The sequence below is a fragment of the Poromitra crassiceps genome, assembly GCF_964638095.1.
Source record: "Poromitra crassiceps genome assembly, chromosome: 21".
NCBI classification, from domain to species: domain Eukaryota; kingdom Metazoa; phylum Chordata; class Actinopteri; order Beryciformes; family Melamphaidae; genus Poromitra; species Poromitra crassiceps.
The window spans coordinates 29,092,137-29,153,084 of record NC_139638.1 but is presented as its reverse complement, the minus strand read 5'-3'; the positions used below and the strand labels follow the sequence as shown (position 1 = coordinate 29,153,084).

The following is a 60,948-nucleotide window of genomic DNA, read 5'->3' as shown; positions in this document are numbered from 1 at the left end:
AATTTAATTGCTCAGTCTGTGGTAAAGGTTTTGGTGAAAAAGGAAACTTGAAGAGACACATGATTGTCCACACAGGAGATAAACAATTTAATTGCTCAGTCTGTGGTAAAGGTTTTGGTCATAAAGGAAACTTGAAGACACACATGATAATCCACACAGGAGATACGCAATTTAATTGCTCAGTCTGTGGTAAAGGTTTTGGTCATAAAGGACACTTGAAGACACACATGATAGTCCACACAGGAGATAAACAATTTATTTGCTCAGTCTGTGGTAAATGTTTTGGTTATAAAGTCACCTTGAAGACACACATGATGGTCCACACAAGAGAGTAAACAATTTAATTGCTCAGTCTGTGGTAAAGGTTTTGGTTGTAAAGGAGACTTGAAGAGAGAAACATTTAACTCAGGGTTCCCACGGCCATGGAAAACCTGGAAAAGTAATGGGATTTCAAAATCTTGTTTTCCAGGCCTGTAAAACTCATGGAATTTTTCAAATCCTTGAAAGTTTAGAAAAGTTGTGACGTTTTATTGTGTGTAATGAAATTGTTACAGTAATCTTCCTGTGGATAACCTTCCATGTAATGTAAGTAACATAATGACAAATTGATTCTCTGTAGCTATTGACGTAACGTAGCTCTAACTTGTGTCGATTTTAGTGCTTCTTGTATTTTATATTCATATTTTAATGGAAAATTCCTGTTTTAGTTCAATAGCTTCCATGATGCAGTGACACCAACGCACTAAAAACCAATATAAAGAGCAGCTGTGTCTATTTGTCTGTAATAACCATTTCTGGTATTGATGGAAATTATATTCGGTTGTTAAGACTGACGACAGTCTTTAAACCCGCGTCACCTCCGGGGTCAAGCGGCACCGCTCCTCATTCGCCTCATTCAAAACAACTATGGCGAATTCCGTGAATCTATTTAGATATCTTTTTAAGAATTATTTTTTAACCTAACATCACTTTTTATTCAAAATCTTTTTAGACTTAGCGCCAAACTTTGTTTTTCTACGTACTTTCTCCGAATTGTAACGTACCTTATTAACGGCAACCATTTCCTCTTCTCTTTCTCATCACAAGGAAAGTGGTAGAATGACAGTTGAATCGTTTTCTTAAGTCTCAGATCTATTCCAACAATGGGGGACACAGCACTGCAGCATATTGACAGCGCAGAGAGGCTTGGCGCTTGGACCCGGAAGTTGTATTGTTCGAGAGGTCATAGGTCACAGATTGACAAGGGAATTATTGATCCCTGAAAAGTCATGGAAGATTTTATAAATTGTATCCATGAAAATGTGTGAGAACTCTGTTAATTGCTGTCTGTGGTGGAGGGGAGATTTGAGGTCCAGTTATGTATGTATGTAAGTTTGTGTGGTTTGTGGTGTTGTCCTGTGTTTATGCATCATGCAAAAAAATTGATCACATGACGTGGTAAATGTTTGAAACCTATTTGAAACCCTTTAAATGTTTTAAACCTGTTTGAAACCCTTTACATCAGACCGGCTACATGTCCCCGTCCCTTTTCTGTGGAAAAGCAAAATACACTCGTCATAGACTTAAATGTAAAATAGCAGAACAAAAGAAAAGCACCAGTGTAACTACACCCAAACCCAAATGTTTGGTGAAGCCTGACACCTAATGGTGAAAGATAGGGTACTGAACTGCCCTTCTCTTATTGGCTGGTCTCTTTCCACTGTGATGTATGTCACCCTCGTCACATTGTAATGGACAAGTGTGATTGATGAATGAGATTAGATTAGATTAGCCTTTATTGTCTCCCTAAGGAGAAATGTGTCTTGGGCATTTGAGAGCACATACAATAGGTGTCATAGCACACATACATATAGTGCATGTACAATCAAACTACAATACATTCAATACCCATATATCCCTATCCACCAAAAACATACACACCAAGAATATTACCTATTATTGCTAAATGGCCTTTACAGAAAAGTATTGCCCCTCCCCCCAAGAAATAGGTTTGATGATCAAATGAAAAGTGAAATATTGCACCGATGCTCTACAAAAAAATTATTGCACAATAAACTGTAATTTTAGGTATTGCACAGATGTTCTACATCAGGGGTGTCCAAACCTGTTTGAATGGGGCCAGATAAGATAAAGCCTTTTAAAAACCTCTTCTAAAGCCACCTATTTCTGAAGAAAATGGTGAAAACGACATACACAGATTGTTTATGTGCAAAATTATTTTGGATAGAGATAGAGTGTTTCTTCAAGGAGCCGACTGGTCCAACTGTTCACTTAGAAAAAAGAGACATATTTTTTTATGAAAAGAGTGATATTGATTGTAAAAGATTATTTATTTTGAACCTTTTTATTTTATATGGGAAATACTATTTACATAAGTGCAAGTGGGCTACCAAGAAACCGCACATCCAACAGTTCAAAGTTGAATTTGGACATTACATTAAAACTTTATGTGATCTCAAGAACAGTAAAGCCTTAAAAACTGTGAATATTTGTAAAGATTTAAATATTTTTGTTAATGCCTGAGTTTATTCTAACATGATACCCCTGTTTGTTTGTTTTTGTTTTTTTTGTTTGTTTCTATCAAAGTAGCATACTCTGTATTGATGTTTAATGTATGCTTGTTGACTGTATGCTTTGGAATGAATCAATAAAAAATAAAAAAATAAAAATAAAACGGGGAGGGGGCGGCGAATAATTGCATCCGTGCGGATACAATGTTCACACTGTAGATAGTTCCGCATCATCTCACTGTGTTCCGTTTTAAAGTTACTACTTTCCTATGCTTTCCACATTGTGTGCGTGTGTGTGTCTTTCCACATTGCGTGTGTGTGTGTGTGAGAGAGAGAGATAAACTGAGTCATTAATGAATGTTTATTTTACATTAGTCTAATTTTACATTGACCACAATATCATATAATCCAGTAACCACAGCACAGTATTGCGTAGAGTAGACAAACTTGTGTGTAGCCTATTTATTTCCCCGGGTGCTTCACTGCTCCTGGCAGCCCGTGGAGGACGAGCCAGGATGGGGAAAATACAGACAGATTCCATGGCGCCTCTAATCGTGTGTGTGTGTATATTGCATAGCCTATGTGCATGCATTGGTGCCAGTGTGCCACTGTGGCAAAAGAGACCGTACAATTATAGGCTGGGTAAAGTGCCTTTGTGGGCTGTTAAACAAAAATGTAAAATTGTGTATAGCCTAGTCAGCCCAGAGTAAGAACATTTACTTATCTACAAAATTGGTGCATCCTGTTGACAGTAGAAAATAAGGCTCATCTGTTTGCTGGAGATATCACAAGTTAGTGAACAGGAAGCTGTGCAGTGCTAAAACAGACCGTATCATGAAGTGACAAAGAGTCTTTTTGTTGTTGTAATGCACATGAAAACGTATGATATCCAAATTAATATTTTGTTTTCAACAAGAAAATAGTCATTATGAAGACACAAGAGAAAAGTTCTTTCAAAGTCACATTAGGAAACAAAGTATCATTTTGAACATTTAGGAAAAAGCACTTTCCCACAATGTGTGTGTGTGTGTGTGTGTGTGTGTGTGTGAGCAGCAGCAAGACAGTCTTGACCTCCATGACCAACACAATGACAACTCCAGCTATGGGAAGGCGAGGGCAGAAGAGAAGCTGCACTACTGGAGTCATTTACCAGGAGCCAAACATCAACTGGTGAGGACCTCCACACTACATATAAACAGTGTCCTAAACTCATTTTGATTAGTGATCATAATGTAACCAACAAAGTCCTGTTTTATTTTTTTTGTATTTACCAGTGATGATTGATGGTAATGATAATTTTACAAGCCAGCAGCAGCAAATAATTGATTCCTTGATTGTTTTTTTGTAACAGTAAACAGCGGCGCGGAGACAAGTTCACAGACACCACCTTCCTGTCTTCCCCGGTGTTTAAAGAGAAGACGAAAAAGAAGAACTCGACCGGCAAAAAATGAGCTAGGCTACGCTTGATATATCTTACTTTGTTTTCACTTGTTTTATTGATTTTATGCTTGGGCATTATTAAACCAGTTTTATTGATTTTATCCTTTATTATAAACTAATTGTTTTTATGCATTTAATACGTGTTTGAATTAAAAAGTCAAAATTCTCTGATTCCAGCTTCTAAAGTGAATATCGGTATTTTCTGGTTTCTTTACTCTTCTATATGGCAGTAAACCCAATATCTTTGGGTTGTCAACAAAACAAGAGTTTTGTGGACGTCATCTTGGGCTTTGGGAAACACTGAATGACATTTTTCATTTTTGTTGTTGACGTTTTGACGGGCAGCTTTTTTTCAGGGTTCTTGTGGAGGGTGAAACAACTAAAACCAATGAACACAAACTTTGAGAAATATTTTGAGTTTATACCCAACATTTTAGGCAATATTAACCCTTGTGACATACAGTATATTCATTTAGTAGGCCCTATCAAATGAATGAACGTTATGAGTTATTTGAATAGGTAGGGTCGCGACCCGTTGGGAGCCACTGCTATAGTAGTTCACAAACGTTTTTGGTCAGCCCCTCCACACCCCACATGTGCTGTTGCCAATGCCTACAGTCTTTGTTGTGAGTTAGTTATTAGCAATTATCAGTTATTAGCAGTTATGAGCAATTGTACGCTGCACATAGCAATAGAGCAGACGAGGCCACGCAGCAGCCAAGCTGCTGAATGCGGCGAGTCCCGCTGACTTCCCATCACTGATGACATTACTGCCACTGATGTCACAATACCTATGATGACCTCACTGATGATGTCACAATGCCTATGACATCAGTGATTTTGGTCAAAGTCACTGATAATGTCATAGACATTGTGACATCATCAGTGACATTGACCAAAATCATCTTATGACATCACTGATGTCATATACATTGTGACATCAGTGGGACAAAAATTTAAACAGACAGAGCCCACTTGCTCACTTTTATATAGGAAGGACCTCCATGAATAATGTCAAATTATTGTGTCTACATTTGATCTGATCAGATCAGTTACAGCAGGAATGACACGGCATCTGTGCATCGTCCTACGGGTCCTTCTTCAGAGTTGAGGGACTACGGGTCCTTCTTTAGATCCTACAGGTCCTTCTTCAGAGAGTTGAGGGACATTAGGTCCTACAGGTCCTTCTTCAGAGAGTTGAGGGACATTAGGTCCTACAGGTCCTTCTTCAGAGAGTTGAGGGACATAAGGTTCTACGGGTCCTTCTTCAGAGAGTTGAGGGACATAAGGTCCTACGGGTCCTTCTTCAGAGAGTTGAGGGACATAAGGTCCTACGGGTCCTTCTTCAGAGAGTTGAGGGACATAAGGTCCTACGGGTCCTTCTTCAGAGAGTTGAGGGACATAAGAATACTTGGTTGCTCTTCCATGACACGCACAAGCAAGTTGTCAATGTATTGCTCCAGGTGTGAGATTTTCTTGTCTCTCTCCGAGAGCTGGCTGCCCTGTTTCAACACCAGAGAGATGAGTTCCTCCTGGGTCAGCTCGGCGTACGGCCCTTGCACCTGTGGGAGGGGATGGAGCAGAGAGGTTTCTAAGTCTACCAATGTGACAGCAATACCCAGAATACCTTGCGGCCCGAAGAAGGCCGTGCTCCCGTCGGGATGGCGGGGAACAGAGGAATCACCGTACAACTCTTCAAACACGTTTCATTGCATTTTTATTGTAAGGATGTTGGTTGTTATGGTTAGGGCTAGGCAAGTAGAACAATTTGGTTAAGGTTAGGGTTATGGGTTGGTGGTCATGGCTAAATAAGAAAAATGTTCAGCTAAAGTTGTGGTTTGGGCTTGTGGCTTAATGGCTGCGGCGCTTGCCTTCCGATCTGAGGACCGGGGGTTTGATTCCCGGTCAAGCCACATACTTTTTTAACAAGTGTTTTTCTTATTTGAAAATGTTAAATTTACGTCGCAAAGATTGATTATTAGGCTTAGGCAAGTACAACAATTTGGTTGGGGTTAGGGTTTGGTCGTGGTTAAATAAGAAAACCCTAACCTTAACCAAGTTGTTTTTGCCTAACCATAACAACCATTATCCTTAAAACAAAAACAAAATTGCAATGAAACGTGTTGGAAGCGTTGTGTGGCGATTCCTCTGTTCCCAGTCATCCCAACCGGAGCTTGGCCTTCTTCGGCCTGCAAAGTATTCTGGGTAATTGCCGTCACATTGGTTGACTTAGAAGCTCCTGGATGAAGCAAAATGTGGCGGTAAACACAAAGCTCTCAATGGAAGACGGAAAATGAGGATACTGGCACGTGTTAAAATTACTAGACCCCACCCCCAGCCCCGCAACAACCTGTTGGACAGCTCCTTTTAGAAATGAATCCACTTTATTGGAGCAATAATTAACCTTACAGGAGGAGTCAACAACATTCAGCCAAACTATATACTTTTTATTTATTTGCCTACCTAGGACAAAAACCCAATTGTGTTCTGGCAACGTAGAAGTCTCACATAATCAGACCTATTTCCACACTTTCTTTAGTGCTGTGCCAGCGCTGGAGAAAGTAATGCAGTAACTTGAAGTTACTTGGATCAGTAACTAATATATAATGATTATAATTTTGGACATTTGAATCCCTTACACTACTTGTTGCTGGGGAAAGTAATAACATTACAGTCATGCGTTACTTTACTGCCCAGCACTGCTAGACACTAATGAAATATATATTTTTAAAGTGTTCAATGAAACACAAGGTGTATGTGGGGTCAGATGTACAACAAATACAATAGGTTACTATGAAGTGCTCGGAATAAAACATTAATAAACATCATTTTTTTTTTTACTTCTTTTGACGAGTGACGACGTTACCTTGACTTTCTCTTGAACACCATTGAGGATTGCTGTCGATTTGGTATCTTCTGTCCCTTGGGTGACAGAGGCAGGCTGTTGGTCCAAAGCGCTGAGGGGTTTGACAGGATGAAGCCTGCGATGACAAAACAACGCTTGAGAGAAAGAAAAGGCGGTAAAGGAATTCTGGATGGGAGCTACAGGGAAGTAAGAGCATCAGTGTGTTAGTATGGCGCAGGTAAGCCGTAGAAGAGACGCATTGTTCTCCTATGGGGTAAAACAATGACTCGGGTAAGGCATAGGAGAGACGCATTGTTCTCCTATGGGGTAAAACAATGACTCGGGTAAGGCGTAGGAGAGACGCATTCTTCTCCTATGGGGTAAAACAATGACTCGGGTAAGGCGTAGGAGAGACGCATTGTTCTCCTATGGGGTAAAACAATGACTCGGGTAAGGAGTAGGAGAGACGCATTGTTCTCCTATGGGGTAAAACAATGACTCGGGTAAGGCGTAGGAGAGACGCATTGTTCTCCTATGGGGTAAAACAATGACTCGGGTAAGGCGTAGGAGAGACGCATTCTTCTCCTATGGGGTAAAACAATGACTCGGGTAAGGCGTAGGAGAGATGCATTCTTCTCCTATGGGGTAAAACAATTGTGCCAATGCTGCAACATTCATCTGCATGTGCTTATCAGATACAGCATGACGAATAATCAGAGCAAGTATGAACTCTGAATGAGGGCACTACACCCGGCATCCCAAGTGTGTAGCGGATTGTCACAAAAGAAATCATGACATAGCCTACCGCCTTGAAAACAAACAAACTTGAAAAATCAACCTATATTGTAGATAGCCAATATTTAGTTAGTCATTTTACAATACACTATATACAAATATAGGAGCTAGTTCTTATGTAATATTGCAGATAGTGTATAGAACGACGGATGAGTTACAACCGCACTACGTGAGGGGTTGAAGTCGCTCTCTCACCTGCGTGAGGTTGAAGGAGGCGCGTCCCACTTCCCCCCTGCCACCTCCTCCCCAGTGCCCTGTGCTGTGTGTCCAGGCCGGCTCTCGGAGGGCGACGGAACGACCGGGAGCCGAGTTTCCTGGTCGGACACGGAGCTCAGAGCCTCTGACCGCGGCTCACCTCCCTGCACGGCCGCATCCGTGCCACTGTCCTGCCGTGTGGGTGTAGAGCCGAGGCCCGCCTCTGTGTTCTGGTTCCTTAAAATGCTGGAGGTGGCTGCTCTCTCTGCAGGAGGCGGGGGAGGAGCAGGGGCCATCTTGGAAGATTTGCTTTTTGTTTGACCGGTGCTTTCTTCTTCGGGAGTTTGTGCTCCAGTGCTTGCGGAGGCACAGCTCTGATGATGACCAGAATCTATGCTCTTTGGAGATGTTTTTTCATCTTGTGCAGTGAGCTGAACTTCAGTCTCATCGTCTTCAAATGGATTTGATCCAAATGCAACAGGGGCATGTGGACCATCTTCAGCAGCTTGTGTCAGTGTGTCTCCTCCAGCATGGGAAGAGTGGGGTCTAGAAGGTGCAGGACCTTTACAGTGCTTGGTTGCTGTGGTGGAAGCAATGCCTTCAGGTTGGTCACTGCAGTGCGTCGAACCCTGGCTTTCCGGCACCTGGGCCTTCTTCGACGTCAACGAAGACCGACTCAGAGGAGCGATCATTTGCACCAAGCGCTGAGGGAGAACATCGGAGGCTTTGACATCTTTGTCTCTACTCGGTTTGTTCGTCTGTGCCGGATGTAGTTTGGATACGTTCTGCTCCGTCGGTCTCTCAACCCCAGACTTCCCCGGAGGCTGCGGAGCTGGTCGCTTGTCACGCTGAGGAGCACTGACTGGGTCCTTCTCATCAGTATAAACGGTCGCTTTGGAGCGGAGATCTTCTTTGCTTCCCACCAATGGCGCAGCAGAGTGATATCTGGATGTAGGACACAGATGAGATGTTTTGGTTTGAGTAAAGTGAAGTGGTGAATTAAAAGCAGTCTCAGTCCTGGGGGAGCGGGCGGGTGCTTAGGGGCAAGACGTTTCTTCTCTAGCAGATCTAGTCTCCAATGCATAGGGATGTAAGTTAGCGATGGAGGACACCAAAGGTTGGGGAGTGGCGGGACATGAGGTAGGACTGGAGTAGGAAGAGGTTGCAGTGGGGAAAAAAGCAAGTCAAAACTTAATGTTAGTCTACTGAAAGATTCCTGTAGGCAGGCGAATACTGGAAGGATGTAAGACAATGAGATAAAAATAGGAAAATAAAAATGGTTGTAACTCGTCAATTCAGATCCACAGTCCTATTTTGTCTTTGGATAATCATGCACATAAAACACGGTTATGTAGTACGACTAGTGGTAGTTTATTAGAGCTGCGGATATTGTATTTTAAAAACTGTTCACAGGTGTTACAGAATTGGAGAAAATTCACAAGACGAAACAATTGGAGAAAACTGGTTTTATTCATTAGGTTATTGCATTCGGTTGCAAAAGCAGTGGAAATACAGAATGGAGTAGGCTATGCCAGTAGTTCTCAAGTTGTTTCACATGAAGGACCCCTAAACTGACAAATATTAAGACCACGGACCCCCATTTGATAGGATTTTGGCCCACGGTCCCCCATATGATAATAAGATTGATGCTTTTAGATGTTTTATTACAGAAAGTGTATAAAACCCATGACCAAAATAGTCATTGTGTTACTTATGAATGGAATTATTGCGAAAATAAATGACCCCCCTTTTGGCTGGGGACCCCCTGGAACCCCCTCAAGGACCCCTATTTGAGAACCACTGGCCTAGACTACATTAGTTAAAGAGTTAATACAGAAATGAAATAGAGTGAAAGGTCTAAACATGTATTGGTCAATTATATTTTGTTAGATAAAGTCAGAGAAACATAATTTGGGATTATTAACAACAGGAGGCATGAAAACCAATGCAGCGAATGCAAACGATGAACCGTCTGAGAAGAGAGATGTGACTGAACCGCTACAGGTCTGCCTTTATTATGCCGAGCACATCTCATCTCCTGTGTATAATCACCTAATGTCTTATGTCATCCTCCCTCCCGGTTAATAGGACAGCTAATATAATGAGGTAAGACTTTGGAGCTATCTATCTCAGCTGATTAAAAACAACAACAAAACATGACCTCACACACACACACACACACACACACACACACACACACACACACACACACACACACACACACAAAGCTGAAATATTCCATTAAGAGAACAACGGAGTACTGCAGGCATCACATATTGTGTAGGCCAAACCAATTGTGTGTGTGTGTGTGTGTGTGTGTGTTTGTGTGTGTTTATGCTCATGTGAATTAATTAAGGGTGATTACTCTTTCTTCTTCTTTTGCTCACCTGAAATTCACCACAAAATATTTTTAAAATCCTCAAAATTGTTCCTATTTAGCAGGCAAGGTTAACATAACAACATGAATGTGAGTCATCTAGTTTGGGAATGTGTGTTATCTTGTGTTGGAATGAATCTCCTCCATGCATCAGGGTGTTTGTAAAGCATGCGACATGTGAGACAGCGTGGACTAACCTCCACTGGACAGTGGCATGTGAGACAGCGTGGACTAATCTCGGCTGGACAGTGGCATGTGAGACAGCTTGGACTAACCTCCACTGTACAGTGGCATGTGAGACAGCTTGGACTAACCTCGGCTGGACAGTGAAGTGGCATGTGACACAGAGTGGACTAACCTCGGCTGTGGAATGTGAGACAGCATGGACTAACCTCGGCTGGACAGTGGCATGTGAGACAGCGTGGACTAATCTCGGCTGGACAGTGGCATGTGAGACAGCTTGGACTAACCTCGGCTGGACAGTGGCATGTGAGACAGCGTGGACTAACCTCGGGTGTGGAATGTGAGACAGCATGGACTAACACTGGCTGGACAGTGAGGTGGCATGTGAGACAGTGTGGACTAACCTCGGCTGGACAGTGGCATGTGAGACAGCGTGGACTAACCTCGGCTGGACAGTGGCATGTGAGACAGCGTGGACTAACCTCCGCTGGACAGTGGGATGTGAGACAGCGTGGACTAACCTGGGCTGGACAGTGGAGACCTTGGTGGTCCTGCTGAGCCGGGGTGCAGCAGCAGGCGGCTCGGGGATCTTCTCCTCAAAGGGATTATTGGAGACGGTGTCGTCATCCTCATCAAACGGATTAGTGGAAGGGACTTCCGTGAGAGGAGCGCACACTTTCCCTCCCGCTCCAGCTGGCCTCCTCTCCTCTTTCTCCTCCCTCTTCAACCGTTCCCGCTCCTCCGCTAACCTCAGCTTTTCCAGTTTTTCCTTCTCTCTCTTTATTTGTAGCTCTTCTGCCTTTCTTAACCTTTCCTGCTCTTCCAGTCTCTTCTTTTCCTCCGCCAATCTCTCCCTTTCTCCCTCTTCCTTCCTAACCCTCCTCCCCTCTTCCTCTTGTCTCCTTTTCCTCACTTCCTCATCTCTCTTCTCCTCCATCCTGATCCTTTCCTGTTCCTCCCGTCTAACTTTCTCTTCTTCTGCTTCAACCCTCCTCCTTTCTTGCTCCTCCAGTCTCTTCTTTTCCTCCGCTAATCTCTCCATTTCTTCCTGTTTCTTCCTAACCATCTCCTCTTCCTCTTGTCTCCTCCTTCCTTCTTCAGCTCTCTCCTCATCCATCCTTATCCTTTCCTGTTCCGCTAGCCTTCGCTCTTCCTCCGCTAACCTCTGACCTTCTTCCCGTTGCTTCCTAACTCTCTCCTCTTCCTCTCGTTTCACTTTCCTTTCTTCTTCAGCTCTCTCCTCCTCCATCCGAATCCTTTCCTGCCCTTCCATTCTCATTGTCTCTTCTTCTTCAACCCTCCTCCTCCTCTCTTGTTCCTCCAGTGTCTTCTTTTCCTCCGCTAATCTCTCCATCTTTTCCCGTTCCTTCCTAACCCTCTCCTCTTGCTCTTGTCCCCTTCTCCTCTCTTCCTCGGCCTTCTCCTTCTCCACCCTAATCCTTTCCTGTCCCTCTCGTCTGCTCTCTTCCTCCACCAGTCTGTCCCTTTCTTCCCTTTCCTTCCTGACCCGCTCCTCCTCCTCGTGTCTCCTCCTCCTCTCTTCCTCTGCTCTCTCCTTCTCCATCACAATCCTTTCTTCTTCAACCCTCCTCCTCTCTTGTTCCTCTAGTCTCTTCTTTTCCTCCACTAATCTCTCCGTTTCCTCCCTCCTAACCATCTCCTCCTCTTCTCGTTTCCTTCTCTCTTCCTCATCTCTCTCCTCCATCCTTATCCTGTCCTGTTCCTCCCTTCTGCTGGTCTCTTCTTCAACCCGCCTCCTTTCTTGGTCCTCTAGTCTTCTCTTCTCTTCTTCTGCCAATCTCTGGGTTTCTTCCTGTTCCTTCCTAACCCGCTCCTCGTCCTCTTGTCTCCTTCTCCTCTCTTCCTCAGCTCTCTCCTTCTCCATCCTAATCCTTTCCTGTTCCTCCCTTTTGATTTTCTCTTGCTCCTCCATTCTTCTCCTTTCGTGTTTCTCTAGTCTCCTCTCTACTTCTGCTTGTTCCTCTAGTCTCCTCTTCTCCTCCGCTAACCTCTGACTTTCCTCCTCCCTAATCCGCTCCTCTTCTTCCTGCCTCTTCCTCTCTTCTTCAGCTCTCTCCTCCTCCTGCCTTCTTTTGTCTTCCTCAGACCTTCTGCCCTCCCTGGCTTTATGAACAACACCATCCCCCTCGACCCCTCTACTCTTCCCTCCCGTCTCACTCAGCCTCTGTTTCTTCTCTTCTTCCTCCACCTCTCTCCTTCTCTCCGCTGTTCTCATCCTTTCTACTTCAGCTGTCGTCGTCGTCTCCTCCTCCTCCACCACCACCTCCTCCTCTTGGGTCCTGCGGAGGTCCTCCATGGAGCCGAGACCCGAGCTAGCCAGGCTGAAAGTGGAGCTGGCGCGGGAGCTCCGAGGCGGGGGCTCCTCGCAGTACACGTGACTGCCGTTGATGCACAGGTTGCTGGGCTCCACCGCCGGGGCCGAGCCATGTTTCTGGCGCCCGGGTACGGAGAGAGAGCTTTGGGAACCTTTGCTGTCCGAGCTTCCCGAGCGCTTATGCATCATGAACTTGAACTTTTTTTTACCTGGGCGGAAATGAGAAGGAGAACACGCATAACACAAGTTAAAAACGTTTCCTTAAAGCAACAGTTAAGCCAAGAATGGAAATAGAGAGCCGCAGGAATGAGTCCGGAAAACATTGATGCTAACACTCCTGGTTGTTCACTGTTTTCGCCTATGGGATTTTTGAATGGGTTTTTGGCGCGATGCTTCTAATAAGGTCTCTGGGCAACACAAGCTTATTCAAAACGCGAACCAGTGTTCAGCGGGATAATCTTCACACATGAGGATCACTTTTATGAGTTTTGAAGGCAAAAACCCATTCAAAAATCCCATAGGCAGAAACAGTGAAGAACCATATTTTTGCGTTCAGACTACAAAAATACGTCATGCCTGCAGCTCTCTATTCAGTCATTATCTACTCACCCCCATGTCAATGGAGGGTCAGGTGAAGTTTTTTAGTCCACAAACCATTCGTAAAATGGAAAAGTAAATAAATAAAAGAAAATGCCTCTATGTTTGGCTATCCGAGTCTCGAGATGACACTGAAGATTTAAGCTAAAACGGGATAAATTACGTCTTTTAAAGTCAACTTGGCATTTCTGGGATTCTGGAGAGCAGCAGGATGGTATGAAAGTTGGTCACTAACTATTCACTTCAGTTGTTTAGGAGAATGCTGTAACTCTCTAACGGTTTCCCTGCAAAACTCCACAAATGTTTTGTGAGCTCAAAAACTTCACCTGACCTTCCATCGGCATTAGACAGTAGACAATGACTGAAGTTTTATTTTTGTGTGAACTGTTCCTGCAACATTGTGGTAAAAAACAAATCCTATCTACTTAAAGAGTAACACTACAGCATATGGAAGCCAGGTTTGCTTGCTTTCTGAGATATACAGCCTAATGTGGACGGGAGAGAAAAGAAAAGGAAGAAGGTTAAGGATGAACTCAACACAGTGTTTCTCCTGACCTTCAGATGATTCCACATTGAGCCCAGAGGAGATGCTGCCACTCAGCGCAGAGTTCTTCTCAGGCAGGAGAGACATGGACTGAGACATGCTTTTCTCCAGGTTAGTCTTGGGAGCAAACAGAGACTTGAGCTTATGTTTCTTCTTCTTCTCTTCCTTGCCTGCGGCGGCCTCACCATGTCCCTCCTCCTCGCTGTCGGTCAGAACCTGGCTGAAGGACGGCACCACGGCCGACGTAGCGTCCGACGGACCTTTCTTCTTTTTGGTGCGAACTTTGTCCTTCAACTTGCCCAGGCGAGATGGACGTTTGCCAGGAGCAGACAGGTCAAACATGCTGGCTGTCAGATTGTTCCTCATGAACTGGATGTTCAGGAGCACCTCTCCTCTGTCTTTGTCCGACTTGCCAGCCTTGTCCAGCAACTTGAACCACCTGTTAAAGAGCAACAGGGTATTAGAACATTTGCCCTGCAGCATGCAAACAGTTAAATGCAGTAAGCATCACATACTGTACATGTATGAATATTATTTGAAAGCTATATCATTCCAAAAATAATGCATTCCAGGTGCCATTAACTTCAAATTCAGCTAGGAAATAATTTGACATTTTATGCTCTATTCGCTTCAGCTCACATACGCAGCTCGGCTGCTGCGTGGCCTAGCCTGCTCTATTGGCATGCGCAGCGCACCATTGCTCAACTTTGTATCACTGATGACATCACAATGTCACAATGTCTATGACATCATCAGTAGGGGTGGGGAAAAAAATCGATTCACCTAAGTATCGCGATTTTTAATGTCACGATTTTTTGGATCAATCTTTTATTCCAGAATCGATAATCGCAAAAAAAAAAAAAAAAAAAAAAAAAAAAAAAAATTTGGGTGCTTGCAGTCAGGCCACTCACTGAACAGCAGGCCAGGCGCCGCCTACTGGTTTACTAGTGGTTTTATTACTTTATTAGTTAGTCTGAAGTAATAATTACACTTCAGGGTTAAAGTGGGTGCATCTCATTGTAAAATTGGACTTCAAACGGCCCAAATTTCACGCACGTTGGCCCATATCGGCCTGGCCTGCTTGGTATCTAATGCCCGGCCTGAATTATGATCCCAGTCCGCCCCTGTTTTTAACTATATCGCCCAGCCCTACTCATAATATACAGTCTCTAGTGTATGATTCAACTTTTCCCATGTTCTAATCTAGTAACAAACTGAAAAAATAAAAGAAAAAAATAAACAAAAATCGCAAAAAATCGTAATATCGAATCGCAATAATCGTAGAATCGCAATACTTAAGAATCGCAATATAAATCGAATCGGCACCCAAGAATCGTGATAGTATCGAATCGGGAGATAAGTGAATCGCCACAGCCCTAATCATCAGTGATGTCACATTTGCCCGAGTGTAACCAAAAATCACAATTGCTTGAGTGACATCACTGATGATGTCACAATGCATATGACATCATCAGTGCCTATGACATCATCAGTGATGTCATAGGATGAATTTTGCTTTCATGACATCACTACGACATCTTCAGTGGGACAAAAATTTTAACAGAGAACACGCAGATAACAGAGATTTCCCACTTGCCCCATTTATTATAGGGATGGGGCCGATCCGATCCAATATCGGTATCGGGTGCCGATATGGCACTAATTCACGGATCGGATCGGATCGGAATTTTTTTTTTTTTTGCAATTCCAGCACACAGCTGGCCGTAATTTGTGTAATAATGTATAATAGTATCCTTCTTTGCCTTGTATATTTTCTTAATTTTGTCTGCTTTTTGCAAGGTATATTTAAAAAAAAACTTTAATTGGCCAAATCTTTGCCTATACTGTATATTCAAGAAAAATATTGGTATCGGCATAATATCGGCAGATATCCAAATTCACGTATCGGAATCGGATCGGAAGTGAAACAAGTGGATCGGTGCATCCCTAATTTATTATATAGATATATAGCTAGATTCAGTATTCTACAGATTGTCGGTTCTACTGTGTCTTAACAGTCAGAGACTAATAGACTACTTGCACAACTCCACTACTTCCTGAAATGAGTAGGGCAGTCCTGTCCTACACTATTGGATGAACTGATTAATGTCAGGTGTGCCTGACTGCTGCAGTCACAACAACAGTGATCAGGCACACCTGACATTAATCAGTTCATCCAATAGTGTAGCACAGGAAACCAAGATGCCCTACTCATTTCAGGAAGTAGTGGAGTTGTGCAAGTAGTCTATTAAGATGGAGAAATGAATCAACGAGAGCTGGTCACCCTGTGCCTGTTAGTTCTAATGCTCCACTCTGTCTGAAATAACAAGCTGTGGCCAGAAGAAAGGTTATATTCATGGAGTCACATTCCTCCAAGAAGCACCTTCCTCCCTAAGAGTGCACTGCATGGCTGGAGGGGCTTCTCAGAAGCAGGGACTGCAACTCAAAACTCATGTCTGCTGATGCCTAGAAGAAGAACATCTTGTGGTCAGTTCTTTAGTGGAAACGGTGACCTGTTCCACAGCTTCTTCTCACCAAGTGTGAGGGTGAGGAAGCCATGGAAAATGACTCAGATGGCACCTGGCTGTTTGTGGAAAGTCTGTGTTGATCTGAGCACAAATTAAGCAGCCGACAAGGTCCTGTCTGTTTAGGATTCTTTGAACTGTCCCTCCAGTCTGTGTCTATGGTCCTGTCTCTACCTGCTCCAGTCTGTGTCTATGGCCCTGTCTCTACCTGCTCCAGTATGTGCCTATGGTCCTGTCTCTACCTGCTCCAGTCTGTGTCTATGGCCCTGTCTCTACCTGCTCCAGTATGTGCCTATGGTCCTGTCTCTACCTGCTCCAGTCTGTGTCTATGGTCCTGTCTCTACCTGCTCCAGTCTGTGTCTATGACCCTGTATCTACCTGCTCCAGTCTGTGCCTATGGTCATGTCTCTACCTGCTCCAGTCTGTGTCTATGGCCCTGTCTCTACCTGCTCCAGTCTGTGTCTATGGTCCTGTCTCTACCTGCTCCAGTCTGTGTCTATGGTCCTGTCTCTACCTGCTCCAGTCTGTGTCTATGGTCCTGTCTCTACCTGCTCCAGTCTGTGTCTATGGTCCTGTCTCTACCTGCTCCAGTCTGTGTCTATGGTCCTGTCTCTACCTGCTCCAGTCTGTGTCTATGGTCCTGTCTCTACCTGCTCCAGTCTGTGTCTATGGTCCTGTCTCTACCTGCTCCAGTCTGTGTCTATGACCCTGTCTCTACCTGCTCCAGTCTGTGTCTATGGTCCTGTCTCTACCTGCTCCAGTCTGTGTCTATGGTCCTGTCTCTACCTGCTCCAGTCTGTGTCTATGACCCTGTCTCTACCTGCTCCAGTCTGTGTCTATGGTCCTGTCTCTACCTGCTCCAGTCTGTGTCTATGGCCCTGTCTCTACCTGCTCCAGTCTGTGTCTATGGTCCTGTCTCTACCTGCTCCAGTCTGTGTCTATGGTCCTGCCTCTACCTGCTCCAGTCTGTGTCTATGGCCCTGTCTCTACCTGCTCCAGTCTGTGTCTATGGCCCTGTCTCTACCTGCTCCAGTCTGTGTCTATGGTCCTGTCTCTACCTGCTCCAGTCTGTGCCTATGGTCCTGCCTCTACCTGCTCCAGTCTGTGTCTATGGTCCTGCCTCTACCTGCTCCAGTCTGTGTCTATGGTCCTGCCTCTACCTGCTCCAGTCTGTGTCTATGGCCCTGTCTCTACCTGCTCCAGTCTGTGTCTATGGTCCTGCCTCTACCTGCTCCAGTCTGTGTCTATGGTCCTGTCTCTACCTGCTCCAGTCTGTGCCTAAGGTCCTGTCTCTACCTGCTCCAGTCTGTGCCTATGGTCCTGTCTCTACCTGCTCCAGTCTGTGCCTATGGTCCTGTCTCTACCTGCTCCAGTCTGTGTCTATGGCCCTGCCTCTACCTGCTCCAGTCTGTGTCTATGACCCTGTCTCTACCTGCTCCAGTCTGTGTCTATGGTCCTGTCTCTACCTGCTCCAGTCTGTGCCTATGGTCCTGTCTCTACCTGCTCCAGTCTGTGTCTATGGCCCTGTCTCTACCTGCTCCAGTCTGTGCCTATGGTCCTGTCTCTACCTGCTCCAGTCTGTGCCTATGGCCCTGTCTCTACCTGCTCAAGTCTGTGTCTATGGCCCTGTCTCTACCTGCTCAAGTCTGTGTCTATGGCCCTGTCTCTACCTGCTCCAGTCTGTGTCTATGGTCCTGTCTCTACCTGCTCCAGTCTGTGTCTATGGCCCTGTCTCTACCTGCTCCAGTCTGTGTCTATGATCCTGTCTCTACCTGCTCCAGTCTGTGTCTATGACCCTGTCTCTACCTGCTCCAGTCTGTGTCTATGACCCTGTCTCTACCTGCTCCAGTCTGTGTCTATGGCCCTGTCTCTACCTGCTCCAGTCTGTGTCTATGGTCCTGTCTCTACCTGCTCCAGTCTGTGTCTATGACCCTGTCTCTACCTGCTCCAGTCTGTGTCTATGACCCTGTCTCTACCTGCTCCAGTCTGTGCCTATGACCCTGTCTCTACCTGCTCCAGTCTGTGCCTATGGTCCTGTCTGTACCTGCTCCAGTCTGTGTCTATGACCCTGTCTCTACCTGCTCCAGTCTGTGTCTATGGTCCTGTCTGTACCTGCTCCAGTCTGTGTCTATGACCCTGTCTCTACCTGCTCCAGTCTGTGTCTATGGCCCTGTCTCTACCTGCTCCAGTCTGTGTCTATGACCCTGTCTCTACCTGCTCCAGTCTGTGTCTATGGTCCTGTCTCTACCTGCTCCAGTCTGTGTCTATGGCCCTGTCTCTACCTGCTCCAGTCTGTGTCTATGGCCCTGTCTCTACCTGCTCCAGTCTGTGTCTATGGTCCTGTCTCTACCTGCTCCAGTCTGTGTCTATGGTCCTGTCTCTACCTGCTCCAGTCTGTGTCTATGGCCCTGTCTCTACCTGCTCCAGTCTGTGTCTATGGTCCTGTCTCTACCTGCTCCAGTCTGTGTCTATGGTCCTGTCTCTACCTGCTCCAGTCTGTGTCTATGGTCCTGTCTCTACCTGCTCCAGTCTGTGTCTATGACCCTGTCTCTACCTGCTCCAGTCTGTGTCTATGGTCCTGTCTCTACCTGCTCCAGTCTGTGTCTATGGTCCTGTCTCTACCTGCTCCAGTCTGTGTCTATGGTCCTGTCTCTACCTACTCCAGTCTGTGTCTATGGCCCTGTCTCTACCTGCTCCAGTCTGTGTCTATGGTCCTGTCTCTACCTGCTCCAGTCTGTGCCTATGGTCCTGTGTCTACCTGCTCCAGTCTGTGCCTATGGCCCTGTCTCTACCTGCTCCAGTCTGTGTCTATGGCCCTGTCTCTACCTGCTCCAGTCTGTGTCTATGGTCCTGTCTGTACCTGCTCCAGTCTGTGCCTATGGTCTTGTGTCTACCTGCTCCAGTCTGTGTCTATGACCCTGTCTGTACCTGCTCCAGTCTGTGCCTATGGTCCTGTGTCTACCTGCTCCAGTCTGTGCCTATGGTCCTGTGTCTACCTGCTCCAGTCTGTGCCTATGGCCCTGTCTCTACCTGCTCCAGTCTGTGCCTATGGTCCTGTGTCTACCTGCTCCAGTCTGTGCCTATGGTCCTGTGTCTACCTGCTCCAGTCTGTGCCTATGGTCCTGTCTCTACCTGCTCCAGTCTGTGTCTATGGTCCTGTCTCTACCTGCTCCAGTCTGTGTCTATGGTCCTGTCTCTACCTGCTCCAGTCTGTGTCTATGGCCCTGCCTCTACCTGCTCCAGTCTGTGTCTATGGTCCTGCCTCTACCTGCTCCAGTCTGTGCCTATGGTCCTGTCTCTACCTGCTCCAGTCTGTGCCTATGGTCCTGTCTCTACCTGCTCCAGTCTGTGCCTATGGCCCTGTCTCTACCTGCTCCAGTCTGTGCCTATGGTCCTGTCTCTACCTGCTCCAGTCTGTGCCTATGGTCCTGTCTCTACCTGCTCCAGTCTGTGTCTATGACCCTGTCTCTACCTGCTCCAGTCTGTGTCTATGGTCCTGTCTCTACCTGCTCCAGTCTGTGCCTATGGTCCTGTCTCTACCTGCTCCAGTCTGTGCCTATGGCCCTGTCTCTACCTGCTCCAGTCTGTGTCTATGACCCTGTCTCTACCTGCTCCAGTCTGTGTCTATGGCCCTGTCTCTACCTGCTCCAGTCTGTGTCTATGGCCCTGTCTCTACCTGCTCCAGTCTGACTCTGTGCCTATGGTCCTGTCTCTACCTGCTCCAGTCTGTGTCTATCGGCCCTGTCTCTACCTGCTCCAGTCTGTGTCTATGGCCCTGTCTCTACCTGCTCCAGTCTGTGCCTATGGTCCTGTCTCTACCTGCTCCAGTCTGTGCCTATGGCCCTGTCTCTACCTGCTCCAGTCTGTGTCTATGGCCCTGTCTCTACCTGCTCCAGTCTGTGTCTATGGCCCTGTCTCTACCTGCTCCAGTCTGTGCCTATGGTCCTGTCTCTACCTGCTCCAGTCTGTGTCTATGGCCCTGTCTCTACCTGCTCCAGTCTGTGCCTATGGTCCTGTCTCTACCTGCTCCAGTCTGTGCCTATGGTCCTGTCTCTACCTGCTCCAGTCTGTGTCTATGCTCCTGTCTCTACCTGCTCCAGTCTGTGCCTATGGCCCTGTCTCTACCTGCTCCAGTCTGTGCCTAAGGCCCTGTCTCTACCTGCTCCAGTCTGTGCCTATGGTCCTGTCTCTACCTGCTCCAGTCTGTGCCTATGGTCCTGTCTCTACCTGCTCCAGTCTGTGTCTATGGTCCTGTCTCTACCTGCTCCAGTCTGTGTCTATGGTCCTGTCTCTACCTGCTCCAGTCTGTGCCTATGGTCCTGTCTCTACCTGCTCCAGTCTGTGTCTATGGTCCTGTCTCTACCTGCTCCAGTCTGTGTCTATGGTCCTGTCTCTACCTGCTCCAGTCTGTGCCTATGGTCCTGTCTCTACCTGCTCCAGTCTGTGTCTATGGTCCTGTCTCTACCTGCTCCAGTCTGTGCCTATGGTCCTGTCTCTACCTGCTCCAGTCTGTGTCTATGCTCCTGCCTCTACCTGCTCCAGTCTGTGTCTATGGCCCTGTCTCTACCTGCTCCAGTCTGTGTCTATGGCCCTGTCTCTACCTGCTCCAGTCTGTGCCTATGGCCCTGTCTCTACCTGCTCCAGTCTGTGCCTATGGTCCTGTCTCTACCTGCTCCAGTCTGTGTCTATGGTCCTGTCTCTACCTGCTCCAGTCTGTGTCTATGGCCCTGCCTCTACCTGCTCCAGTCTGTGTCTATGACCCTGCCTCTACCTGCTCCAGTCTGTGTCTATGGCCCTGCCTCTACCTGCTCCAGTCTGTGTCTATGGCCCTGTCTCTACCTGCTCCAGTCTGTGTCTATGGCCCTGCCTCTACCTGCTCCAGTCTGTGTCTATGGCCCTGCCTCTACCTGCTCCAGTCTGTGCCTATGGTCCTGTCTCTACCTGCTCCAGTCTGTGTCTATGGTCCTGTCTCTACCTGCTCCAGTCTGTGTCTATGGTCCTGTCTCTACCTGCTCCAGTCTGTGTCTATGGCCCTGTCTCTACCTGCTCCAGTCTGTGTCTATGGCCCTGCCTCTACCTGCTCCAGTCTGTGTCTATGGCCCTGCCTCTACCTGCTCCAGTCTGTGTCTATGGTCCTGTCTCTACCTGCTCCAGTCTGTGTCTATGGTCCTGTCTCTACCTGCTCCAGTCTGTGTCTATGGCCCTGCCTCTACCTGCTCCAGTCTGTGTCTATGGTCCTGTCTCTACCTGCTCCAGTCTGTGTCTATGGCCCTGCCTCTACCTGCTCACCTGCCTCTACCTGCATTTTGACTATGAAGTAGAATAATACAGAAAAAATGCTAAAGAAATAATGTGCAAAAGAACAGAAGAATGAAAGAAAAGGAGCAAGACAGATATATATATATATATATATATACTGTATATACATATACACACATATATATATATAATATATATACGGTATATATATATATATATACACTGTATATATATAAAGTTATAATGCCCCATTTATTTTCAAATGTACATGTATTTTTATTCTACATATTTATTATAATTTCCTTATTCTCGTATTATTGTTATGTGTGTTTGCTTTGGCAATATAAGCACTGTCTTTTCATGCCAATAAAGCTCATTGAAATTGAATTGAAAATAGAGAGACAGAGAGAGAGAGAGAGAGAGAGAGAGAGTGAGTGAGAGAGAGAGAGAGAGAGAGAGAGAGAGAGAGAGAGGCTGATTTTCACCAGGGCCACCATTTCCATTTGGAAATGTGTTCATCCTGCATATCATATTGAGCACTATTTCATCAACCACTAAGGCCACTAAGGAGAATCTGTTACATGTATTGAATTGGTGGTGAGTAAATATTCTGATGTTAAAAGGATTATCAGGGAATCACGGTACTATTTATAATTGACTTAGCAAATCAACCTCATCTTTACCCTCAAGTTCACCAGTGAGCACCTGTAAATTAGCCTCTGTGTGTGTCAGTAGCTCCAGGAAGACAGGTAACCTCACTCAGCCTCAGCCAGCATCTCAACTCCTCTAGTCTAATGTTACAGGTCAGGTTACAGAATCACAGAGAACTAGGACATGTGGTTTACCGCAGGTCAGAGGAGCCGGGAGAACAATACACCCACAGAGGCAACTAATAAGCAGAGCAGAACTGATTGGTAACCTGCAGAGAGCAGGTTGATTCCTGCCATACAACCAGCGTCTGGCGAGCTCTCCAACACCTCCAGAACAAGACTAATCCAACACCTGCTCCTGATGGGACCAGCTAAACTGTCAGGTAGAACCTAAGCAACGAAAGAACCCATCGCCAAGGAACCCAAGATAGGTCTAGGTCAGAACCTAAAACCTACAACCAAACAATGTATCAATAAAAATGAAGAAATATAACAATAAGTCAATATAACAATAAATAACTTTAACAACAATAAATCTAACGACAAAACTTAGCAAAGCCTAGAGGCGTAATTTCATCGATACACCAGCTGGCGCCGACACTGGAACTCTGGAAGCAGAAGCAGTCCAGTTCATATTGACGGCCATGGTCTGATAGCGTATTTAAGAGAAGGAAATATGCAAAATAATTTCACAGAACAAAGAAAAGAAACGGTCAGCAGAAAAAAGTGTCTATCAAGCAGAATCTGAGGGGCTGAACAAACAACTCCAACTGAAGTCCGGATTTCTGGAAATGAGGAAATGGGTGGGGGGAGGGCTGTGTGTGTGTGTGTGTGTGTGTGTGTGTGTGTGTGTGTGTGTGTGTGTGTGTGTGTGTGTGTGTGTGTGTGTGTGTGTGTGTGTGTGTGTGTGTGTGTGTGCACGTATGTGCCTGTGTGTGCCAGTGTGAGTACATGTACATAAGCTGATATTATTGTACCGTGAGGCGTGACTGCTACTTCTTATCATTATGTTACGTATTGTTTGCCTTTTTAATCTGTATGTAAAGTGCTTTGTAAGTTGTTTTGAAAAGCGCTATATAAATAAAGGTATTTATTATTATTATTTATTATTATCATCCCACCACCCAAAATCAAAGCGATCTGAGAAGCCAGAAAAGACAGAGAAACTGTCTGTTCTTATATAATCTGCAACAAAGGTTTAGATGCAGCGAACAAGTGTAACATCACACACACACACACACACACACGCACACACACACACACACACACACACACAGCAAAAGTATTAGGCAACCAAGATTTTTTTCATATACATTGTGAAAGACTTTTGCACAGTACTGTATGTGTGTAAATGATATTTCCTGTTAACATAACTCTTCTGCATTAGAAGCCACCGACTCTAAAAATAGACAGACCACATTGTGTCTTCTCCACCCAATGGTGCTGAATCAGCTGTGCCGTTGAGAGTGGCCCTCCTCCCCCCACTGCAACAGCTTCAGCGTGTGGCTCCTCCCCCATCCTCCCCCCTCTGGAACAGCTTCAGCGTGTGGCTCCTCCCCCCTCCGGAATAGCTTCTTGTGTGGCTCACATTAGCGCTTTCAGACAGACACGGCTCTGGTTCTGGCTCTGGCTCCGTTCTGGAGTCTCAGAACCTTGGTGCTTTCTGGCGAACCAGCCCGTGTTCACACCAGTTTAAGCGGAACCAAAGTGGGAGGACATTATTCGGTAGTCCTTCTTCAGTTTATTTTTATTTTTTTAAGTTTATTAATTATTTGGTCTGGCGTTCGAGTGAACCCAGCCTTGGCCCTCTCTTCTGCAAGTTTGGCATATGACTTGCTCTTTATTGTACTGCATTCTAGCTTTTCTTGAGATTCGGTAGATGCCCAAATCGCCACTAAACATTTGGTTTCCTCAGGAGACCACTGCAAATTATTTTTCTCTGTGTTGTCACTGCCTTCTTCTCCTTCCTGCTCGTTTTCACAGCCTAGAATAAGACACGCCCACTGATGATGTCACGGTTCCCAAGGAAAACCAACAATTTTTTGGTTCCGCTGAGAACCAACTTTTCAGGTTCCGAACCAATTATTTTTTCGGTCTGAACGCGCCGGCCAGTTCAGATTAGGGTTCTGGAACCGGAACCGGCACGGAGCCCTGCCGGTGTGAAAGCCCTAATAGAGAGCCGCAGGAACGAGTCCGGAAATCATCGATGCTAACACTCCTGGTTCTTCACAGTTTTCGCCTATGGGATTTTTGAATGGGTTTTTGGCGCGATGCTTCTAATAAGGTCTCTGGGCAACGCAAGCTTAATCAAACGCGAACCAGTGTTTAGTAATATCATCTTCACACATGAGGACCACTTTTATGAGTTTTGAGGCTTTTACGTGCCGTTAAAAGGGCGGCTAGCTAGCAAACGGCTAAATGAGACTACACTGTTGAGTCGACGGGGATATTATACGTCAATAACATCATCACTTCAAAGGACGAACACGGAAATTCTCTTTCCCTCACCTGGTTCAGCCCGGGGTAATCAGTGCACAGCAGCGCACACATCAACAACAGTCCAGGTTGAGTGCTGACGTGACGTGGAAGCCTATGCGACACTCTATGTAGTTCTGGATTAGCTTAGCACAAGCTTTTTACTTCTAGGGCTCGCATTTACGCTTCAAAACTCATGAAAGTGGTCCTCATGTGTGAAGATTATCCGGCTTATTCGCGTTTGATTAAGCTTGCGTTGCCCAGAGACCTTATTTGAAGCATCGCGCCAAAAACCCATTCAAAAATCCCATAGGCAGAAACAGTGAAGAACCAGGAAGTCCGGGACTTCCGCGTTCTGACTACAAAAATACATCATCCCTGCGGCTCTCTATTTGTGAAGGGGTGAGCCTAATGTGTGCCACAACTCTCATGAATAAATACATCAATATAAAGTGCAACAATGTGACCAAAAGTAGCGCTGTGCAATAAAATCGATACGGCAATATATCGCAATATTTTTTTCTGCAACACTGTATCGATATTTCAGAAAGATATCGTGATATATCGCTATATTGATTTTTTTCCCACAACCATGTGTTCATTGACACAATAAGAATACTTTTTATTTCAGTGCGTCCAGTAACACACTCAACACTCAGTAGTTTTTACTCAATTTATCCACTAAGTTATCAATATAAAATGATGTACATATTATTACACTATCTGGGTGGTACACAGCGAGTTGTATTTTCAGCAATTTTTTTAATTTTCAGTCAATTATTAGGGCTGGGCAATATAATCGATACGGCAATATATCGCAATATTTTATTTCCCGATACTGTATTGATACTTGGACGCCAAGTATCGCGATATCATTTTTTTTTTTTTTTTTTTTTTTGCAGGCCATGCCATGCCAGGCCTCTGCATCTGGTGATTCCCCTAATCGATACTGTATCGATATTTCCCATATCGATGCGTTCAGTAACACTCAACACTCAGTAGTTTTGACTAAATGTGTCCACTAACTTATCAGTATAAAGTGATGTACATATTATTACACTACCTGGGTGGTACACAGTGTGTTGTATCTTTAGCTCTATTATTTAATTTTGAGTAAATTCTGTAGAATATCGCAATATATCGCAATATGTATCGCATCGCAATATATTGTGATACAGTCGTATCGTGACCCAAGTATTGTGATACGTATCGTATCGTGAGATCCTTGCCAATACCCAGCCCTATAAATTCTGTAGAGTATTGCAATATATCGCAATATGTATTGTATCGCAATGTATCGTGACCCATGTATCGTGATACGTATCGTATCGTGAGGTCCTTGCCAATACCCAGCCCTAAACAAAAGGGGACATTTGACTAATTCCCTGATACTGTTAACATCCCTTTGAACAGTGATGCTGTCAAAGCAGTGGCTAGTTCTACAAATGCACTTGGTTCACAACATGGCTTTATAATATATTACTGAAGAAGTGTTTATTGCTCATGAGCCTAACTCCCAACTGACAAGCGCTGTAACTCACTGCCGCCTGCGTAAACCACTGAAACACATCAAAACTATAGGCTGTATGAAATCCCTACTCCTTTCCAAATTCTGTTCTATTTCCCGCAAATTCTTTCTTCCATTTTAATTTTAATCTGGGGAATATGATTTTATTTTAACGACTTGGCTCTCTGACAGCCTCTTCAACATGTGACACCCAAAGAGTGATGTAAGGGTCCCACGCAGGACCGACCCCCTCTCTCAAAACACCCCAATCCAAAATGGAAGTATTTCTCTAGGCCTATATTTTACAACTAGGAATCTCATGCGCTCGATTCCTGGGCGAGGCCGTGCAGCTCGCCAAGCTGGCCCTGCAGCTCGCATTCGCAACTCAGCTGCTGTGTGGCCAATGAGACCAGCATCTCTGATGATGTCAGATTCATGACATCACTGATGATGTCATCAGTGGGATTTATGACATCACTGATGACAATCACAGTGGGACAGAGAAACAGAGCCCGAGCTCCCTTATCAGTCGTGGGTTTCTTGGCTGGAGGAGCTTCAGCACCTTCTCTGGCCCATGGAGCTCGCATTTATGACATCACTTATGACATCAGTCATACGTGGGATTTATGACATCACTGATGACATCAGTGGGATTTATGACATCAGTGGGATTTATGACATCACTGATGATGTCAGTGGGATTTATGACATCACGGATGATGTCACAGTGGGACAATCACAGTGGGACAGGGACAGAGCCCGAGCTCCCATTTATGTTGGGGATTATGAAATAAGGTACTACAATAATTAAGCCCTTTTTTTTTTTTTACAATTTCAGCCAAAATGGAAAATTCTGCAATATTCCATATTTTACAGTCGATTCCATTTTCTATTACCAAATTCGGTGATTTCCGTGCGCGTTTTGTGCATTGGGGAAATCATACGGCCCTGTAAAACCTAAGTGAACAACTCGTCAAAAAGAGAAGCTTACAGTTGAACCAAACGGGAAGTTAGGAAAGCGTCGGGCGTTAGCTGGTGGAGGTAGTCTACTCTAGAGGACAGGAGGAAGAATCCAACAACAGTGATTTTTCAGTTAACAATGGCTGCGTGATGAGGATGGAGTGGAGTCCCGCCCCCTGTGCAGAACACACAGTGTGCAGTAACAGTTCTGCTGAAGAAGAAGATCCTGCGTGACTCAACGTTTTGTGCCTTTCTTCTGCACACACACACACTTCCTGTCCCAACGGCCGATGAGACAATGCCCCGACGCGAGCCCCTTCTTATCACCAAACACAGCCGAGTGTGAGGAGATCCAACTGAGTGGGATCAGGCTAAACACTGACAATACACAAAGTGCCAGGACTGGCCAAGGCTTCCCGTCGACCAAGATCTGCACAGGAAGAAAGGCCAACAATAACCAGCACAACTTCCTGGGTTTCAGGACGAAGGCACACATGCCACAGGCTGTTAGTGCTGCAGGTTAGCCGGGCCCAGAGCCGTGTATATAGAAGAGTCGCGACATCTCCATTCACTCCAATTAATTTTTTTGAAGTAAGGTTCTGGATTAAGCAGCGCTGTCGCGTTGCAGCAAAATGGACCGTTTGTGATGTACTTTGAAAAGGGTCCGACGTTTAAAGAATCAAATTGTATATTATTATTCGACTGCCAATCTCACAGTGGAATAGTCACAAAATGTGGTTATGAAACAAGGATCATTCCATTCCGGCTATATGGGGGTGCTGCTGAATGTCTGATTTTACATGCTTGGCTTCCCCCAAAAGTTCATGATTATATAGCCTATTTTGTTATCATCATCATCATCATCATCATCATTATTATTATTATTATTATATAATATTGTATCAGTCTATTAACACCATAAAACCAAGTCCCAATTAAACAAACAAATCAAACAAGCGTATGCCATTGGATTTTCTGATTGATAGTCTTATATAGGGTTGTCCCGATCCGATCACGTGATCGGAAATCGGGGCCGATCACGTGACTGCAGACTCGATCCGGACTCGGACATTATGACCCGATCATATGTCCGAGTCATTATTTTTATCAGATTTTTTATATATGGGCTATTGGTGATTCAAAATAAATTAGAATAAAATTAGTATTACTACCACCGTTTACAGAGTCAGACCTTGTCTGTGTCAAACGACACTCAGCCAGACAGCCTCACAAAAACACCGCACCGCATGCGCAGAGAGCACGCCAGTTTGTTTTGAAGCTGAGCCGCGCTGCCGCTATCATGTCTGCTGTGTGGAAATATTTCAAAGTGAACGACGAGAACGACAGTGAAAAGGCGAAAAAGATCACAGAAAAGATAGCCGAGATGATAGCAATGAGTGACCAGCCACTCTCTCTGGTAGACGACCCGGGTTTTATCATGCTTATGGAGTAGCCTACATGGAACCACGATACGACATGCCCTCTCGACACTATATCACTGAAAAGGCTCTGCCAGCGCTCCAGAAAAAGATAAGCGACAAGCTGCTTGTCCTATTGAAAGACGTGCCTGATGTCGCGTTTACCACAGATATTTGGAGTTCGTCTGTGTTTTCATGGCCCTTCTAAGCCTCACTGCGCAATGGATCAACTCCAGTTTTGTTTTAAGCCGTGCGACTTTGCATGCACAGGAATTTCGTGGATCCCACACAGCAGAGCGCATCCAGCAGGCGATGGAGAGGATGCTGAACAACTGGGGAATAGACAAGAACCGAGTCCATATCATTTTGCGCGATAACGCTGCAAATATGAAGAAAGCCATGCTGGATATGGGAGTACAGAGTGTGGGCTGTGTAGCGCACACATTACAACTTGTCGTGCACGAGGGCCTGCTTTCCCAGCGCAGCGTCACAGACACACACTGATATTGCACTAAGTTCTAATGTTGCACTAGTTCTAATGTGAAGAATATTTTTTCTATTCTGACTTGAAAATCTTTAAGCTTTAAGTGCTCAGTTTACAATACACTGCACTGCTTGAATATTGGCTCATTTGTTTTATTTGATATTTTTATTTATTTATTTTTTATTTTAATGCCTGACTGGCATTTTAAGTTAAGCTGCTGTTTGTTTTAACACTAGACTATTGAGTCTGTGATGTTCCACTAAGTTCTAATGTTGCACTAGTTCTAATGTGAAGAATAATTTTTCTGTTCTGACTTGAGAATGTTCAAGCTACCTCATAACTAGTGCTCAGTTTACAATACACTGCACTACTTGCATGCACAGTTGTGCATGATAAGTGTTACATGTTAAAATATAATAAAAATAAGGGACATCCTGGATAATTTTCTTCGCTCTTCATTTTTTAAATGTATTATAAAAGTATCGGATCGGGACTCGGTATCGGCAGATTCTCAAATCAAAGGACTCGGACTCGGACTTGGGGGCAAAAAAACCTGATCGGGACATCCCTAGTCTTATATATAAAAAAAAAAAAAGTAAAATATTCATATTAAACAGCCATATCTGATTAGACTGACAGAATTCTGAGTCGTGTACAGCAGCCCTATAACATAACATCAAGGAGAGGAGGTCAGTTCCCAGTGAAATGCACAGTGTCAAAACAACCAGGCTGGACTGAGGCTGTAGGAAAGTCTCACCTTCCCTGCAGCTTCATAAACAGTAGGTGTGACATTCCAGTACAGTGCTGCTGCCACAGGCGAGGGTGGCCAAGATTCAAGATTCAAGATTCAAGATTTTTATTGTCACTCCATGGTACAAGTATCACGTGTGAAATTCTTGTGCTGTGAACTCCGTCCTCAGTACAGTACTGTAGAAAAGGCCCTGAGACCAGGCCTGAAAACGCCCACGAACCGAATACGCGCCCGCGACCCAACGATGACGTCGTCACTGTTGTGACATCATCGGCGATGATGTCAGAGTTCCCCCTGTGAGGTCATCGGTGATGTCAGACGGTCTAGGCTGTCTCTTGATTGTGATTGTGTGATGTCAGACTTGCCCCTTGTGAGGTCATCAATGATGTCCTCTATGCTACCTCTCCCTGTGTGTTGCGTCTGCCTTGTTTCTATCTGCCTGTGATATCTCAATAAAGCCTGAAAGACATCTCTGTGGTTCTGATCGATCACCCGTGGCGGGTTCCAATACTTGGATCCAGCGTAACTCAACACAACTTCCTTACAAATACAGTCGTTGCTATTAGTTCCCTTCCACCTGTGCAATCTACTGTAGACGATACTGATTGAAATAGCTAAACAAAATGTACAAGTGAAATTCAATAATTCTGGTGTCTTCTGCTGAAGATCGAACACACTTTCAGAAGGAGCAGCGAGCAGAATCGAGGAAAAATAATTGCTACCTTGAAACAAGGCTCCCATTGAGTTGACAGGAAGACGTGCTGTAAACAGTGGAGTGGAACATAAAACACGCTGTGTTTTGGGAGCCAGAGAGCAGCTAGAGCTGGTGAAGTTCTGCCTAGAAATATGTGACCTTGCATCACTGTTTGTTTTTCACTGATAAAACAGCCAGGAAGGAATGTGAGGCTAAAGTCAGATTTTTAACCCTCAGAAACAACAAGGTGCCTTCACCAAGCTCAACAAGGTCTGAGCATCTCAAATATGTTTGCTGATCCTGCAGGAAAGGAGGAAGGGGGGGTATTTATTTACAGTGTAAGAAGTCATAAAAAAAACTATTTATGTGTTCTAGAATGGGCAAGAGGGACATATTTGAACATTTGGGGATAAAGTAAGATGATATTTTACTATTGGAATAGCTGGTGAGTTATTTTGGATTGCATATTAAGGTCAAACTCCTCGAATGCCACCTTATCATTATGGCATGCCTCTCAGGAATACACAGTTCAACGTCAAAATGTGTGTAAAAGGTGGTTTAAATGGTGCCTTCAGGGTCTGTTTGAGAAGCTCTGTGAGATGTCATCATGGACATACAGTAGCACAGGGATTCAAACAAAGTGCAAAGTTGTGCAGCAGTGCTGAAGGGCAACACGAAGCAGAAGAATGACATTTGAAATGATTACTGACAAAACATGCAAATTTGCCATTTGCCATAAAATTAAAAGCAAGTGTGATTGTGTATTAAGTATTTAAAACTTCATACATTTTAATCAGAGCTCAACATAATAACATCTCATTTTCAAAGAGGCTTGATGGCCCACTAAGCAGTGCCCGGATATGCACAGAGAGACAGCAAATCTATATCATTTGATGATGATGATGATGATGATGAGAAATACTGAAACGGAATAATGTTGGTGTGTATTTATATATTACAATTCACACAGTGACACAAGATATCACAGACCCAAAGCATCAATCACAACAAACAACTACCCACCCATCAGAGAGAGCAAAGTTTGTGCATGTGCCTGTGTGTGTGTGTGTGTGTGTGTGTGTGTGTGTGTGTGTGTGTGTGAGTGAGTGAGTGAGTGAGTGAGTGAGAGAGAGAGAGAAGAGAGAGAGAGAAGAGAGAGAGAGAGAGAGAGAGAGTGTGTGGGTATGTGCGATCTGCTGTGTTTAAAGCTGCTCACATGGGGGGCTCATACTCAGAAACAGCTTTAGTGTGACTTAACATTTTCCAGTCGTGCTGAAACACACAGAACTCTAATTGTAACAAGCTAGTGAGTTATGAGGTGTTTTTTTTATTTCATAATTAACGAGGATCACTTGGATTAGTATATTAAAATTAACTATTGACAAGACTGACATGGAATCTGACCAATGAGGGCTCATAAACTGAATCTGACCAATGAGGCCTCATAAACTGACGTCTGGCATCTTACATAACCCGTGAAGGATCAGACTGTAACATTATCTACTCGTTTTACCTGTCAGGCTTCATCGCACCTCTTTTGATTTGCCTGATAAGATAGCCTCATATTGCTGTTTGACATACTTCAGACTACAACCAAATACATACAAAACAAATCTGTGAACGCATGTATTAGTTTCTGACTCTGGGAAAGTGGGAAAAACAGTACAATTTCGCAAACTGTATCTCTGAATTATCTAAGCCAAATCACACACATTCAGGGTAGTCTATGTGATCTCCAGTGTTGATCAATTATGCAGCAACTAATGTAATATTCTTTTCACTTCCATTCACTGAGCCTCCCCTGAAACTGTTTGGAGCCCCCAGTGGGGAGGCCCGCCTCCCACTTTGGGAAGAAAATTTGCCTTCTTGCTCAAAGACATTTAAATAGGAGGAGTGCTTGCTTGCCAACATCAGGTTAACCCAGTGATACCTGATGCAGCATTTGTGTGTATATCCCTCATTTGTGTGCGTATCCCTTTAAGACCGCGAACCGCATTGTCTTAAAGGGATACACACACAAATGCTGCGATCAGGTATCAATGGGTTAAAAGACACCATTACAGGTGTCATGATGCCAGACTGCATTAGAGAGTTGATAGCAGCCTGTTGATGTCCGTTTAGAATCAAATGGTCTTATAGGGCAATGGTTTTTAACCTGGGGTGCAGAGACCTCCAGGGACTGCAGGGGGTCCCCCAGTAAATTGATGAATTGTTAAATTTCACTATTAGCCTATGTTATTATTTCAGAATTAGATAATTTAGGAGAATGACTGTTATGGTCATATAGTTTCTGTTAGGCCTATCTCTCTAAAATATGGACAATCTTGGTGGGATTCTGGACAAAATCATATGTGACAATAAAAAATATTCTCAGATTTGGGTCCAAGACAAAATCTCTTCAATGGGGGTGTTATATTGCTCTCTGGCACACTGTAAACTATGTTACAGGGGGTCCTAATGTGTAGGTAGGCTACTACATGTGGGGTCCTTGATGTGAGAAAAAGGTTTTGGGAATAGGCCTATGCAAAGTAACACTTATATATTATGATTATTTCTTATATTGTAGGTCTATAGAATAACGTTATGAGATTGAGTTATTGTACTGTACATATTTGGGTGTAGGCCTATTATGGGCTTACTATCTATCAGAGATGGGGACTTGAGAAGACTTGGACTCGAGTCCCTGTTTTGATGACTTGCGACTTGACAAAAAATGACTTGAGACTTACTTGGACTAAAGACTCGAGACTTGACTTCAGATTTGATGACTTGGACGACTTGTAGGCTATGTGTTTGTCAGTTTAAATATTAAATATGAACAAATGTAACATACTTTTTGAACAGGTTAAAGCAAGGAAGGTAAGACTGTAGTATCTTGGCAAGGGGGGGGGGGGGTGACTTGACTTGACAAAACCTGTGACTTGACCAAAACAACATAATTGGGACTTGCTTGAGATTGGGACCAAATGACTTGGTCCGCACTTCTTACTTCTATCTAAAAGTCAGTCAGTCAGTCTGTCTGTACACACACACTCACTGGCTTTTGTCGCGGGCGGTGTCGTCGCTGAGCTCCAACAGGTTGACCGCAGCCTGTCCCAGCAGCTTGTCCGGCCCCAGCAGAGCCCGGTGCAGCACCGTGACGGTCAGCGACGTGCCCACGCCGCCGCCGCCGCCTCCGCTCCCCGGCGGCAGCAGCTCGAAGGCGGCCTCCTCCTCCCACACCGGCGCCACGCTCTGCTCCGCCACCGAGGTGGAGAACTTCTCCTTGCCCACCTGCATGAGCGCGTACGCGTCGTTGGTGCCGTGCTTCCCCTTGATCCGCAGGCCTCGCGCCTGCAGCACCGTTACCTGGACGCTGGTGGGGCTCCACTGGCTCTGATCCGCCAAAGACATGACGGCGGGCTGACAGACAGCGACGGGCAAACAAAACAGTAATGAAACACAAACACAGCGCGGTGATGAATGATGACTTCGGCTGTCTGTCTGTCTCTCTTCTCTCTGTTTCCCACAAAAGTTTCCCTGGCCTGTGCTGCTCTGCTGCTCCTGCCCGTGTTGAACACGCTGACGCTTGAGGAAACAGCTGATTGGGCGTGGCTACACCGAGCCAAGACACTCCCCCCGGATTAGCAGGTGCTGTCAGGTTACATGGTTTTAGACTTGAAAGACTGTCATTCACCATCACAACAACAGATAGAACAATCAGTTCATGTTATTATAATGGTTTGGAAAGCCAGATTTGATTCATAGGCTTTTGTCAGTATCATTATATTTCATAAGGAAGTGCTGCAGCTCATAATAGCCTAGAACAGGCTGATTGACTGACTGACTGACTGACTGACTGATTGATTGATTGATTGATTGATTGATTGATTGATTGATTGATTGATTGATTGACTGACTGGTTACCTGACTGATTTGTAACTCATTTACATTGGCTTAGTTGGCTTGTCATTTCAGAAAGTTACTGTGCTTTAGACCATTGAGATATGCTTTAGACCAGTGGTTCTCAAATTTTTTCACATGAAGGACCCCTAAATTGACAAAAATGAGACCACGGACGGACCCCTATTTGATAGGATTTTGTCCCACGCCCCCCCCCCCCCCCCCATATGATAATAAGCAGAAAGTGTAAAAAAAAAAAAAAAAAAAAAAAAGCATGACCAAAATAGTCATTGTCATAGTCATAGTCATTACTTATGGAAGGAATTATAGCGAAAATACATTACCCCCCTTTTGCCTCGGGGACCCTCTGGAACCCCCCCAAGGACCCCTGGGGGTCCCCGGACCCCCATTTGAGAACCACTGCTTTAGAATAACCAAAATGGCAAAACAGCCTAAGTTTCAGAGCAACCAATCTGGGCACTCAGAGTCTATCAGCAGTCATCAGACTGATAGACTCTGGGTTCCCAGATTGCAGAGCAAACAGGCTCATCATGTTCTGTGATGATGTGGTCACAATGCCCTGCATGCAAGCCAACATCTACCGGCATGTCTGATTCATGGGACAGATACAATGGTGAGAACCAGGAGCGGACTGCATAATCGGGCACGTCGGGCAAATGCCCGGTGGCCTGGCCTGGCCTGGCCTGGCCTGGAAAAAAAAAAAAAAAAAACTTTTGGTGCCCGCAGTCAGGCCTACTGGTTTACTAGTGGTTTTATTACTTTATTCAGGGTTAAAGTGGGTGCATCTCATTGTAAAATTGGACTCGGCCCAAATTGGGCTTCAAACGGCCCAAATTGGGCTACAAACGACCCAAATTGGGCTTCAAACAGCCCAAATATGGCTTCAAATGGCCCAAATTGGGCTTCAAACGACCCAAATTGGGCTTCAAACGGTAGCGAAACCCAAATTTTTCGCCGCCGCCCTTCGGACGCCGGCACGCGCGTCGGCCCGTATCGGCCTGGCCTGCTTGGTATCTAATGCCCGGCCTGAATTATGATCCCAGTCCGCCCCTGGTGAGAACTCTACTTGCTTTACTGTAGTGGCACTTGGACGAATGACATGAGCCTATAGGGCGAGTCTGTGATACCTTGACAACCCTGTGACAGCCGATAGTTGTTGATAGATCCTGTTTCACCAGCAACTTAAATCTGAATCTTGAGAAGGCTGCAGGATAACCTCAACTTTCAACTTGATTGTCCCGAGAGAATTTTGTTTGCAGCCAGGGTTTACAATCATCTCATAAAACACACACACAAAAAGACATCTAGTGAAGACATCACATCAATAAAATACATCGAAACCAACAAGGCCAAAATGGAGCCACTGCTACCATACTGAAGTATTTAAAGCACAAGTCCCAATCTAAGTGTTACAATATCAAGTGCCGAGAATAGTCAAGGGCAACCAAGCGCTTCACATTAGAAGCAGTTCACATTACTAACATTAACATACGTGACGCACAAACGCGTGCTCCCGGTTGCCAAGGGAACTCCTCCTGATCCAGCTTAAGACTGACTGCTGGCCTGGTGCTGCTAAAACCGCTGAGACAAAGCTCACTGCACGGCCAGTATCCATTTTTCTTTGCTATTTTACATGACGGGTAATTGCCATTTCAGGCCTAAACAACATTATTCAAAGACGCTGCATTTTGATTGGACATTTTGATAGAGATGGCCTGACGATATATGCAAATGAGTCCCAGCAGATGCCAGTAAGATGGTGCTGGAGAGAAGGTGACTGCAAGAGTTTACCATCCACCATCACCCATTTGGAAATTTTACCCACAAAGAAAAAACAATACAATGCATTATGTATAACTGCAATGATTAGATAAGAAAACAAGAGAATACATTAGCATCAGGGGTTCGTTTCCTGTAACGGTCAAACTGGCTGAGTCTGCACACTGAAGAATGTACTAGCTGAAAGTTTGTGCGTGGTGTTTCTTCTGCTTTTATAAAAAATAAAAACAAATTGCATAATGAGAACGTTTTGGAAAACCCACTTCTTTTTGAGTGTGAACCATCACCATGTCTTCAGTAGCCTATCTCAATGATTACCCAATGTGGTAACACTTTACAGTAAGGTACACAAAATTTACAGTAGTTTCTAGGGAACTAATGAGGAACTAACTATTACTTAATGATTAGTTAGTCAATTTGTGAGTATAGTTAATCATTAGTTAATGATTAAAGACCCCCTAAAGTCAAAAATCACTGTTTCTTCTTGTTCCTACATGTTGGATGTTTGAGCTTCACTGTGCAGAATGATGTCTGTGCAGTTTGACACTAAAAGGCTGTTTTCACAATCGTCTGCTGAAAGTGGACATTTCTCTGAGCTCACTGAAAAGGCGGTTTTCAACGAGCAAGATTTGTTAAAGCCCCAGCACATTCTCACTCCCAACTCGTCATATAGGCCTACTGCAGATCGGTCAGGAACTCTTGTCATTACTTTATCACTAGTGTGAATGTGTTGAAAAGCCTGTGTTATATACTGTGATTGGCTAGTTAGATAACCATGATTGGTTGCTTTGGATTTTTGAAGGAGGGGACATCCTTTTAAGGATTTTAACAAGATGATTTAACCTACAAACATTCTTGAAAGGAGTAATGCGTAGCTATAACTGATAACTGTATATAATATGGTCGTACATCATGAATCATGGATCACTTGGGTGGGAATTGTAAGAAGCTAGAAATTTGATCCTGTATTGCATACTCCGGTACAGTAGGTGGCGGTATGCTCCTTAATAGTTGGATTGCAATTTGCAAAAAAAAACTCAAAGAAGAAGAATGCGTAGCTAGCTCAAAGAGCATGGAAGGAAAGAGACGACACTCCGGCCATTTTTGGAAACAGAATGCGCCTCGCAGTGGTCAGCTGCGGTAGCGCTGGCCCCTATAATCAGCCTCTCTAAACAGTAACTCAACGGGAGTTGAACCTCGGGTCCTTTTCATTAGGTATTTATCTTGAAAAAACTAAACAAAGAAAACGAAAAATTTTGCTTAGTTTCCACAATATGGTTGTTGTTTTACATCCCTGCACTACACCACTTCAATCAAGATTTGCAGTACGCCCGGAAAAGATGTGAATCCCCAAAGTTTAGAGTGTTCTCCCGTTGAGTTACTGTTTAGAGAGGCTGATTATAGGGGCCAGCGCTACCGCAGCTGACCACTGCGAGCCTGTGCGAGGTTCTTTTGGCGCTGTCACGCTTCCAAAAATAAAAAATGGCGGAGGCTGCTGGGCGCTGATGTTGCAATGGGGCAATATGGAGCTGTCATTTCTTTCCATAAAAGTTCTTTGGCTAGCTAGCGCTTTGGCGTTAGTTCTTTTAATACATCTAGCCTTACATCCATGATACATCCATGGGAGTAGTAGCGTATTATTTCCCGGTTATATCCTTCCAGTTTAATTTACAAACAGAAGACTCGTAATTGCGGATGATATTACCACGAACATATAAACTGGAACTGGAAGCTAAATGGGACTCATGTGAATGCTTTTAGCTGTGAAGCTAACGTTAGCTGTGAAGCTAACGCTAAACGTTAGCTGTGTGAAACTGTTGGAGCTTTGGAGGATAAAGTTTGTCAGTAAATAGTTCCGGAGGAAAAGTTCCTGTCAATGTGTGAAAATGTTAATGAAAATATCTAAAGTTCAGAAGCTGAGAGCTGTGGTGAACTAGCGACTAACTTCTTCGGCCGTTGAAGAGATATTTGGGCAGTTTGAAATAAGCTAGCCGAGGAGGAGGAAGCGTCTTTGTCCAGACGTCCCACTCTCCACCGAGTTGACTGCTTCTGAAGAAGGAAATGTTGTATAATGAGGTAACAATGCAGTCTGATACCAGGCTAGAATCTTCTTCCAAAAACATCGAGCAACACTGTTGGACACTGCTGGACATTGATTTAAATCCTGTCGTGCGGTTACACAGAGTAGCCATCCCTCCAGACTTCCAGCAGTTGTTGATCGTTAAAGAAGAGGTTCCCACTGAGCTGCAGGAGTGGAGCCCCAGTCTGGACCAGGAGGACCCAGAGCCCCCACACATTAAAGAGGAACAGGAGGAACTCTGGACCAGTCAAGAGAGGGAGCAGCTTCAGGAGGACCCAGAGCCCCCACACATTAAAGAGGAACAGGAGGAACTCTGGATCAGGAGGGAGGGAGAGCAGCTTCAGGAGGACCCAGAGCCCCCAGACATTAAAGAGGAACAGGAGGAAATCTGGACCAGTCAGGAGGGAGAGCAGTTTCAAGGGCTGGAGGAGGCTGATATCAAGTTCCCATCCTCTGCTGTCCCTGTGAAGAGTGAATATGAGGAAGAGAAACCTCAGTCCTCACAGCTTCATCAAAGCCAAACTGAAGAGAACAGAGAGGCAGAGCCTCTAGCCAGCTGCTCAACTGAACAGATGAAAACAGAAGCTGATGGAGAAGACTGTGTAGTTTTAGAACCAGCCACAAACGTATATCCAGCTAGTAATTTACAACCAACTAGTGATGACAAGACTTCTGACTCCTCTGAACCTGAGACTGAAAACAGTGATGAAGAACGGATGGTAACTAGTGAACCTCATTCAGGTTTAGACTCACAGAAAAACAGCGAAGTTCTTGGGAAGAAACAATTGAGTTGTTCAGTTTGTGGTAAAATAGTTGATTTCAAATCAAAATTGAAGAGACACATGATAGTCCACACAGGTGAGAAACAATGTATTTGCTCAATTTGTGGTAAAGGTTTTGCTGAAAAATACTACTTGAAGACACACATGATAATCCACACAGGTGAGACAAAATGTAAGTGTTCAGTCTGTGGTAAAGGTTTTGGTGGTAAAGGAAACTTGAAACATCACATGCTAGTCCACACAGGAGATAAATCATTTATTTGCTCAGTCTGTGGTAAAGGTTTTGCTCATAAAAGAGACGTGAAGAGACACATGATAGTCCACACACGTGAAAAACATTTTAATTGCTCACTCTGTGGTAAAGGTTTTGGTCAAGAAGGAAGCTTGAAGCAACACATGATAATCCACACGGGAGAGAAACAATTTAATTGCTCAGTCTGTGGTAAAGGTTTCGGTCTAAAAAAATACTTGAGCAAACACATGATAGTCCATACACGCGGGAAATAATTGAATTGCTCAGTCTGTGGTAAAGGCTTTGGTTACAATTTTTTTTTTGAAAAGACATGATAATCTACAGGTGAAAAACCATTTCAGTGTTCAGTCTGTGGTAAAGTTTTTGGTCGTAAAGGAAACTTCAACCAACACATGAAAATCCACACATGAGAGTGAACATTTAATTGTCATCTGTGGTGGAGGATGTACTGTAGATGTGTCTGTGTGTTTGTATGTATATACAGTAGGCCTTATAGTGCTTTGTTGTGTTGTCTTGTTTATTAAAAAATAATCACACTATCACCAAAAATGGCTATTGATTGATTTGATTTATTGTTGTATTCTTGTGTCCTGCACCCTAAGGTGCCCAACCCTCATGGGCTTACAAGACACAAACACAATTACAACATAAACCACCGCTGCAGTGGTCCATTTAAGTCAACACAGGAATTCCTGGTCGCTGCACTAGCGCCTGCTCTGGTCGGTCGGGGTGCCTGTTCGGGGCGGAAGGGAACCGGTGGGAATCGATAGCATGATCCCCCCACATGCTACGTCCTGCTGGTCCTGCCTCATTCATTCCTCATTAGTTCATCAAAGAGAGAAAAAGCCAGCAGTCCAAAATGTCCTTTCACAGGTTTGAATAGTTCCTCAAACCGGGCAGCAGCAACAAACGTTTCAGCCAAAGGCCTTCCTCAGCGTTCACAATAGTTCCCTAGTAACTACTCAACCTTTTGTGTACATTATTTTATTATTATTTTGTGTACATTATTGAACTGCATTCAATGATCCCTCCATTATTAATATAACTAATTCTGACATTATCAACATGTTTTAATCAGATACAACTCATAGCAATAAAAAGGCGGTACTGTTGATACAATTCAACATGGTTTCTGGTCTATGAATACCGGTATGTCATGTAAAATAAAGTAACGTGCATTTGTATATCTGTCTCCCACATCTCCTATACGACCTTCCTTTGAGTGTAACCATGATCCTATTTTCACAACATACACAAACAATAAACATATCATTATAAAAGGGATAAATACTGAAATATCAAGACATACAATTCTATGTGCAGCACAGGATAACAGTCTTTGGCTCAGAGCCTTGTGAAAATCACAGTTATATTATAATGCATATAAATCCCCTGCCTGGGACACTGTCACTATGTCACGATCTAATATTTAGAGTCTTCCCTCATGAGCTCACATGCTCTGCTGTAGTCTGATTATGTCCTCATTGTCCCTTGGCTGTATCTGGGCCGCTTTCATCATTGAGGCGGATAGCAGTTGGGTAGAAGCTGTCCCTGTGATGGGAGGTTCTGGTACTGCAGGACATCGGTCTTCTGCCATGGGGGAGGACGCTGAAGAATTTATGACCTGGAGGGGTGGGTTCAGCCATAATTTTCTGAGACCGCTTTAGCACCCCGGCAGTGTGTAGGTCCTGAATGGACGGCAGGCTGCACCTGACCACCTTTTCCGCACTGCGGATGATGCGCTGCAGTCTGCAGATGTCCTTGCGGGTAGCAACAGCATACCAGTCATATCTCTGGTCATATCTGTCAAAGTAGTGCGGTATCATTCAGACCGATTTCATGTGAAATATGGCCTTATATCATTTGAGATGCCACTACAGCGCGCCCTACTGCCCTTTTGGCCAAATTGCACAACATTTTAAAGAAGAACACCCATGTGCCTCTTCTGCTGTTTTGAATGAGGCTGACATGGACCAGTGCTACCTGATAAATAAGGACTGTAGGCTTTGCCTTTATATATATATATATTTTTAATTTGACCATTCAGGGAGCACAAAGTCAAGGAAACATTCTGGCTCCCCCTGGTGGACTTTGTACTTAAAAAAAGCTTAAAATACATACTTAAAATGTGGGGGGAAATGAGCAAAACTGTAAATCATTGTAAAGGGGGCAAACCTTTTCTTGCACTTATGTGATTTCTCTTTTCATTACAGTATTACTCTATACTATTGACAGACACCTTCCTTATGAACAAATCAGCTACCACAAATCACTGGGTTAAGAACACATGATTAGAGGAAAGATATGATTAGAGACAGACTGTTGACAGACTGTTATCTGAGACAAAGTATCACAAAAGAAAGACAGGAGAAGGAGGACCTAAGGCTCTCTCTGCCAAGAACTGATGGACCTGAAAATTATCCAGAGAAAGAGGTCCTTCTGCAGATAAGAGCTCGCCATCAAGCTTAAATCTGAGGAGGAGCAGGTCCTCCACCAAGAGAACAAGGACCTCTAAGAAATGGAGAAACTTATATTAGAAAAAAGCACCCTAAGTTGGTGCGTGGTGTTTCTTCTGCTTTTATAAAAATAAAAACAAATTGCATAATGAGAACATTTTGGAAAACCCACTTATTTTTGAATGTGAACCATCTGTCTTCAGTATCTCAGTGATTACCCAATGTGGTAACACTTTACAATAAGGTACACAAAATTTACAGTAGTTACTAGGGAACTAATGAGGAACTAACTATTACTTAATGATTATAGTTAGTCAATTTGTGAGTATAGTTAATCACATTAGTTAATGATTAAAGACCCCCTAAAGTCAAAAATCACTGTTTCTTCTTGTTCCTACATGTTGGATGTTTGAGCTTCACTGTGCAGAATGATGTCTGTGCAGTTTGACACTAAAAGGCTGTTTTCACAATCGTCTGCTGAAAGTGGACATTTCTCTGAGCTCACTGAAAAGGCGGTTTTCAACGAGCAAGATTTGTTAAAGCCCCAGCACATTCTCACTCCCAACTCGTCATATAGGACTACTGCAGATCGGTCAGGAACTCTTGTCATTACTTTATCACTAGTGTGAATGTGTTGAAAAGCCTGTGTTTTAGACTGTGATTGGCTAGTTAGATAACCATGATTGGTTGCTTTGGATTTTTGAAGGAGGGGACGTCCTTTTAAGGATTTCAACAAGATAATGTAACCTACAAACGTTCTTGAAAGGAATAATGCGTATGCTAGAACTGATAACTGTATATACTATAGTATGGTGTTACATCATGAATGGGGATCACTTGGGTGGGAATTGTAAATAGTCGAGCACTGAGAAGATAATCCAATCCAGTAGATGGCAGTAATGCAACAATTATTTTGATGCCAACCGCCATTAAACAATAAGAAAGAAGAAGAAGAAGAATGCGTAGCTAGAAATTTGATCCTGTATTGCATACTCCGGTACAGTAGGTGGCAGTATAGTTGGATTGCAATTTGCCAAAAAAAACTCAAAGAAGAAGAATGCGTAGTTCTTTTAATAGGCTACATCTACAACGGTGTTACATATTCAGAAATCAGGGAAAGCCAAACTGAAGCCACAAAAGTTAATTGAGACCCACTGGTCTAATAGGTTGTAAGTATTTATTTAACACTTACTAGCCAGCCCAGGACTAATGTTGTTTTATTTCCTTATTTCTCCCATTTTAAATGAATACAACAATTAGCAAATTAGCAAATGTGATAAAGAAAACAATTAAAGTTCTAATTTCATTGTATAGATTTCTTTCTACAGTACATCAGGTCTCCGTAAAGACCTTCAAAAATTGCCAATGCCGACTATATTTCAAGTCGTCACGGCGGGGTATTGGGTCAAGTTTTCAACCAGCAATAATCACGCCTCGGATAAACCTCATAGGCTACGATACTGCCACTGCACAGGGATGGCCTCTAAGTAGGACCGGGAGGGGAGTATCTCCGCTGCATGACGTTCTTCATCATGGTTTCTCTTATTTGCATACATAGTAGATTACTTAAATTAAAATAAACGCACATTTTAATACAAAAAAAGGAACAACCTCTGACACTCTCAAGTCTCAAACCCACCCGATCTTTAATCAGAGATATACTGCAATTTAAGATCCCCTGCAGGCTGCCAAAAGAAAGATAATTATATACTAACTACATTACCCAGGCATACCCGGGCACACACGCGCATGCACACACACACACAAAGGGGGATTGGATCACAGCTGTTTGAGAGACCTTTTATTATCCATGGAGTCAAATGTGATTGAAAAAAAATAACATTGTAGAAGGAATCTTAATCAATGTCGGTCAGATACAACATTCTCAAACAAATGAAGAAGACAGTGGACACAACAGAAGCCACAAAAGTTAATTGAGACCCACTGGTCTAATAGGTTGTAAGTATTTCTTTAACACTTACTAGCCAGCCCAGGACTAAAATTGTTTTATTTTCTTAATTTCTCCTATTTTGAATAAATAGCCTACAACAATTAGCCAATTTGATTTAAAAAACAATTAAAGTTCTAATTTAAGAAACAATTATATTGTAGAAGGAATCTAAATCAATGTCGATACCATTCTCAAACAAATGAAGAAGACGACGTAGTGGACACACAAGAAGATCAACGAAGGGGAATCGCTGCTTGCTTGTGTCATGCACAGCGGCACAGCGGTGGAAGAAGCACTGTAATAATTACTACATTTCAATAATCCTAAACCGACTATTTATCATTACGTAGTCACGTAACGTTATGACGTAATCTCCTCCAAGGGGGAAATGCATTAGACTATCTATCGCGATAATACTGCTGTGCTTTACTTTTTATTTGACAAAGAAGGAAGCCCCGCCGTGAAGCAGGGCATCAAAAAATTAGTTGAAACTCATAATGTTCCTCTCCACGGAAATCTTTAGTAAAAGGCGAAAGATTTATACGATCTGAAGAGAAACAAGAGTGTACTGAAGAACTGCAGCGCGAGGACACCGACCGATTCTCCGTGGTAGCAGCCTCGGTTAAGGTTCCTCAGTTAGCCTAAGTTTTAAAAGTAGAACAAAATAACAATTTCTTATCGGAACATGTGATAGAAGTTCATGTCTAACGAAAGTCACCGAAATGTTTTGGGAAAGTGGCAAATATGACTAAAGATAGGCAGCTAACTTCTACATAGGCTATGCGCTTTGCATTATGGGAAAATGACGACCACTCCTTTGCCTTTTGAAACAAAACGGTTTGCTATCATAGGCTACTCACAGTTTCCTTTCACCTTCACCGAAGTAGCCAGTAGGCTACTAAGCTATGTGTTTTGGTTCTATTAAACAATCTATGGTTTTGGTAGCGCTTGTAGCCTACAGATGAAAGTGGGATATTTAGCCATAATTCTGTGGCTTTTCGTTTGATACAGGGGCAGGGCTGCTTGTACGCACGCGCACTACCCCCTTTCGGGAGAATCAAATTCAAGACCACTTCCGGGTTGGGCATAGTTATTTTAATACATCTAGCGTTACATCCATGATACATCCATGGGAGTAGTAGCGTATTATTTCCCGGTTATATCCGTCCAGTTTAATTTACAAACAGAAGACTCGTAATTGCGGATGATATTACCACGAACATATCAACTGGAACTGGAAGCTAAATGGGACTCAGGTGAATGGTTTTAGCTGTGAAGCTAACGTTAGCTGTGAGGCTAACGCTAAACGTTAGCTGTGAAGCTGTTGGAGCTTTGGAGGATAAAAGTTTGTCAGTGAATAGTTCCGGAGGAAAAGTTCCTGTAACTGTGAAAATGTCAATTAAAATATCTAAAGTCCAGATGCTGAGAGCTGTGGTGAACTAGCGACTAACTTCTTCGGCCGTTGAAGAGATATTTGGGCTGTTTGAAATAAGCTAGCCGAGGAGGAGGAAGCGTCTTTGTCCAGACGTCCCACTCTCCACCGAGTTGACTGCTTCTGAAGAAGGAAATGTTGTATAATGAGGTAACAATGCAGTCTGATACCAGGCTAGAATCTTCTTCCAAAAACATCGAGCAACACTGTTGGACACTGCTGGACATTGATTTAAATCCTGTCGTGCGGTTACACAGAGTAGCCATCCCTCCAGACTTCCAGCAGCTGTTGATCATTAAAGAAGAGGTTCCCACTGAGCTGCAGGAGTGGAGCCCCAGTCTGGACCAGGAGGACCCAGAGCCCCCACACATTAAAGAGGAACAAGAGGAACTCTGGATCAGGAGGGACGGAGAGCAGCTTCAGGACGACCCAGGTCCCCCAGACATTAAAGAGGAACAGGAGGAAATCTGGACCAGTCAGGAGGGAGAGCAGTTTCAAGGGCTGGAGGAGGCTGATATCAAGTTCCCATCCTCTGCTGTCCCTGTGAAGAGTGAATATGAGGAAGAGAAACCTCAGTCCTCACAGCTTCATCAAAGCCAAACTGAAGAGAACAGAGAGGCAGAGCCTCTAGCCAGCTGCTCAACTGAACAGATGAAAACAGAAGCTGATGGAGAGGACTGTGTAGTATCAGAACCAGCCACAAACTTATATCCAGCTAGTAATTTACAACCAACTAGTGATGACAAGACTTCTGACTCCTCTGAACCTGAGACTGAAAACAGTGATGAAGAATGGATGGTAACTAGTGAACTTCAATCAGGTTTAGACTCACAGAAAAACAGCAAAGTTATTGGGAAGAAACACTTGAGTTGTTCAGTTTGTGGTAAAAGAGTTGATCACAAATCAAAATTGAAGAGGCACATGATAGTCCACACAGGTGATAAACAATTTTATTGCTCAGTCTGTGGTAAAGGTTTTGGTTTGAAAGCAACCTTGAAACATCACATGCTAGTCCACACAGGTGAGACAAAATTTAAGTGTTCAGTCTGTGGTAAAGGTTTTGGTGGTAAAATAGACGTGAAGAGACACATGATAGTCCACACAGGTGATAAACAATTTAATTGCTCAGTCTGTGGTAAAGGTTTTGGTCGAAAAGGACACTTGAAGACACACATGATAGTCCACACAGGAGATAAACAATTTAATTGCTCAGTCTGTGGTAAAGGTTTTGGTCATAAAGGAGTCATGAAGAAACACATGATAGTCCACACAGGAGAGAAAAAATGTAATTGTTCACTCTGTGGTAAAGGTTTTGGTCAAGAAAGCAGCTTGAAGCAACACATGATAATCCACACAGGAGAGAAAAAATTTAATTGCTCACTCTGTGGTAAATGTTTTGGTTCTAAATCAAACTTGAAGACACACATGATAGTCCACACAGGTGAAAAACAATTTAATTGCTCAGTCTGTGGTAAAGGTTTTGGTCAAAAAGGAGTCTTGAAGAGACACATGATAGTCCACACAGGAGATAAACAATTTAATTGCTCAGTCTGTGGTAAATGTTTTGGTCATGAAGGACACTTGAAGAGACACATGATAGTCCACACAGGAGATAAACAATTTAATTGCTCAGTCTGTGGTAAATGTTTTGGTCATGAAGGAGACTTGAAGAGACACATGATAGTCCACACAGGTGAAAAACAATTTAATTGCTCAGTCTGTGGTAAAGGTTTTGGTCAAAAAGGACACTTGAAGAGACACATGATAGTCCACACAGGTGAGACGCGATTTAATTGCTCAGTCTGTAGTAAAGGTTTTCGTCATAAAACAACTTTTAAAAGACACATGATAATCCACACAGGTGAGACAGAATTTAAGTGTTCAGTCTGTGGTAAATGTTTTGGTCATGAAGGAAACTTGAAGACACACATGATAGTCCACACAGGTGAGAAACCATTTCAGTGTTCAGTCTGTGGTAAAAGTTTTGGTCTTAAAGGAAACTTCAACCAACACATGAAAATCCACACAGGAGAGTGAACATTTAATTGTCATCTGTGGTGGAGGGGGGATTTGAGTGTTTCTGCGATGTACTGTAGATGTGTGTGTGTGTTTGTATGTATATACAGTCAGTGTTGGGCAAGTTACTTTCAAAATGTAATATACTACATATTACTAGTTACTTTAATTTGAAAGTAACAAGTTACTTTACAATATTACTGTCTGTGTAGAGTAACTCATTACTTATTACACTACTTTTGCATTACTTTTACCAAAACAACAGCAGCAGCAGAATGACATTACCGCCCCGGAACCATCCCGAAAAAGAATTTCAACCGCCTTGAAATCAGTGTAAACAATCCAAAATTCTAAATGTTATTATTTTCCTTTATTATTGTCATCTATAGTGGTTGTTTGCATAAAAACACACAGTTTGATTAGGAAATAACTATCTTTTTTAAATATGTGCTTTGATTTTATCAAATGTAACTCAATTTGTAACTTGAGTTACTTGACAAAGTAACTGGTATAATATTACTGAAATCCTATAAGTAATAAGTTATATTACTGAGTTACTGCTAAAAGTAATATATTACATGTAATATGTTACTTTTGTAATGAGTTACCCCCAACACTGTATACAGTAGGCCTATATAGTGCTTCATTGTGTTGTCTTGTTTATTAAAAAAAAAAAACACTATCACCAAAAATGGCTATTGATTGATTTGATTTATTTTGTATTCTTGTGTCCTGCACCCTAAGGTGCCCAACCCTCATGGGCTTACAAGACACAAACACAATTACAACATAAACCACCGCTGCAGTGGTACATTTAAGTCAACACAGGAATTCCTGGTCGCTGCAATAGCGCTTACTCTGGTCGGTCGGGGTGCCTGTTCGGGGCGGAAGGGAACCGGTGGGAATCTATAGCGTGATCCCCCACGTGCTACGTCCTGCTGGTCCTGGTCCTGCCTCATTCATTCCTCCTTAGTTCATCAAAGAGAGAAAAAGCCAGCACTCCAAAATGTCCTTTCACAGGTTTGAATAGTTCCTCAAACCGGGCAGCAGCAACAAACGTTTCAGCCAAAGGCCTTCCTCAGCGTTGTCAATAGTTCCCTAGTATACTCAACCTTTTGTGTACATTATTTTATTATTATTTTGTGTACATTATTGAACTGCATTCAATGAGCATCCATTATTAATATAACTAATTCTGACATATCAGCATGTTTTAATCAGATACAACTTAGCAATAAAAAGTCGGTAATGTTGATACAATTCAACATGGTTTCTGGTCTTTGAATACCGGTATGTCATGTAAAATAAAGTAACGTGCATTTGTATATCTGTCTCCCACAGCTCCTATACGACCTTCCTTTGAGTGTATGATCCTATTTTCACAACATACACAAACAATAAACATATCATTATAAAAGGGATAAATACTGAAATATCAAGACATACAATTCTATGTGCAGCACAGGATCAACAGTCTTTGACTCAGAGCCTTGTGAAAATCACAGTTATATTATAATGCATATAAATCCCCTGCCTGGGACACTGTCACTATGTCACGATCTAACATTTAGAGTCTTCCCTCATGAGCTCACATGCTCTGCTGTAGTCTGATTATGTCCTCACTGTCCCTTGGCTGTATCTGGGCTTGGCTTTCATTGTCCATACCATCTCATAACAGTGACTAGTGACTATAGTAATAAACCAGAGAGACAAAAAGAAAAAGGCTTTCAGCTCCTAAAAATAAAAACATGTCTAAAAGAAAATTGGTTGTGATTCTGCACTTGAACGCTGCTCAAAAAAAGCCATCAACATGATATAGCCTATGGGGTTATAGGAATAGAGAATTAAATGCTGAGGTGATGCAGTGTTACCTTTTGGCCACAAGGTGTCTGTCTTTGACTTCAGATCTTTCAAACCAGATGTGGGCAGATGATGTGCTGGCTGCAAGTAAAGTGTAAGGCAAAAAATATTCTTATAATTATAATACTTCATAAACCTTGTTAAAGTTGCCATGGCATGATTATAAACATTTATAAAGAGTTTTATAAAGCCGTATTATGTTTTATGAATGTGCTCATAATACATTATAGATATGACCTTCATAGAAAGTGTTACCAGCACATTCCACCTTGTGATGACACTGTGTCCTCCGGCGTCTAACAGGCCTGCCTGGCTGTGTGCATCTGGTGATTCCCACCCCTAATCGATACTGTATCGATATTTCCCATATCGATGTTTTTGCACAGCCGTGTGGTCAGTGACACAATAAGAATACTTTTTATGTGAGTGCGTTCAGTAACACACTCAACACTCGGTAGTTTTGACTAAATTTGTTCACTAAGTTATAAGTATAAACTTGGTTTAACTTAGATTAAAATAAACACATTTTATTTAAAAAATAACCAACCTCAAACCCACCCGATCTTTAATCAGAGATAACTGCAACTAAGATCCCCTGTCGGCTGGCAAAAGAAAGATAATTATATAGCCTACTAAATTGTAGTTAGTAACTACAATACCCAGGCATACCCGGGCACACACGCGCATGCGCACACACACAAGGAGGGGGGGGATTGGATCACAGCTGTTTGAGAGACCTTTTACTATCCATGGAGTCAAATGTGATTAAGAAACAATTATATTGTAGAAGGAATCTAAATCAATGTCGGTCAGACAACATTCTCAAACAAATGAAGAAGACGTAGTGGACACACAAGAAGATCAACGAAGGGGAATCGCTGCTTGCTTGTGTCATGCAGAGCGGTGGAAGAAGCACTGTAATAATTACTACATTTCAATAATCCTAAACCGACTATTTATCATTACGTAGTCACGTAACGTTATGACGTAATCCCCTCCAGGGGGAAAATGCATTAAGTGGAGACCGTCCTCATAATAGTGCTGTGCTTTACTTTTTATTTGACAAAGAAGGAAGCCCCGCCGTGAGGCAGGGCATCAAAAAATTAGTTGAAACTCATAATGTTCCTCTCCACGGAAATCTTTAGTAAAAGGCGAAAGATTTATACGATCTGAAGAGAAACAAGAGTGTACTGAAGAATTGCAGCGCGAGGACCCGACCCCCATTCTCCGTGGTAGCAGCCTCGATTAAGGTTCCTCAGTTAGTCTCACTTTTAAAAGTAGAACAAAATAACAATTTCTTATCGGAACATGTGATAGAAGTTCATTCTAACGAAGGTCACCGAAGTGTTTTGGGAAAGTGGCAAATATGACTAAAGATAGGCAGCTAACTTCTACATAGGCTATGCGCTTTGCATTATGGGAAAATGACGACCACTCCTTTGCCTTTTGAAACAAAACGGTTTGCTATCATAGGATACTCACAGTTTCCTTTCACCTTCACCGAAGTAGCCGGTAGGCTACTAAGCTATGTGTTTTGGTTCTATTATACAATCTATGGTTTTGGTAGCGCTTGTAGCCTACAGATGAAAGTGGGATATTTAGCCATATTTCTGTGGCTTTTCGTTTGATACAGGGGCAGGGCTGCTTGTACGCACGCGCACTACCCCCTTTCGGGAGAATCAAAGTCAAGCCCACTTCCGGGTTAGTTCTTTTAATACATCTAGCGTTACTTCCATAGGAGTAGTAGCGTATTATTTCCCGGTTATATCCTTCCAGTTTAATTTACAAACAGAAGACTCGTAATTGCGGATGATATTACCACGAACATATAAACTGGAACTGGAAGCTAAATGGGACTCAGGTGAATGGTTTTAGCTGTGAAGCTAACGTTAGCTGTGAGGCTAACGCTAAACGTTAGCTGTGAAGCTGTTGGAGCTTTGGAGGATAAAAGTTTGTCAGTAAAACGTTCCAGAGGAAAAGTTCCTGTAACTGTGAAAATGTCAAAGAGATATTTGGGCTGTTTGAAATAAGCTAGCCGAGGAAGAGGAAGCGTCTTTGTCCAGACTTCCCACTCCACCGGGTTGACTGCTTCTGAAGAAGGAAATGTTGTATAATGAGGTAACAATTCAGTCTGATATCAGGCTAGAATCTTCTTCCCAAAATATCGAGCAACACTGTTGGACAATGCTGGACATTGATTTAAATCCTGTCGTGCGGTTTCACAGAGTAGCCATACCTCCAGACTTCCAGCAGCTGTTGGTCATTAAAGAAGAGGTTCCCACTGAGCTGCAGGAGTGGAGCCCCAGTCTGGACCAGGAGGAGCCAGAGCCCCCAGACATTAAAGAGGAACAGGAGGAACTCTGGATCAGGAGGGAGGGAGAGCAGCTTCAGGAGGACCCAGAGCCCCCACACATTAAAGAGGAACAGGAGGAACTTTGGACCAGTCAAGAGGGAGAGCAGCTTCAGGAGGACCCAGAGCCCCCAGACATTAAAGAGAAACAGGAGGAACTCTGGATCAGGAGGGAGGGAGAGCAGCTTCAGGAGGACCCAGAGCCCCCACACATTAAAGAGGAACAGGAGGAACTCTGGATCAGTCAGGAGGGAGAGCAGCTTCAGGAGGACCCAGAGCCCCCACACATTAAAGAGGAACAGGAGGAACTCTGGATCAGGAGGGAGGGAGACCAGCTTCAGGAGGACCCAGAGCCCCCACATATTAAAGAGGAACAGGAGGAACTCTGGATCAGGAGGGAGGGAGAGCAGCTTCAGGAGGACCCAGAGCCCCCAGACATTAAAGAGGAACAGGAGGACATCTGGACCAGTCAGGAGGGAGAGCAGTTTCAAGGGCTGGAGGAGGCTGATATCAAGTACCCATTCTCTGTTGTCCCTGTGAAGAGTGAAAATGAGGAAGAGAAACCTCAGTCCTCACAGCTTCATCAAAGCCAAACTGAGGAGAACAGAGAGGCAGAGCCTCTAGCCAGCTGCTCACCTGAACAGATGAAAACAGAAGCTGATGGAGAGGACTGTGTAGTATCAGAACCAGTCACAAACTTATATCCAGCTAGTAATTTACAACCAACTAGTGATGACAAGACTTCTGACTCCTCTGAACCTGAAAACAGTGGTGAAGAATGGATGGTAACTAGTGAACTTCAGTCAGGTTTAGACTCACAGAAAAACAGCGAAGTTCTAGCGAAGAAACACTTGAGTTGTTCAGTTTGTGGTAAAAGAGTTGATCACAAATCAAAATTGAAGACACACATGATAGTCCACACAGGTGAAAAACAATTTAATTGCTCAGTCTGTGGTAAAGGTTTTGGTCAAAAAGGAGACTTGAAGAGACACATGATAATCCACACAGGAGAGAAACAATGTATTTGCTCAGTCTGTGGTAAAGGTTTTATTCGTAAAGGACAGTTGAAGACACACATGATGGCCCACACAGGAGATAAACGATTTAAGTGCTCAGTCTGTGGTAAACGTTTTGCTCGTAAAGACTACTTGAAGACACACATGATAGTCCATACAGGAGATAAACGATTTAAGTGCTCAGTCTGTGGTAAAGGTTTTGCTTACAAATACAACTTCAAAAGACACATGATAATCCACAGGTGAGAAACCATTTAAGTGTTCAGTCTGTGGTAAAGTTTTTGGTCTTAAAGGAAACTTGAACCATCACATGAAAATCCACACAGGAGAGTGAACATTTAATTGTCATCTGTGGTGGAGGGGGGATTTCAGTGTTTATTCAATGTACTGTAGATGTGTGTGTTTGTATGTATATACAGTAGGCCTATATAGTGCTTCGTTGTGTTGTCTTGTTTATTAAAAAAAAATCACACCATCACCAAAAATGGCTATTGATTGATTTGATTGATTTTTGTATTCTTGTGTCCTGCACCCTAAGGTGCCCAACCCTCATGGGCTTACAAGACACAAACACAATTACAACATAAACCACCGCTGCAGTGGTCCATTTAAGTCAACACAGGAATTCCTGGTCGCTGCAATAGCGCCTACTCTGGTCGGTCGGGGTGCCTGTTCGGGGCGGAAGGGAACCGGTGGGAATCGATAGCATGATCCCCCCACATGCTACGTCCTGCTGGTCCTGCCTCATTCATTCCTCATTAGTTCATCAAAGAGAGAAAAAGCCAGCAGTCCAAAATGTCCTTTCACAGGTTTGAATAGTTCCTCAAACCGGGCAGCAGCAACAAACGTTTCAGCCAAAGGCCTTCCTCAGCATTCTCAATAGTTCCCTAGTAACTACTCAACCTTTTGTGTACATTATTTAACTGCATTCAATGATCCTTCATTATTAATATAACTAATTCTGACATTATCAGCATGTTTTAATCAGATACAACTCATAGCAATAAAAAGTCGGTACTGTTGATACAATTCAACATGGTTTCTGGTCTATGAATACCGGTATGTCATGTAAAATAAAGTAACGCGCATTTGTATATCTGTCTCCCACAGCTCCTATACGACCTTCCTTTGAGTGTAACCATGATCCTATTTTCACAACATACACAATCAATAAACATATCATTATAAAAGGGATAAATACTGAAATATCAAGACATACAATTCTATGTGCAGCACAGGATCAACAGTCTTTGGCTCAGAGCCTTGTGAAAATCACAGTTATATTATAATGCATATAAATCCCCTGCCTGGGACACTGTCACGATGTCACAATCTAAGATTTAGAGTCTTCCCTCATGAGCTCACATGCTCTGCTGTAGTCTGATTATGTCCTCACTGTCCCTTGGCTGTATCTGGGCTTGGCTTTCATTGTCCATACCATCTCATAACAGTGACTAGTGACTATAGTAATAAACCAGAGAGACAAAAAGAAAAAGGGTTTCAGCTCCTAAAAATAAAAACATGTCTAAAAGAAAATTGGTTGTGATTCTGCACTTGAACGCTGCTCAAAAAAAGCCATCAACATGATATAGCCTATGGGGTTATAGGAATAGAGAATTAAATGCTGAGGTGATGCAGTGTTACCTTTTGGCCACAAGGTGTCTGTCTTTGACTTCAGATCTTTCAAACCAGATGTGGGCAGATGATGTGCTGGCTGCAAGTAAAGTGTAAGGCAAAAAATATTCTTATCATTATAATACTTCATAAACCTTGTTAAAGTTGCCATGGCATGATTATAAACATTTATAAAGAGTTTTATAAAGCCGTATTATGTTTTATGAATGTGCTCATAATACATTATAGATATGACCTTCATAGAAAGTGTTACCAGCACATTCCACCTTGTGATGACACTGTGTCCTCCGGCGTCTAACAGGCCTGCCTGGCTGTTTGCATCTGGTGATTCCCACCCCTAATCGATACTGTATCGATATTTCCCATATCGATGTTTTTGCACAGCCGTGTGGTCAGTGACACAATAAGAATACTTTTTATGTCAGTGCGTTCAGTAACACACTCAACACTCGGTAGTTTTGACTAAATTTGTTCACTAAGTTATCAGTATAAACTTGGTTTAACTTAGATTAAAATAAACACATTTTATATAAAAAATAACCAACCTCAAACCCACCCGATCTTTAATCAGAGATAACTGCAACTAAGATCCCCTGTCGGCTGGCAAAAGAAAGATAATTATATAGACCCCTTATACAGCTTGTCAACATTGAGCTGCGCGCGCAACGTGTAGGCAGAAAACCGTCAGCCCAGCATTCACAGACAGTGAAAAAGCCCCGCTGTCAGGACTGCTCTATGCCCATCTGCAACACACAGTTATATTTTAGTTTTAAAATGCAGTTCTCGGCTTACTACCACAGCTTATCGCCTAGTGATAAGCAATGTTATGCATCGAAATTAACGTTGTTTAATGGGATATGTCTTACAGACCCATACGCACTGGCGCTGTCAATTGGCCAAGTCATACATATCGTGCATTCCTTTATAACTGGGGATAGCGTAGATAATTATTCTGTAACTTGCAAAGATATATTGTTATGTTGATAATGCACACAACTCAATAATGACATTATGTAACGTTACTTGGTCGTTAACTAACCGAGCGATGTGGCTGAGCAGCCTACAGCTACAGGCAGCTTACCTGATTATGAAGAGCACTACAAAGTTGGGCATTTTTAATGATGTCCTCGTTCCAATCAGTTCAACTCAATAATGACATTATTTAACGTTACTTGGTTGTTAACTAACCGAGCGATGTGGCTGTTACTAGCAGCCTACTACAGTTTACCTGATATGAAATGAGCGAGCACTGCAAAGTCGGGCATTTTTAACGATTTCCTCTTTCGGCTTGCAACCAAAGACACCTACGGTTAGCATAAAAGCAGTATGAGTTGACAGGATTCGGTAAAACTTTAGTCCTTGCTTTTAATGCTAACCGTAGGTGTCTTTGGTTGCAAGCCGAAAGAGGAAATCGTTAAAAATGCCCGACTTTGCAGTGCTCTTCATAATCAGGTAAGCTGCCTGAAACTGTAGGCTGCTCAGCCACATCGCTCGGTTAGTTAACGACCAAGTAACGTTACATAATGTCATTATTGAGTTGTGTGCATTATCAACATAACAATATATCTTTGCAAGTTTCAGAATAATTATCTACGCTATCCCCAGTTATAAAGGAATGCACGATATGTATGACTAGGCTTGGCCAATTGACAGCGCCAGTGCGTATGGGTCTGTAAGACATATCCCATTAAACAACGTTAATTTCGATGCATAACATTGCTTATCACTAGGCGATAAGCTGTGGTAGTAAGCCGAGAACTGCATTTTAAAACTAAAATATAACTGTGTGTTGCAGATGGGCATAGAGCAGTCCTGACAGCGGGGCTTTTTCACTGTCTGTGAATGCTGGGCTGACGGTTTTCTGCCTACACGTTGCGCACGCAGCTTGCTTTGTTGTCATTGTGACGTAGGCGTATAATTGGTCTATAGCCTACTAAATTGTAGTTAGTAACTACAATACCCAGGCATACCCGGGCACACACGCGCATGCGCACACACACAAGGAGGGGGGGATTGGATCACAGCTGTTTGAGAGACCTTTTACTATCCATGGAGTCAAATGTGATTAAGAAACAATTATATTGTAGAAGGATTCTAAATCAATGTCGATCAGACAACATTCTCAAACAAATGAAGAAGACGTAGTGGACACACAAGAAGATCAACGAAGGGGAATCGCTGCTTGCTTGTGTCATACAGAGCGGTGGAAGAAGCACTGTAATAATTACTACATTTCAATAATCCTAAACCGACTTGTTAACATATGACATATAGAGATATGTATATTGTATGACTTGTGTGTTACTGTATGTACCATTTGTTAATGTGAGTAGCTGCGACTACTCACTTTATCCAGGAGGTGACGCTGTTATGCTGGGCACTGCCCATACCACTGTCGCATGACTGTGATGTCATGCAGGTTATATGAGGAGGCGACTCTCGCCCCCCCTTTCTCTTGGCTGACTGACTCTGGAGCGAGAGCAGCAGCAGTGATTTGTTCCGCCAAAATAAACCACGCCGATCTGGCTAAAGAAAGACAACCGTCTATGTGCGATATATATGAACTTTATGAACCCGCTGCGCAAGTAGACAAAAGGTATAAGTCTACTATGCTAACAGGTTATGGGCCCAGGCTACGCCGAAACATTCAAAAGTTCGACGCACGCGCAGTAGCATAGGAGTAGCTAGTTAGCCAAGTGTTGAGCTAGTTTAGCATCGGGAGAACCGAGAGAAGCTAACAACAAGAGCTAAGCTAAGCTACCGAAAGCTACAAACAAAAAGAAGCCATGGCGAGGCACAAGAGCAAGTGGCCCACGTTCGACGGGAACGCAGAGGAGTACGAACTCTGGGAAGAGAGGATGCTATGTTGCATGCACGGAATAGGACTGAAAGAGACAATCCTTAAAGCACCCTCTGGAGAAATGAGCGCGGAACGGAAGGCTTTAGATGACAAGCTGAATGGAGATGCCTATTGTGAGTTAGCACCGCTACTCGACAATACGAGCTTGGGACTGATATTCAGAGACACAAAAGACAAGGGCCGAGAAAGTTTCAGAGTATTACGGGATCACTACATCGGAAAAGGTAGACCCCGAATTGTCACCCTGTACATAACAATGACCGCGCTGAAGAAAGCTGATAACGAGACTGTAACGGAGTACATTATCCGTGCTGAGCAGATCATTACAGCGCTCAGGAGCGCGGGCGAAGCACCGAGTGAGGGGCTAATGATGGCGATGGTCATGCGGGGGTTACCGGAGAAATACAAGCCGTTCACATTGATGGTGACACACGGTGACGCGGAGCTGACATTGGGACAGTTCAAGGCAAAGTTGAGGAACTTCGAGGCCTCAGAAGATTCAGCCCCAGCCTCAGACGAGACGGGCGAAAGGGTGCTGAAGGTCCAAGCGACGCCAAAGAAAAAACCAGCCAAACGATTCACCCGCGACGGGGAAGGAGATCGCAACGGGCTGGTGTGTTGGCGATGCGGAGAGAAGGGCCACCGAAAGGATGACTGCACAAAGAAAGTTTGGTGTAGTTCCTGTAAAAGCAAGGGGCACTCAGACAAGGCGTGCACGAAGAAAGACCGCGCTGATGGCGCTCGGTGCGCGCACGCACAAGATAGCAGCGAGGCGAGTCGTGGACGAGCTGGCGTCCGAGCAGCTGCGGGAGAGGACTACACCCTCAAAGTCCAAGCAGAAGATATCAACCTACCGAGACAACACCGACAGACCCCGAGAAAAGGATTGATCGTCGACACGGGGGCGTCGTCTCACATAATCAACGACAAGAGACGATTCAAGAACTTTGATAGCACCTTCAAGCCGGAGAGACACAGCATGGAATTGGCCGACGGGAAGCGTACCTTCGGGGTGGCGCAAGGCAAGGGAGACGCACAGGTATGTCTGATAGACAGTGAGGGGCGACGGTGTAATGTGACCCTAAAGAACGCACTTTACATTCCATCGTACCCCCAAGAACTCTTCTCTGTGAAGTCTGCTACCACTAACGGCGCCAAGGTGATCTTCGATGACGGTAAAGATGTTATGGTGTTACCGAGTGGTACTAGGTTTGACATTTATGTATATAAAAAGTTGTACTATTTGCAAACCGAATGTGATGATGATGATGTGTGTCATGTCAGCCATGATATCCAAACATGGCATGAGATCATGGGTCACTGCAATTATGAGGATATTTTAAAGTTGCAGGATGTGACCGTAGGCATGCATATCAAGGGTAAAAAGTGTAAGCCGGATAAAGAATGTGTAGTATGTATAGAGGGAAAATTTACACAAACGAGGAGCAGAGATCCGACCGATAAAGTAAAGACACCACTTGAGCTGGTGAACACTGATCTTGCCGGTCCAGTAAACAATGAGTCCATAGATGGCTTCAAGTATATGCAGTCCTTTACAGATGTGTGTACAGGAGCGGTGTTTGTTTATTTCCTGAAAGCAAAGAGCGATGCAGTTCAAGCCACTGAGAAGTATCTCGCAGATGTAGCCCCTTATGGAACTGTGAAATGCATTAGATCAGACAACGGGACCGAGTTCACCAATAAGGAGTTTCAAACACTGCTGAGAAAGAACAAGATTAAACATGAGACGTCATGTCCCTATTCCCCTCACCAGAACGGGACAGCCGAAAGAGAAGGGCGCACTCTATTCGAGATGGCCAGATGTATGCTTATCGACAGTGAGCTACCTAAGAGCCTTTGGCACTATGCCATCCAGGAAGCAGCACATACCAGAAACCGCTGTTTTAACAAGCACACGGGCACTACGCCATATTCAGCACTAACAGGAAAAAGGTGTGATTTAGCTAGGATGCAGAAATTTGGGACAGTGTGCTATGCGTACCAGCAGGACATGGGTAAATTAGATTCTAGGTGTGAGAGAGGGCGTTTTGTAGGACATGACAAGGGCAGCCCCGCGTATCTAGTCTATTACCCCGACAAAGAGAAGGTGCAAAAGCACAGACTGGTCAAGTTTGTCACCGTGACAACATGTGAAAGCGAGACTCAGACACAGGAGCTAGAGCTGGACCCGGAGGGAGACAGTGAGGAGAGGGGAGAGACCCCACAGCCTAGTGTGCTGAGCACAGATGTACAGACTGACGGTCTACAGTCAGCACCAGAGGATGATGGCGAGGAGCACCCTAGGGTGACGCCACACGCCTCAGACAGCAGGAGATATCCCAGCAGGGAGCGTAAAGCCCCGGGGTACCTGAGAGATTTTGCTCAGGAAGATAGTGAGGAGGATGATAGTACACTCACCAGCATAGATTATTGCTACAGAGCGGTTTGCGGTGTACCTCTGACCTTTAAAGAGGCCATGACATCAACCGAATCAGAAAAGTGGGGAAAAGCGATGGATGAGGAGATGAAGTCCCTAGAGGACAACCAGACATTCACCCTGACAAAATTGCCAGAGGGCAGGAAGACAGTGGGAGGAAGATGGGTGTACTCAATTAAGGGCGACATCGACGGACACGACAAATACAAGGCTAGATTTGTAGCGAAGGGATACAGTCAGAGGGCGGGGATAGATTATGGGGAGACGTTCTCACCAACAGCCAACCTGACAAGTATACGGGTATTAATGCAGAAAGCAGCCCAAGATGATTTAATTTTACACCAGATGGATGTGAAGACAGCCTACCTGCATGCTCCCATCGATCGAGACATTTACATGGAACAACCTGAGGGTTATGTAAAGGAGGGAGAAAAGCTTGTGTGTAAGCTAGAGAAGTCAATTTACGGCTTGAAACAGTCAGGCCGAAATTGGAATGAAATGCTGCACAAATGTCTAACAGATGACAATTTCACACAGAACCCGGCTGATCACTGCGTCTACGCAAGAGAGTCAAAAGGGGAGAAAGTAATAATTGCTATCTGGGTCGATGATCTCATCATCGCAGCCAACAACACCAAGAGCCTAGAGAAAGTGAAAAACATGCTTTCTACCAAATTTAAGATGAAGGATTTGGGGAGGGTGAATCACTTTCTGGGCATGGATTTCAGCCAGTCGGACGGCTGTGTGGAAGTGTCACAAAAGAAGTATGTTTTAAAGATACTGGAACGTTTTGATATGCAGGAGTGTAGGCAGAGAAACACCCTGTGACCAAAAGTTAGACTACACCGAAGATGCACCTAAAATGGTGGATGTGAGGAAGTACAGAGAGGCTGTAGGCAGCCTTCTTTATTTGACAACCTGTACACGTCCAGATCTATGTTTTGTAGTAAGCAAGTTATCGCAGCATTTTGCTGGACCTACAGATGAGCATTGGGGTACAGTAAAACATGTTTTACGTTATCTCAGGGGTACTTCAGACAAACATCTCTGCTTTAGAAAGAGCAGCGAGAAACTAGGCCTGCAGGCGTACAGTGACGCCGACTGGGCTGCAGATACAAGTGATAGACGCAGTACGACAGGGTATTGTGTGAGCATGGCTAAAGAGAGCTCACTAGTCTCTTGGAGAAACAAGAAACAACCTACGGTAGCACTGTCGACATGCGAAGCCGAATATATGGCTCTAGCTCTAACTATACAGGAGTGTATTTATTTGGAGCAACTGCTAGGAGGTATGGATGCCTATGAATATAAGAAAACAGTTGTTAACGAGGACAACCAGGGGACAATTGCACTAGTAAGAAACCCCGTGTGTAGACAAAGGTGTAAGCACGTGGATATTAAATACCACTTCATTAGGTCTACCATAAGGGAAGAAAAGATGTCATTAGTTTATTGTCCCACGGATGAAATGGTTGCAGATGTGATGACCAAGCCTGTTTCCAAGCTGAAACTGAGAAAGTTTGCAGGGGTCATGTTTGGTGTGTAAAATGTGTTGAAGAAGTCCACATTTGACTGTACCATTTTTTTTGTTTGT

General features: G+C 43.8%; 2 protein-coding genes across 3 annotated transcripts; one reads left to right on the top strand and one right to left on the bottom strand.

The window, feature by feature from the left end:
* Positions 1 to 4,925: 4,925 nt before the first annotated feature.
* On the bottom strand, positions 4,926 to 34,056 carry LOC310795790 (uncharacterized protein). 2 transcript variants are annotated; one of them, XM_083657876.1, is made up of 6 exons: positions 33,582 to 34,056; positions 13,833 to 14,260; positions 10,867 to 12,889; positions 7,786 to 8,730; positions 6,817 to 6,931; positions 4,926 to 5,512 (listed from the first exon to the last, which is right to left on the bottom strand). In XM_083657876.1, exons 1-6 carry the CDS (start codon positions 33,935 to 33,937, stop codon positions 5,321 to 5,323), a joined length of 4,059 nt encoding a protein of 1,352 aa, XP_083514002.1. In that variant the 5' UTR covers positions 33,938 to 34,056; the 3' UTR covers positions 4,926 to 5,320. The 2 variants fall into 2 exon arrangements, with proteins under 2 accessions (XP_083514002.1, XP_083514003.1); XM_083657877.1 differs by lacking the exon at positions 7,786 to 8,730.
* A 16,881-nt stretch (positions 34,057 to 50,937) lies between these two features.
* LOC310795402 (uncharacterized protein) lies at positions 50,938 to 54,153 on the top strand (the record flags this gene model as incomplete). The annotated part of the gene is made up of 3 exons (XM_083657431.1): positions 50,938 to 51,174; positions 51,282 to 51,649; positions 54,101 to 54,153. Exons 1-3 carry the CDS (start codon positions 51,170 to 51,172, stop codon positions 54,151 to 54,153), a joined length of 426 nt encoding a protein of 141 aa, XP_083513557.1. The 5' UTR covers positions 50,938 to 51,169.
* Positions 54,154 to 60,948: the final 6,795 nt, after the last annotated feature.

What these genes read in the sequence shown, in the direction of transcription:
- LOC310795790 (XM_083657876.1), bottom strand. Translation starts at nt 33,937, where the DNA reads ATGTCTTTGGCGGATCAGAGCCAGTGGAGCCCCACCAGCGTCCAGGTA. An exon ending in ACCGCCCGCGACAAAAGCCA is followed by an intron (nt 14,261 to 33,581) that starts GTGAGTGTGTGT and finishes GCTCTTTAACAG; the next exon opens with GTGGTTCAAGTTGCTGGACA. An exon ending in GTCTCCACTGTCCAGCCCAG is followed by an intron (nt 8,731 to 10,866) that starts GTTAGTCCACGC and finishes TCCTACATCCAG; the next exon opens with ATATCACTCTGCTGCGCCAT.